This window comes from Dioscorea cayenensis, chromosome 11, assembly GCF_009730915.1.
Source record: "Dioscorea cayenensis subsp. rotundata cultivar TDr96_F1 chromosome 11, TDr96_F1_v2_PseudoChromosome.rev07_lg8_w22 25.fasta, whole genome shotgun sequence".
Classification (NCBI taxonomy): domain Eukaryota; kingdom Viridiplantae; phylum Streptophyta; class Magnoliopsida; order Dioscoreales; family Dioscoreaceae; genus Dioscorea; species Dioscorea cayenensis.
In genome coordinates this window covers 9,460,641-9,525,283 of record NC_052481.1, presented here as the reverse complement: position 1 = coordinate 9,525,283, position 64,643 = coordinate 9,460,641, and the positions used below count along the sequence as shown (strand labels likewise).

At 35.7% G+C, this 64,643-nt stretch overlaps 1 protein-coding gene and 1 non-coding gene across 3 annotated transcripts; both read right to left on the bottom strand.

Annotated features, from left to right (window-relative positions):
* Positions 1-22,189: 22,189 nt before the first annotated feature.
* On the bottom strand, positions 22,190-22,296 carry LOC120272789. The gene has a single exon (XR_005540325.1). It is a non-coding gene; the product is annotated as a small nucleolar RNA R71 (small nucleolar RNA).
* A 5,143-nt stretch (positions 22,297-27,439) lies between these two features.
* LOC120272227 (phosphatidate cytidylyltransferase 4, chloroplastic-like) lies at positions 27,440-33,311 on the bottom strand. Of its 2 annotated transcripts, none has more exons than XM_039278993.1 (7): positions 32,975-33,309; positions 32,611-32,894; positions 31,380-31,570; positions 31,100-31,224; positions 29,757-29,890; positions 28,229-28,344; positions 27,440-28,032 (listed from the first exon to the last, which is right to left on the bottom strand). In XM_039278993.1, the coding sequence occupies exons 1-7, from the start codon at positions 33,212-33,214 to the stop codon at positions 27,941-27,943; spliced, it is 1,182 nt and encodes a 393-aa protein (XP_039134927.1). In that variant the 5' UTR covers positions 33,215-33,309; the 3' UTR covers positions 27,440-27,940. The 2 variants fall into 2 exon arrangements, with proteins under 2 accessions (XP_039134927.1, XP_039134928.1); XM_039278994.1 differs by having other exon boundaries at positions 28,005-28,145; positions 32,975-33,311.
* Between the last annotated feature and the right edge of the window lie 31,332 nt (positions 33,312-64,643).

Genomic DNA, 64,643 nt, shown 5'->3' with positions numbered 1-64,643 from the left:
AAAAAAAGGGTGACAACAAGACATGCAATATAGTAACAAGACCTGATCGTACGGTGACGTTTGTTTTAAAATAGCAACAAAAATTGGATGATAAAAATATATATATAAATATAATAAAATATATTTATATAATAAAAATAACAAAATTAAATTAACAAATCTCTTACATACTTACCTTAATCGTAGCTCCCTAAAATTTCTAATAAGGAACTAATAATAGGGGCTTGCCTATAGGGAATCAAGCCCGCCAGCAGTATGATGATGATGGCGATGTCGTGCGGTGTCTTCAACATGGTGCGGATGCATATTTTGATCCACCAGTGCTGGGGAATTTGGTGGGATCGGCCTTTCATCTGACTCATGGGCTGGGGCTGCTGGGGCCATTCCGATGGGACCCCATTCCTCCTCCCATCTTTTGAGACAGTACAAGTGAGGCATTGTTCTACATCCTATGAAGAAGATATCCTAATAATGTTTCTTTTTGTTCGCGAGAAGCGAAGAACAAATGGTACTCAAAACTGACCACCTCTAAACCAGCTTTAATTTTCATGGCGAAGGCCGGGTTCAATTGCCCAAGCGCATATTCAACAACGGAGTGCGGGGCGGTGACCTTTGACACCATGTCTGAGTCGGTGCAGTGGGTATGGAGACCACTGTGAAGGAGAACACGGCGATCCAGCGGCTTCCATCCAAGGGTGGAGTGGGTAATGTGATTGTTCTAGCGGGGATGTATCGGGGAGCACCAAGGAGTGTCACATTTGAGGGAGGCTACCCATACTAAAGGGTAATTTCCCATGAATGATGATGATGATGAACGCTTTCACCATTGTTACATGAGGGGACCCCGGAAGGTGGAATTTTCTACTCGAGAAGACTGAAAGAAGAAAGGAGTGTGTTTTCGAAATCACACAAGGAAAGTCAAAATTCCAAGACAAAGTTGGATTTTGGCCAATAGTTCGATGACACGAGAATGATCAAATGAGTACCTTCAATGTCATTTGAACCTCTTAACTGGCCAGTGATGCTGCGCAACCACTATGATTTTGCGCTGACGAGTGGCTGTGGTTGGTAGACCTCCAAGTCCTATCCGCGAAATTCATTTGGTCCAGAAATCTCTACAAGACACACGGCATCAAAGAAGCTGCCGGTTAGAGATAAGACCAAAAATTAATCAAAAATAATTAATTTCCAAACATGGGAACGTCTTCATTTACGAAAGCTTCTAGTCCTTCAAAGTTAACAGTCTAAGAATTTTTAATGGAGGAGAGAAATGAAAGATGAAGAAGTAATAGAATGGGATGAGTACACACTCGGGATGGTTCTTGAGCAAGGAGGATCTACATAGAACAAAAACAATGGGACTGTTACAGAGATCCGGGTAGAGAGCGACCCCAGGACTCCTAAATGGAGAAGAAGGGTTCGATCGTGGCACCACATGAGGAGCAAGGGATAAGGACTGGCAACTTCTTGGTTCCATGTACCCGAGGGAAACCTGAAAATGCGTCAACTAAATGAAGATGGAGAGGATGAACTTTGTCTTTTATTCCTCAAGGGACAGAAGTGATCACTGAATATCAAAGACCAGTGACAACATATGGCAATGTTGGTGGAATTAATGTTACAAATCTGAGAAACAATTAAAATCCTTATGGAAAATCATACGAGCGAGCCGGAGATCGAGGGTCCAACAGCCCGGTCGAGAAGCCACAAGCTTGATTGAGCGGGTAACCCATGGTTTCCTATGGAGAATGTGCGCAGTCGAAGTCAGCACGCATCAAAACCTTGAGACGACGCATAGCATGGGGGAACCTCTTGTGCTCTACCGGGAACAATGCGACTATATTGACTCGGGAAGAGATACGGCGAATGTGGTAGTTCAGCGGAATTAAATCAAGCCAAAGGAATTGAGACAAGTGAGATGGAACAAGCCCTATCCAGTATACGACACGGTGCCACCGAGGATATAATGTTCCCTAAATTCAAGTATTTAGGATTGTGATCGACCAACACTTAGCTCATTTGTCGCGGCTTGTGGAGATACAAGTCTGAAATATCACTCCTCCTCGAAGAGACAGGTTCTCTTGCCAGGTCTTGCAGGGAGTAGCGTTTGAATGGTATGCAAATCGCAACTGGTCCAGTCAAACATGGTATTTGAAGATGCCTTTCAAGTATGGTTTGGGCGTAGGTGACAAAATCACAATTCTTGACCTCGTAGCCACTCGCCAAAACAAAAGATGAAAAGAGTGTTAGTTACATTCATGAGATGGAGGAACGAGCATCAAATATGTGAACAACACTCGATCAGCAACAGGCAGTGGAGGTTTATTGCTGAGAACATTGATAGTTGGATGTGTCACCTTTCTTGGTCTCTAGCATCACTACGTTCAAGGCTTAATCTCCGCAAGCTAAAAAAGGTGGAAAGGACCAACCCGAGGTTGTCGATTTCGAACCACTTCAGGAGTGACAAAGACAAATCCAAGAAAATGAAAGGCGATCCAAGTGCGTTGCTACTACGCTGACCCATTGAGAGAAGGGGAATCCCTTAGCTCGGAACAATGGTACTGGTTAGATTACTCTCTGACAATGAGTCAAAACCTTTTCCTTCCTTGAGGATAAGGATGAATAAGAGTATTCCCTTGAGAAGATAAAAGTACATACAAAATCTTCAAAGATCTTGTGAGAGGTGCAGCTCCACAATGCAAAGACACAACAAGCAAGGCGGATCATCCAATTCACATCCATATCATAGGGTGTTGGACTAATGAAGATTGTTATGTTTTCAAGGGAGGCTGGAGTCCGGGCGACAGCCACCAAGAGGGCAAAATCACGCACTCTCAAGAATGTTTGTCAGGCGACCCGGTGAACATATCGCTTCCGTGAGCTGCCCTAAACCCGGAAGGGTCATCCCGAGGGAGTCAGTGGTTGTGTAATTGATATTACATCAACAGGAGGGATGACGAAACAAACCTTGTCAGCATTCGGAAGAGTTAATAAGAGTATTTATATCAAAAGATCAATGAAGATGTTGAAGAAGTTGGGCTGAAGCCTTGAGGATCATTTAAACACACTCTCGACAGCCTCGTAGGGTCACCAGGACAAAAGCAGGTCAAGAAGAACAAGAAAGAAAGCAAAAGCGAACAATCAAGCGCGCAAAAATCCATTGATGAGGAGTATATAGAGACTCTTGAACAAGCATGATAGGAAAGAGGTTCACTGATTACCCTCGGAGATTATTTCAGAAGGTTGAAGGGTACTCGGGGAATTGGCGGAAAATTGAAAATGAGAGAAGAAGATGTGCAAGTGGAGACTTGGGGTTATTGGGGGAGGGAACCTGTAATCTAGAAGATGATGATGATAATGAATATGATAACTTCTACGAGCGAGAGATTCCTTATGATAGATGCAGTAGGTACCTATGTCAATAAGAAGCAGAAAGATAGCATTAGGGGAGAGAGTAAAGAAGGCGAATGCCAGCTCATGAGCCACAGTGTGTCCAAGAACTATATTACACCCCAAAGACCCCAAAATATAAGGTCTTGAAGAAAGATTACTTTAGAAGAAAAAGGTGAATGTTATGCTATAGTTGCTCATGGTGGAATTCGAGGAAGATAGGCTAAACTTCCACGATAAGAAAGATGACACCTGACATAGCATCGAGATCATTCAGGCCAGGAAGACAACAGCGAAGGCGAACTCCAATTCTGAAATAAAGATAGGGAAGATAATTGAAAGAAGATAATGTTTCCACTAAAACCTCAAAAAGCCAAATTATAACATTTTATGGCACATTTGAAGGTCAGCACTCCTAAATATACGATGCATTGATGATGTGTTGGAAACCGAGGAGAGTCTTCAATACATGCCTTACAAAATCACGGTATCAAGCATACTTATTTGAGGTTAACATAGAAAGCCTTAACCATGCATCCCATGCTTCCAGTCATCGCGGATGATTTATTGCTTGGGACTCTGGCACAACGGATCGCTATATGTAGCCCAAGTTTTGTGATGATGGTGTAAAAGATCATGGGTTTTGATTAATCGAGAGTCTTCTTTGAATTTAATGACCTCAACACTCTTGAGCATTGGCTCTTGAAAGAATATACCACTTATCACCGGGAAGATCATCATCAAGGTTTTAATCGTTATAGCCAAAGGAATTGAAGTTGATCACTCTCCCCTTCAATTGGAAAAATATCATCTAACATAAAATTCCATGTTATTGATCTTGATGCTTCCTATAGAGCCCAGCCCTCTTGGGAAGGCCATGGATTCATAGAAACCAACTAGTTCCTTGACAACGCATCAATCGCAAAGTATTTGGTGGATGGGGAAAGTTGGGAATTGATGTAGAGATCCAGCCACTGGCGTGCTGAAATACACTATGAGGATACGAGAGTTATTATCTGCATATCCAAAATCAACAAGGAAAGTGCCACACCGAAGAAGAAGAGTCTTTGATCACCAGCAGCCAAAACTACTCTTGTGCTCGAGAAAAGGGCGAGCGCCGCCGGCTGGTAGTGACAACACGGGTACGTGGGAGAAGATGAGGTGATGCAGATAACACACCAAAGTAAAGGGTCAAGTTGAAAAGTCTCTTTGAAGAAAATACGTTGTACATTCACAGAGATTCACGATATGACTATACAAATCCTGGATGACGGAATATAAATCTGAGTTGAGCATCTAAGACATTTATGTACCTTTCGACATAAAAGGAAAAGAAATATTTTTCTTTTATAAGGACAATGACAAAGATCTTGAATTAGTGACATCCCTTAAATATTGAAGAAATAGAAGATGATGAAGCTGCGACCCATAAACTTCTGATCATTACCTCGATAGCTCGAGGCAATGGTTGAGGAGATTTGGGAGCAAAATCAAATGGTCAAGAGTCCGCAGGTCCAGGGCTTTACCGTGGTGTGGCATCCACGGATAAACAAAGAAAGAATGACTGTCTGATTTTCCGAACTCATGGCCCACATGGTAACATTGCGGGGAGGAAGGAGAGTAAAGATGAAGAATCGCCCTCCCGAACTAGAAGGCCAGATTGCAATGATAGTGTGGGATGGTTGAAATCGACTTGGGAAGCTATGATGGCCTTGAGGCCGACTTTCCTAAGTGCACAACTTCTCGAGAAGAAGAAAGAAAGCATCATTCAAGGCTCTCTTGAAGGAGTATATTGACTACTTTGCTTGGAGGCTATAATGAAATGCGGAGTTAGATTAAGAGAGTGGTACATTCCATGGACAACCCAATAATCCTATGCTACTCTCAGTTAAATAGGCACGGAGGAAGATGAAGTTTGACCTGGAAGAAAAGGTGATAGAAGAGACAAAGAAGCTAATTGAAGCAAATTTTATCAGAGAAGAAATACCACGATTGGATAGCTAGCGTAATCCACATGAAAAGAAGGAATTAGCAAATACGGATATGTCTGAGACTTAGGACACAGACAAATGTGTCCCAAGGATGATTTTCCTCTCAATTATCAGCCTCATGATCGAAACAACTTATAAAGATTACGAGATATTCAGTCAATCAAATTAAAATGCATCCGGAGGATCGAAAAGAATCTTGCTTTCCAAACACCCATGGGCATTTGTGCTATAGGGGTAATGCCATTTAATTTGAAGAATCGCGGGAGGCGACATATAGAGCTATAACCCAGAATGTTCGATGATTTAATTCACAAGGTACGTCCGAAGATGCTAACGTGGATAGATCTTGATGGTTAAAACAGGGTCAAAGGGCACTGTGCATCTCTGATGATTTGAGGGCGGGAGTTTTCTGCCGCATACTCGAGCCTACAAGTTGAAAATGAGATCCCATGAAGTGTGCTCTGGAGTCCTCTCCAGGGAAATTCTTAGGCTTTAGTGCCAGCGAGGCATTGGGGAAATGAGATAGATCCTCAAGATAAAGAGCGATCCTAAAGTATCCTCTTCTAGATTATCTTGAAGCGGGGTCACGCTCCTTCAAGGCGTTTAGCATATATCAAGAGATTTATCTCCAACCTCTACGGAAGATGCAAGCCCTATATGAAGCTTGTCGAGAAAAATGCTCCTTTCAAATGGAATGATGGATAGCAAGAGCATTCGAGGACGTTCATGATACTAGCTTAGAATCCACTAATCTTGGCGGCCCGGTTCATGGAAAAGCCTCGATCTTATATCTGATTGCATTAGGAAGGGTCTTTGGGGGCTATGTTGGCCGAGAATAATGATGACAGCAAAAAATGTGTTATATTATATGAGGATGTTGGTAGGAGCTAAGAGTAAATACGCGCCAATTGAAAAAGCATTGCCTAGCCTTGGTGTTTCTTGCATGCGAAGTTGAGACACACTACTTGCTAGCGCATATAAGTAATACTTATATAAAAATAGATCCACTCAAAATACCTTATAGCCGAGGGCCGTTGCTTACGGAAGACTAGCAAAAATGGTCATTGATTACTGATGGAATTTGACATAACATATACTCCTGAAGGCTATTAAAGAGGCGGGGATTGGCGATTTTCTAGTAGCACATCCCTCGATGATTCCACCACTTAATCTTGATCTTCTTGATGAAGAGACACTAATGGTGGAAGAAGCAAGGTAGAGCGGCTATACTTTTAATGGGCGTCATCTATAAAACAGGGCACTCTATGTTCCAAATTCCACAAATTAAAGGCGGGATAGGACTCATGTTCATCACACCGGAAGGGGGGATCCTCAGATATGCTCTCTTCCTTACATAGCCCTGTACAAACAATGAGCGCGAATGTGAAGCTCTCATAGGCATGGTTTAGAATTAGTAATCAAAAATGGGAATCAAGACATACACATATTTGGAGACTCACAACTCATTATCAAAAAGCAAGTTGAAGGAGACTACAAGATATACAAACCTGAACTTCTTAAATATTATAAGAAGGTCAAAAATATGATGAAGAAAATACCCCAAGTGCAATTGAGGAGGGGTTTCAAGATCGGGAAAATGGAGAAGTTGATTCTTTGGCTAAAGTAACAAAGGAGCTGGCAAATCCAAATTATGAAGAAATACATATAACCATAAGAAAAAGAAGACCCATTAGTACGATCACGTGAAGTGGAAGAGGAAAGTGCTGGGGACAATGCAGAAGTCTTCACTCTCGAAATGCCGAAGGAAGATTGGAGGCAATTGTTCATAGAATATCTGAAATATGATAAACTCCCAGAGGATAAATCAAAAGATCTTCAAATAAAGCGAAGATCCCTCATAAATGATATATTATACTGTAGGTCATGTGATCAACTGCTCCTGCGGTGCCTCTCATATGAAGAAGCCCAAAGTTATGCATGATATGCATTCCGGGATATATGGTGTGCCTGTCTCGGACCCAAGATGCGACTCAAGATCAAAGCGCTTGGGGTATTGTCACCAAACCATGGTTGGAGATTGTATTAATGTATGCTAGAAAATGTCATCTATGTCGGATACATGGAACTTTATTCATCAACATCCAAATCTTTTTACACCCCACGGTCTCTTCATGGCCCTTTGAGATATGAGACGGATGTGTCGGTCCTATTGAACCACCATCATCTTTTGGGACATCGATTCATATTGGTGCGCAACAAATTACTTTTTCCATATGGGCGGAAGCAATCCCGCTGAGAGAAGTCAAGACTGAGAATATCCTCAAATTCTTCATGGAAAACATCTTATATAGATTTGGGACTCCAAGAAGAATTATTTTAGACAACGGCCCCACTTTCAGAAGTTTTAAGGTTGGGAGATTCACACAGCATCATAAAATAGATTGGAGATATACCTCCATCTATAACGCTAGAGCAAATAAATTGGCAAAAGTATTCAATAAAACCCTCTCAAAGCTGTTAAAGAAAGCAGTGTCTAAAAACAAGAGAGATTGGCATGAAAGACTCCCGGAGATGCTATGGGCATATCGCACTACCTATAGGACTCTCACACAGTGCACGCCATATTCTTTGGTGTTTGGAGCTGAAGTGGTTTTACCTCACGAAATCCAGATACCCTCCCAGAGAATGGCATTGCAAAATAAAATTTCTAATGAAGATAATGTTCGGCTCCGCTTGGATGAGTTCGACTCTCTTGATGAAAAAAGATTAGGGGTGCAACAAAATCTCGAAGTCTACAAAGCACAAATGTCTCAAGCATACAACAAGATGGCTTATTTTCTCTCCTTTTACCAAAAGAGAGATGATCCTTGTCCTCAGAAGACTCATCATCACCAACAAAAAGGCCGGGGGCAAATTCAAAGCAAATTGGGAAGGGCCTTATGTTGTGGACATTGTCTACGAAGGAGGCGCATATCAACTTATCGATGCCAATGGAGAAAGACCGATGCCACCCATTAATGTCCGTTTCCTGAAGAAGTATTATGTCTAATGTAAAAATGTTTGCCTATGACGGAACATCTGTTCTCTCATAGAGGTAGGATAGTCATGTACAATTAAATGTATTTCTCGAGGCAAAACATTTATTTTCATGCATTTATGTACTAAAATCATTTTTGTACTAAAAATTCGTTCAATGAAATAAAGAGACATGTGTTTGTCTATGAAGGAATATCAAGCTCCATGTAAACCGATCATGCAGTTAAGCGTGCTTCACGAGGCAAATACATCGGTCCTTGTGTTTTCAAAAACAAAAAAACAAAAAAACAAAAACAAAAAAACAAAAACAGAGAAAAGACTTATGTATGTTAAAAGTGTTGAAAGTGAAAGTTTCTTTGATATTGTTGCTCCAATCATGGTCTTAATCGGGTGACCAAATTATCTTTGATTGCCCTGAAGTTTCTTTCAAATCATAAATATATGTTTAATCTTCAATCTAAACGGTTGAAATTTGATTTGAAGTCTGCATGATTTATAGAGAGAGTAGGATTGTGGGTCATGATGCAGGATACCGCTTCTCTACGCTCAATGTTGATCAATGTGTTAATCGGATCACGCCGCAAATTTAGATCGATCTGAAATTTTTTATGAAAACTCTAGACCTGACAATGCTCAGTGTAAATGGTTACGATTGAGCATCAAGTCCATCAATTATCAAAATAAAATCACAAATCAAACATGAAATTCATTGATGATTGTCATCACACCATATTCAAATTCTAGCTCAAGATCAGATGGTCAAAAGAGCTTCAATCCTTTTGAAATTTTTTCTCCACAATTAAGGTGTTATGATTTAAAATGTGAATGGTGTCAATTAAATTCTAAGTTCATATGACTATCATAAGAAATTTGGCAATTTAGAGGCAGAATTTGCCTAAATTCCTGCCCAACTACCTCATCATCAAGTCAAGCATCACTATATCAAATCATATTCAATTTGAGTGAAAATTTTTATAGTCATTTTTAAGGTCATTATCTCTAAAATGAACGGTGGAGATTGGATTTTGAGTTCATTCGATCATCATAAAAATTTGGGTTCAAAAACCATGACTGTCTAGCTTCCTGTTCGCCTATGGTGCTATTAAGTGGATGAATGGCTTATAAAATTATTCCAAATTTGGTTGAAAACATTTACAAATATGAGGCCCTCACTCAAATATATATATATATATATATATATAATCAATCAATTATGAAGAGGCATGAGAAAAGAAAAAGAAAAAAGCTAAGTCTTATTCAAATCAAATGTCCATAATCAATGTTTAAAATCAATTGCTAAAGCATAAGCAAACTAGAAAAGCAAACTAAGAAAACAAACTATGAAAGCAAGGAAAGAAGGCTCTTTAATGCCTAGTAAATTCAACAATGATTCTTTTGCTTCCTCCAACTCATCAAGCCATTTAGTGAAAATAGCTATAAGAGGAGTATCTAAGTTCTCTTCTTGATCCTCAGCAAGCTGTGTCTTGGCCTCATTCAACGCAACTTGAAGATTCTTTTGTGTAGGCTCGGAAGCTTCAAGCAAGTCCATTGAATCCGCTATCTTTTCACCCAGAGTCTTCATTGTGCCTTGAATCTCACAAAGTTCGTCCTGAAGTTGATGTTCCCTCGCAGCAAGTTTCTGATATTCCTCCTTATTCACATTTATGTCACTGGTCCAGTTTGCCCTGAGTTTGTTAAGATGCTCAAGTGCCAAATTTCTTTTATGTACGTATGCCTTGGCTTGATGATTACGGATACGAGCTTGAACATTAGGATCCTCTGAGGCTTCTTTGGCATAGGCTGCACATCGAGCAATCTTCTCTATGAAAGGCTCTAGACTGGTCAAATCAATATTGAAAGGTTCAAAGAGTTATTTTGACTCCTTCACTTTGTTGATGATGTCTTGGTAGTTGTGATAGTTGAGGGACTTGATATTGTTGATCATCTCGTCTTGCAGGCGTAAAACTACATTCGGTATATACTTTGAACCTACAAAGAGAATATACATATAAATTTTGACCTTCAATAAAAGATAAAAAGAAAGATAAAAAGAAAAGAAGAATAAGAATAAAAAAAACCTTGCCTTGTTCGGGCAAATTTGTAACCCCAACATCGGCATTAGAGCCGTCACTTTCCAAATCCTCGGTCGGAGTATGAATGTCCTTAGCAAATTCTTGGACGACTAAAAAAAGAAGAGAAAATAATATATATATATATATATATATATATATATATATATATATCACGGTGGTTTTGCGAAAAAAGTAAATAAATAAATAATACCTTCGTTCTGCATTCCTGGAGGTGTCGTGTCAACATTAACGTTACCACTATCATGAGGAGTGCTTTCAATGTTAGCATCTTTGCTATCGCAAAGTACACTCTCAACATGAGTATTCCCACCATCACTCTCCATTGAAGAAGGGGCATCTTTTATAAAACTTGCCGAAGAAATTTGATTAAGAGATGAAATACTTTCATCCTCTTGAATCGCTAAAAAAACGTTATGAGATGAAAAGAAGAGGAAAATAATATATATATATATATATATATATATATATATATATATATATATATATATATATATATATAAACCTTCTTGGATTATTGGCGGGTTCTATGGGAGCTCATTTTTCAAGGCAACTGGTGCATCCCCTAACAGAAAGAAAATTTAAACTAAATAAGGGGCAAAAAGAAAATAATAAGAAAATAAAAAAAGGAGAGAAAATGTTGAAGCATGATTGTCCCCTCATTGAAATATATTACATGATTTCTCACCTCTCATGAATAAATACATGAATTGGATGAATGTTGGATATATATCACCATTATGTTTATATAAATATTTGGTGGACCCCACCGTGAGTTTCATGTCATTCAAATGCATGATGCATGTTGGTCATGCTACATGCATATGCACATGATTCAAATCATATAATGACTTAGGAATAAAATATGTTTATAGACCTATTAGAAAAAATATTTGCCATGTTGAAACCCCAAAGAAAGAGAATGTATGACATAGTATATGGTAAATAATAAATAAATAAATAAGAATAATAAAAAAAAGTTATTGGAAAAATTATGGAATGTTTGGGGAAATTTGCATAAAAAAATGTTAAAAGAATAAAAAAAAGAGGGAGGTTTTATTGCAAAATCTATGGAGAAAAGTGAAGAAAAAAAAATGATATTTGAGGATGTATATATGCAAAAATTATGAAATATGTGAAAATATGAGAGCTAGAGGGTGTAATTGCAAAAACCATGAAGAATATGAAATATGGATGTTTGGGGATTATTTGCAAATATTGAAGAAGTGTGGAAAAAGAGAAAAGTTAAAGGGGTTAGTTGCATAAAGATTATGAAAATATGTGAAAATATGAAAGTTAGAGGGTTTAATTGCAAGAAATCATGAAAAATATAAAAATATGGAAGTTTGGGAGTTATTTACAAATTTTGAAGAAATAAAAAGAGGTTAGAGGGCCTAGTGGCATAAATTTTTAAATTCATAGAAATTTAAAGAGTTAATGTGCAAAAATGACATGAGGGCAATGTTGTCTTCCATCCCAACATCGTTGCCGACTCCAATGTTCTCTCCGGCGCCAACACTTAAATCTAGTGTGTTTACTTGATTTAGATATAAGACGTTATCAAGTTCATTAAAGATGTAAAGATGAAAAAGAAGGAGAAAGAGATATTTCTTACCATGGGAGCTCATGTGCATCTCTAGATCTAATGGGGTAGCATCATCAATTCTTGGAGAACTTTGAATAGCACTAACATTATCTAATGAGGTGTCACGAATTTGTATGCCTATATTGGAAATAGACTTTGAGTCAAAATTTGGACTTTGAGTCAAATAAAAAGAGTGAAATTATAAGGTTTAACTTTGAGTTCAAAAAAATAAATCAAAAAAATAATCAAAAAAATAATAAAAATTAAAAATTAAAATTAAAATTAAAAATAAAAATAAAAAATAATAATTATTATTATTAAAAAAATCATAATTTTTTAAAATTGCGAGAAAAAATCAGATTTTTAAAAAAAATTGTTGGAAAAAAAAATTAAATAAAAAGAAATTAAAAAAATTATTAAATAAAAAAAAGAAAAAGAAAATCGTTGAAAAAAAAATAAGAAAGAAAATTTCAGAAAAAAGGAGATGGTAAAAGAAAAGGAAAAAAAAAGAAAAAAAAATCAGGATTTTTGGAAAATTTTTGTGAAGGAAAAGAAATAAAGGAAAAGTTGATTTTTCTTTTGTTTTCAAAAAGATACTAATAATAGGAAAAAAATAAATAAGTGAATACATAAAGTTAACAAATCTTCCGTTCTTTGCCGCTTTGATGGGGCAATTGGGTCAGTAGTAGGGTCAGTGTGATCAATGAATATACTCTGGTTGATAAATCTGTGGCTCCTCGAAGATTTCCCTCACTCCCTATCAATGGCTCTCTTGTCTCTAAAGTCATCTTGGATCAATAATGAATGTTTCTGTTGGAAAAAGGCTTCAACAGTTCTGAACCATTTATGTGCATAAACAAGTATAAGTCTCCCTTCTCTGTTATGCACAAAAATGTAGAATGAACTAGACGTCTTCTGGCGAGAAAAATGAAGCCAGTACCCCGCAAGAATCCCAAGAGAAGAAGCTCTCCTAGGAACATCAACGTACGCCGAAGTATGCTGATCATATCCAAATTGGCGGCCAAATCGGTGCGGATTATAAGGTTCTGCAAAAAAATCTCCTACACACCGAAGCGGAAGAACTCCACAACGAAGATTCATCACATATTCCATAGTATATGAATCCAATACGTTGGGTCCAGTCGGGTATCTGGAATCTCGTACTACCTCGTCATTATGATACACGAACGAGAAAGGGCGAGATATGAAATTGCTTTCACATCGGATAAAGTTCCTCACATATATAAGATTGACAAACGGAGTCATGCTGGAATTCATTAATTGCAGCATCTTCGGTATTCTCAGCAACCCAGGGATACTTGAGGTATTGTTGTCTATTCTTCTTTTGAGATATATACTCCGAAAATAATAACCAGCCCAAGCATACAAGAAATGAGTAGGGAACACTGTAGTGGAGAATCCGGACCCTCTTCTGTGTTTAGCCATGGCATTTAAGCCCAAGTATAAGCGCGCTAATACAGCAGGGGCAAAAGCTACTCTCCTCCCATGCGCAATGTTGCATGCCATCATAAAAACTCCTGGTCTAATCACATTGCGATCATCCGGCATGATAAAAAAGCAAATCCAAAGTGCTATAAAAGCAACTAAATCTGCTTTGAAAACAAGCTTTGGAGGGGGATTAGACTCCGACCTATAACGGGAACTATGTCTTGATCTCCTAAAGAACACCCAATCCTCAAAGAATACATCTTCGCTGACGCTTTGTCTTGAGAGCCATTGAAATATGTTGAAAAGATTTCTTAAAATAGAAAGTTCAAGGTCATATCTTTGGCAGATTGTGTCATTAGGAGGTATGACTTCATCATAGATGTCTGCAGTGATTGGAAGTCCTCCCAATTCCTTGATGTCCCATAATGAAATCCCAACTTCTTCATGCAAGAGGTGGAAAGTGTTAGTATCAGGACACTATAGTTCTACTAACGCTTTATAAAAGTTCATGTCAAAATCATAGCGGCCGACTGAAGCCACAATCCCGCCCATCAATTCTGCTTCAGATAACTCGTTGGAGTAGTTATTGACTATGAATTTGGCCCACTCTACATAATATGGAAGATCGATTAAACTATTTTGGATAGGCTCCCTACCCTTCCATCCCGGGCGATGATTGATGATCCTAGATCAAAGGGTTTCGAATGTCTTCAAATCTTTTACTTCTCCTTCAGGTTTCAAGCAAATTACATCAGTTAGACCATCTTCAAACCAACGGTTTGTGGACAATTTGGCAATAGCCATACGGTTTGGATAACGCTTCACCCACTCTGATTGTTCTCCTCCTTCATATATGATTGTGGGTTCAGCTTCAGAATCAAACATAGGAGTGTGGCGCATGAAGACTTGACCTTGGGGAACCTCATTGTAATTTTGGTTTATATCCCAAAAAGGTTGAGATGTATTAGCCATGACAAAGGAAAAGATTGGGGATTCCTACTTCTCTCACTCAAACTCACCAAAGAGAATTTCGTGAGACAAGTATGAAGGGGGCATTTGTTTATATGTAAATAATATAATGCATGTCCTAATGGAAACCAAATTCCAATTTAATTTAAATTCTAATATATCCTAATCATAGATATATTTAGAATTAAAATTTAAATGTCCTAATCTTAATCTTAATTGATTATTTGGTTGTCTTGGACTAGAATGCAAATTCCAAGGTAAATACAAAATACAAATTACAAGATTTCCCTTGAGAACATATCTCGAGGCATAAATCCAAAATAACAAAATTCCCCTTGAGAACATATCTCGAGGCAAGAAAAAATTACAAAATTTCCCTTGAGAACATATCTCGAGGCATAAATGCAAAATTTACAAGATTGCCCCTGATACCATATCTCGAGGCAAAGTGCAAATTACAAAATTGGCCGTGAGAATTTATCTCGAGGCATAAAGGCAAATTACAAGATTACCCCTGAGAACACATATCTCGAGGCAATCTCAAATCTTAGGATAGCCCAAACACACATCCTAAGGCAAACCGAATTTTTATTGATTTTCAAAAAAATAAATAATAATAATAAATTAAAAAAAAGTTAATTAAGAAAAATTAATTAATTAAAAATTTTAAATTCGAATTTTAAAGTTTCATCCTTATCATTTAGGTGTGATTTGACGGGGATTTGACAAGGGAGTTGGGTGGAGAGGATAAGGTCCAAAATTTTTTTCTTTTAAAGAGAGGAGGGGCCAGCAAAGTTGCAAGGGAGAAGAAGTTTTAAAAAAAATTCAGAGAAAAAAAAAGGGAAAAAAAACAAAAAAAAAAGGTGCAAGTCTCTCTCTCAAAAATTCAACATATATAATTCTCGTCGTCGTCGCCGTTGCCATTGATCATCGACGCGGCATGCTTGATGGTTGAGATAATGCCACCAAGCATGCCGCTGTCGCCGTTGCCATTGTTCATCGCCACGGCATGCTTGATTGGCTGAAATAATGCCGCCAAACATGTCGTTCATTGCTGCTACTGCTCGTTGCAGAGGTTGCTTGCTGATATTATTGTCACCGTTGTTTTCTCGCTGCAGCTGAGAAAATATTAAAGATGACACCTACTGCTCATGCTGCTTCTTCTTCTTCATCTTAAGCGCCGAACGAGATGGACAGAGACCCATTACCTGGGCTTTCTCTTGATAATGAACCCACTGCATAAACAACATTTGAAATTCATTCTCTCTATGAATGAATTGATGGAGAAGTGCCTAGGAGATGTTAAGATAAATAAGAGTGATGTTCGAGATGCTATTATGGCTAAGCTTTGTGCCAAGACGACAACAACCTGATGAAGCTGCTGCATATGGTGCTCTAGTTCAAGTCGCTATCCTGAGTGGTGGAGGCAATGGAAAAGTATAAGACTGCCCTTTTGTTGGATGTCACCCCCCTCTCTTGCTCGATTTAAAAAAAAAACAGTAGGTGGAGAATCGTAAATAACAAGATCACAATCTCAAATAATAAGGTAGGATTGAATAAGGAAGAGGTTGAGAATAAGGATCAGGACATTCAAATTGTTGTTTGTACTGTCATAGTTCTCACTTGAATATGAGGAAGAGAACCAAAGATATGTTGAAGAAGTTTGGTTAGTCATTTATCTGGTGGAGCCATTTCTTTCTTGCAATTTTATTAGAAGCTTATATACAAAATTATTCTCATATTCACTTTGTGTAGAGCATCCGACCCTCTTATGAGAAGCATACATTCTCACGTGCAAAAAATAATAATAATAAAAAATAAAAAAAAAATTGAGAAGCATGCAATGGTGTGCCAATTACCAAATAAAAATTAAAAAAATGACAAATATATATATATATATATATATATATATATATATATATATATATATATATATATATATATATATATACATAATGCATGCATATGTGCATGACATGAAAAATAATGAATAAAAAAAATAAAGCAAAAAACCATGCATGACAAAAATAATAATAATAATAATAATGATGATGATGATGATAATAATAAAAATAAAATAAAATGAGAAGTATGCATCTATCCTATGTTCCTACAAAGTTAAAAACAACGATGCTGATGATAATGCTCATGAGAAGTATGGATGATGAAGAAGATGATGCTCATGATGACGATGGTGCTAATAATGCTGATGATGCTAACAATGATGATGGTGATGATGATGAGTAATATGATTCACTTGGATAAAAACTATGGCTCCTAATCTCCTACAAGTAGATGAGAGGGAGCCAACAACCATGTCGTTCGATCTTAAGCCCATTCACACAAAAGATTAGCTCAGATCCATTTAAACCCAATAAATGGCAACTAAGCTGAGTTATATTTTACAAAAGGGGTGATAAAAAAATGAGTCTTTGCACAAAAAGGAAATGAGAAATGATACCGTGCATCTTATGGAATTGTTGAGAATAACATCCTGCAAACAAATAAAAAAATAATAATAATAAAAGAATGAAATGTTGCATTACAGTGATTAAGTGTGATGGGAGAAAAAGAATGAAAAACCTTAAATGAGTCATGCATGCAAAAAATTAAAAATAATAATAATAATAATATAAAAAAATTCATGCATACATAGGTGCATAATAAAATAGAAAAAAAATTTTGAAAAGCATGCATGTTCATGACTTAAAGAGGTGGACCCACCATTAAAAGAAATATATAAATTAATTAAAAAAATTTAAAAAAATGAATGAGAAGCATATGGGCCCACCATGAAGAGATATACATGGTATAATAAATTAAAAACTGATGATGAGGACCGAGAAGCAGGTCATGCATGCATATAGGTATGATAAAAAAAAACATGCATACGTGCATGGAAAAAAGGGCATGGCATGAAATAAAATAATAATAATAATAATAATAATAATAATAATAATAATAATAATAATAATAATAAAAGAATGAGAAAGCATGCTCACATGCATGAGATGAAAAATAACAAAAAAAAGAAAAAGAGGGAGAGTATGCAATAAAAAAATAATAAATATTTATATAAATTATGGGTTCCATTACACAAAAGATACACATGGAGCTCTCTTAAAAAATAATGAGATACATGCATAGATTCAAAAGTGCATAGCTCACTATAAGAGAGATAACATAAGTATGGATATATATCAAGTGTGGTATTGGAACGACATTTCTTTCGATCCAAAGCAATACCATGGGTTATTCAATGATTAAAATTCATGTCTCAAAGGCAGTAATAAATTTCAAAGCGATAACGAGACTCCTATCGCATACAATAGCAAAGCATGCAACGCAATGATAAGGCACAGGCAGCGGTGACTTATTTATTTCAAAACGGCAACAAAAATTTCAAAACGGCAATGAGGCACGCAACACGGTGGCAAGGCACAGGCAACGGTAACGATATATGATATATATATATATATATATATATATATAAAAGTCATATAATGACATAAACGATGTATTAAATATATGCAATAAAATAACAAAATTTATAATTCGCAAATTTTCTTGCCTTTTACTTGTACTTTTGCCCTTAATCGGAGGTTCCTAAGATTCTAATCTGGGGTAATTAATAATAGAGGCATGCCTCTATTAGGAGTGGAAGAACCCACAAAACAAATATGATATTTGTGCTTCAATATATCATCTAGTGTCTTTTTCACAAACAAGATACCAGACGCATATTTTGGATCCCACAGAAGGGTAGTCGAATCCACAGGGAATAGACTCTAGTTACAAGTAAACTTTGCTAAATAGCCAAGTGGAAAATGAATTGGTGAAATCAATCAAGATACTATCAAACTATGAATAAAAGGACAAAAGCAAAGGGCTAAGAAAAGGAAACAATCGATGAGAAAGTGGGGTACCCAAACAATGCTCTCTCTAGGATTCTAGTTTGAAGTGCAAGAATGAATTACATTTCCTTAATTAAGATTCAATGAGTCATGGAAATCCAAAAGCACAAGGTACCAAATCTAAGGTCAACCATGACTAATCCCCTATAGGATCCCAACAAAGAGAAGACTCTCGACGCCTCACACCATATATGACTGCTTCAAGCTCTAGGGATTCTAAGTGAAAAACCCTATTCTCAAATCTAGATCAAAAGCTTTGGTCCAGGTGAAAGATCCCTAATCACAAATAAGCCCCGATGGAGAGGAAACTCTCGACGCCTCACTCTTTATGCGATTGCTAAGAACTCTTGGAATGTGGAGGTAGGATAAATCACATCAAAGGAAAAAGGGGTCATTCCACTATCTTTCGAATCACCCTCTCAACCCTCTTCAACCTTGGTAAATCTAATCCTAATGGTGATGGCCATTGACACACCTCTTGTGTGCGTGTACTACAAGTGCACGGGTGTCGAAGTAATAAAATACCTAATGGGTGGATAGTCGAATCCATAGGGAACGGAAGTATTAGTAATGGCTACTTGTAAGTTATCTAGTCGAAATCAAGAATATAATGAAATGAACTTAATCATGAGAATATGAATATCACAAGCAAACAAGGAAGATTAAAAATGAGGGAAATCTCAATAAATGAAAGTGAGGTACCTGGGCAATGCTCCCCCTAGGATTTAACATTAAGTGCAAGATTCACAAAGTGTTTCTAAACCAAGTTAATCAAGTCGAGGAAATCCAAAGATAATTGGTCCTTACCTCCAAATCATCGATGCTAGTCCCCTATGAGGTCCTGGTGGAGAAATCGCTCAATCTCAACACCTCACACCACATATGACTGCAAAACACTCTAGGGATCCCTAAGTATACATTTGATTCCTAAGGATAGACCTCACCCTACTTCTAGGTGAAAGGTCCCTAACCCCCTACAAGGTTATGGCGGAGAAATCTCTTAATTTCAACACCTCACACTAAATATGGTTGCATAGAGCTTAGGGAATACGGAGATATGATGTACTAATCGAGGAGGAAAGAAAACACTCCACTATCTCATGACTCATCCTCTCAACCCTCTTCAATCTTGAGGTTCTAACCCTAATGGAGACTTCTCTCTCACCAAGGCAAGCAAATCATGCACACCAACCAACCATAAGATCAATAAGGCAATTAAGTAGTAAGAAAGCAAGATTGAAACTCAATTAAACTTGGCTTTAATAGAAAAGACAAAGTAAATCAATACAAAGAATAAAATCCTAGGGTTTGCATGCCCAAGTACCCTCTAGGATTTAGCTCTCCATGGAGCAAGTTACCAAACAAATAATGGAATTTAAATCAATGGAAACCATGGAATTAAACCCCCTCCCTTTGAATTCGTGATGATGGCCTTGATGGTTCGTTCAACTTCTTGAAGGATTCCTCTCCGAAGCTAGGTCACCGATGGCTTTCTCAATGCTATGACAAAGAAGGAATCTATCAAAGTTGGTGAAAAACACCCCCTAAATTCGTAAAGACTTCCTCTCCAAATCCTAACCACTTTGCCTCCCAAAAACTGTCCAAAAGTTTCTAAAGAATACGGCAAACCGGCCTTTTAAATTCAAAAACTCAAAAAATCATGTCTGTCATGTGCCTCGACCCGCCCAGGTCGCTGCCACATGCCCAGTCGCCCCTCCCCTTTGAATTCGTGATGATGGCCTTGATGGTTCGTTCAACTTCTTGAAGGATTCCTCTCCGAAGCTAGGTCACCGATGGCTTTCTCAATGCTATGACAAAGAAGGAATCTATCAAAGTTGGTGAAAAACACCCCCTAAATTCGTAAAGACTTCCTCTCCAAATCCTAACCACTTTGCCTCCCAAAAACTGTCCAAAAGTTTCTAAAGAATACGGCAAACCGGCCTTTTAAATTCAAAAACTCAAAAAATCATGTCTGTCATGTGCCTCGACCCGCCCAGGTCGCTGCCACATGCCCAGTCGGGTGGAATTGCTATAATACTTTACTATAGTGCTCCTCATGAACAAGGCTCCAAAATTCTTCTCTTGAGGCCACATGGACGGGCACACATCTGTGTGGTAGGTTATGAGACTTCTTGTCATTTAATCATCATTAGGAAGGCTCTTGAAGTCTTCACACAAGTTGGGACATGGGAGTGTGGCTGCCTTTGTTCTCTTCCAACTCAAAATCTAGCTTGAATTCTCTTAGAAGTTGGCACACACCCTCATGTGTATGAGGTCCGCTTGTATCTTGATCCTTATGTTGCACAAAAGGCTCCCAAAATGTGCCTTCATAACCTATCTTTGCTTTCTTTTCTTCTCTAAAGGCCTTCACAACCCTATTTGCACAAAGGAACACCAAATATAATTTATGAGACATAAAACTTGATAAAAATGATGCTCAATGCGTGTAAAACATATAGAGAAATATGTTCACTCAAGAACTTATCAACCACTCATCAAAAGGACGATTAGAATAAATTCTCAACCCTAGTATTACTCTAAGGGAAAATCAAATATCAAGCACAAAAGATTGAAACTCAAATGAAAACTCAATTAAAAGAAACATAATAAAAGTCAATGAAATAAATACATCCTAGGGTTTACATGTCCAAGTACCCACTAGGGGTTTAGCTCTCCATGGAACAATACAAAATCAAAGATGAAAACAAGCAAAAGTGCAAACAATCTATAAAGATAACCCCCTTTTGTTCCGTGATGGTTTCCAAGAGCTACCCTTCCTTCTCCAAAGACTCCTCCGTCAAGCCTAGGGCACACCTCGGCAAATCTATGTCATTGGTGGCTCCCCCAATAACTCTCCTTCAAAGGAAATCGATGTTGAACGGCGTATAAGCACTCCCAAATCTTGCCAAAACCTCATCCAAACCCTAGCCGCACTCTCTCTAAAATATAAGAAAAAGATCCACCAAAAACCCTTCCAAATGGCTTTTTAAACTCCCCAATTGGACATCCACATGGTCATGTGGATAATCCACATGGCCATGTGGAAAATCCATATGCCATGTGGATTTCCAGCATCACATAAAATTGCACATAAAGATTCCAAATTTTGCTTTTTTTTTTACTTCTGAGGCCACCCAGACGGACACACACCCTTGTAGTAGGTCATGTGGCATTTTTTTATGTTTAAAACCATTTGGAGAGCTTTTGAAATCATCGAACAAACCGGAACATGAGCATGTGACTGCCTTTGTGCCCTTCTACCTAATTGATTGACTTGAACTCATTAGAAGTTGGCACACACTCTCATGTGTATCATCACGGCTTGTGCTTTGCTTATTATGTTGCACAAAAGAACTCCATAAAGAACCTTCATGACCTATTATTGCATTCTTTCTCCTCAACACGGCCTCATAACTCTAAATGAACAAAAGAACACAAAAACACAAGAATGAGCCATAAAACCTGATAAAAGCAATGCTCAATGTAAGTAAATCATATTACTTAATATGCATATATAAACACTTATCGATTTTTCTTAATATGAAAATGGTTCAGATGGTTGTACAGTTCCATAGTTTGCCAATTAAGGATCCCAATAGTCACATTAAAGGATTCTTGGAGGTGTGTGATATGTTGAAGATGAATGCAGTATCAGATGGTGCTATCAGATTTAGGTTATCCCTGTTCTCACTATAGGGTAGGGCCAAGCAGTGGCCACAGTCACTTCCTCACGCATCCATTACCACATGGGAGCAGCTTGTGGAAACCTTCTTATCTCGATACTTCTCGCCCGGCAGAATGACAAAGCTGCAACAGGAGATTACCTTATTTGCACAGATAGATTCTAAGTCTTTATTTGAGACATGGGAGAGGTTTAAAGATTTGTTGAAGCGGTGTCCGCACCATAACCTTCCAGAGTGGATAGAGGTACAGATCTTACGCTAGGGGCTCAATCAGAACACTAGGCAGCTCATTGATTTAGTAGCAGGAGGATCGCTTGGCAATAAGACCTCAAAGGCAGCTAAGCAATTAATTGAGGATATTGCCATAAACAACTACCAGTGAAACTCTTTGGGAAAATTAGTTACCAGAGCTGTTGGGATTCTGGAGGTTAATGAGGTTACAGGATTGGCAGCCCAGGTTGAAGCTTTGGATAAGAAAATTAATGGCTTATCACTCCAAAAGTCTGCTATCATTATGGCATGTGATACCTGTGTGGAAGGACATACAGCTACAGATTGCCCAATCGTTAGAGATGTGCACAGATCTACCGAACAATTAGATTTTGTTGGTAGTGCGCTCTAACCTCAAGGGAACTCCTACATCACACGTACAATCCAGGGTGAAGGAATCACTCGAACTTCTGGTGGAGCACTCATGGACAGCAGTAGAAGCCTCTACCCAGATTCTCCTTTCATCCTCAGTTACATAGGAAACCCACACTCAAGGATGTCTTGACTAGGTTCATAGAGACGGCTAAGGGTGAGCAAAACCGGGTACCCAATCTAGTTTTTAAAACCGGATCGGGTACCCGGTTTTTCATATTAGCAAAAACTCAACATGTATCCAACCTAGTTTAAACCGGGTACCCAATTTTCAGGTACCTGGTTTAAACCGGATCTGAATTTGTTTTATTTACTCCATAGATTTGTTTTACATAACAACATTACATAAAAAAACAAATATGAAAACTTATAACCTAGCATTGAACTCTTATATTATTCTCTACACAACAACATCAGAACAAAAATCAAATATCTTCTAAAACATCAAGCGTCTCATCAATAATGATCATTAGTTGTTAGAGAGAGAAGAGATTTGAATGGAGGCTAGAGAGAAGCAGAGTAATGGCCATTGGGGGACTGGGCGGCAGGGATTTGGAATTTTTTCTTTTTACTTTTAATCCCATAAAATTTAAATTTGTTAATTATATATATATATAACTCTTAAATGGTTTAGATGAGGGATTCGGATTTTTTTTCATTTTTACTTTGTAGACCATATAAAATTTAAAATTATTATATATATAGAATATAATAAAAATTAAAAACAGGATCAAATTCGGATACTCAATTTTTAATTTCTTCAAACCCGAATCCGACCCGGTTTTCATCTAAAAGATTCAGATCGGGTAACCGACCCTTTTTTTCGGATCAGATACCAAAAAAATTTAGGTCAAAAAATCAGATAGCGGATCAGATTATCGAATCTGAATTTTTTTGCTCACCCCTACAAATGGCAGACACCAAGTTTCAACAATTTGATGCGAGATTTCAAAGTATTTGGAGAACCAGGTTGGACAAATTACGAAACTATTGTCCAATAAGCCACAAGGTAGTTTACCAAGCAATGCTGAAGCAAGTCCTCTGGAGCATCTCAAGGCTATCACTCTTAGGAGTAGTAAACAAGTTGAGATGAGGAAAGAGCATGTTTTAGGTAAGGAAAAGGAACCAGTAGGTGAAGCTAAAGAGGAACCGTTACAAGAGGGAGGAGCTACTCCAACATTAGAGAAGAATGTGCCACATCTGGTCAAGCAGTATGTTCCATGGCTTCCGTACCTCTCTAGGTTGAAGAAGGATCACACTGATGAGCAATTCAAGTGCTTCTTGGAGTTGATCAAGCAACCACACATCAATATACCATTTGTAGAGCCTTTGTCACAAATGCCGAATTACACAAAATTCCTCAAGGAGCTACTCACGAACAAGCAGAAGTTTGAAGAGGTCTCTACGGTGACGTTGAGTGAGGGAAGCTCCATAATTTTGCAAAACAAAATGCTGAAGAAGATGAAGGATCCAGGGAGTTTCACTATCCCTTGCATGATTGGTGAATTGATCAATGAAAAAGCCCTAGCTGATTTAAGAACTAGAATTAATGTTATATCATTCACCATGTTCAAGAAACTAAGGCTGAGTAACTTGAAACCAATTAGGATGACCTTGTCACTAGCTGATAGGTCCATTAGGCATTATAGGGGCATCATTGAAGATGTTTTGGTTAAGGTTGAAAAATTTATCTTCCGGTAGATTTTGTCATTTTAGATGTCGACGAGACCGTAGAGGTACCTCTCATCCTAGGAAGGCCATTCTTAGCCATCTCCCAAGCCCTAATTGATGTTAGAAATGGTAGAATGCCACTTAGGGTTGGCGATGAAGAGGTCATTTTTCCTTTGTCTAATTCCATGAAACATTATCTTGATTATGATGATACTTTCTTTTATATAGATGTAACTGATTCACTTGTTGATGATTTTGTACAGGACATGGTGCACGCGGTGCCTTTTGAGGAGTCATTGGATGACCCTCAAGAAGAGGAGACACTTTATTTGCTTCCAACAAACAAAGTTTAGGCATGAACGCAAAAAAAAACATTGGAAGGTGGTCACTCAAGCAAGGAAAGGCAAAAACAAACCTTTGCTCAAGGAGGTAACACCCGAGTCCATCCATGCAATTATTTTGTAGACACTCACATTAGGGTTTGGGAGTATTCCTATTTGGAACCTCCCTAACATACGCGCACCAGGTACGTCAAGCTAGTGACGTAAAACAAGCCTTTCTTGGGAGGCAACCCAAGTGTTTTTTTCATACTTTTCACGTATTTTGATTTTAAGTTGATCGTTGTTTGTTTTCTTGTGTTAGTAATAAAATGCTTGGTTTGTCATTCTTTTTCATGAGTTGGTTGATTATTTGAAGTGTTAGATGCTCATTTTTGTGCTTCCCAGTACATATTTTGTATTTGGACACACTTCATAGAACAGGGGAGGCTCTGCTCAATTTTTTAGGACTACTTACATGCAACTTATGCCTGTAAGCCTGACCATAATATCTCAACAAAAACATTTACAGGCATCCTTACTCTTGTAACCTACCTCGTAAGGGGACTCCAAAGAGCCTTATGAGTGTGCTTACGATCTGTAAGTCCTGAGCAAAGAGTTTTTGAGGTACCTTACAGGGTGGCTTACGCCCGTAAGGTGAGCCTTAAGGTTTACCCAGAGAACATTACGGGTAGACCAAGAAACCCTTACGGACCATAACCTCTATAGAAAATTTTACTAGGTTTCTTATTGGCTCACTTATTGCCCGTAAGGCGACCATAAGGGCAATTTAGAGAGCCTTACGACCCATTTCACAGTGTTCCTCATCGTAGCCCCTTATTATGACCTAGTTTTCTTATGGGGTACTTACTCCCATAAGCCAGACCGTAAAAGGTGTCCAGAGAACATTACAGACTATAGTGTAAAACCATCTTACGGCCATAACCTAGGTTATAAAGGAGATGAAACCCTTATGGGGGAGGCCTTAGGGCCTTAAGAACCCTGTAAAGAGCAGACAGAGACCCACCCATAGGCCACACATAATATGCAAATGGTTCAGTTGGTTGTACAAAATGAAACCACAGCTATGTCAATTTTTAAATTTAATGAAACTTAAGATACGTGATAAGTGCATTTATATCATATATTGAGGCACTTATTGTTCTTTCTAGAGAAATAAGTGTCGTTAGTATTTAATTTATGTATATTTCATGTTCAAGCTGGAAATTATGCACTTAGAGTAGAAAGATGAATTTGAAGCAATTTAAAGTCAAATTCGATTAAGTATTGAAGCTCATGGGATCTACATGGGTAGAACACGCAACAGTACTATACAAGCACTAGTATTCAGTACTATAGCACAATTACTACAACAATCTCCTGGGAGTACATGCGCAAGAACAAGGCTGTATGAATCACAGTAAATAGTGCCTTATAATATTTTGTCAAGAATTTTTCTCCAGGTTATTTTTGATTTGGCTAAATTTGTATTGATGAACAAGTTTAAAATCACTCTGCTGATGAGCATGTTTGAATGGTTTAGCACAATTTAATTTTGTGATTTTAAAACTTTCCGCGGGTACTTTCATTGTGGTGTTCATAATGGAATTTCTTAACTATTAAAATGGAATGTTAACAATCTTCATTGTATGATTTGTTAATTAGTCTTGTAATTAAGATTGCCTCTATAATGTCATCATCACAAGGATTTTAAAAACAAATTCAACCAAAATTTACTTATTAACATACACATCAACAAAAAGGTAAAAACATTCCACCACATGCAAGCATAGCTATGCAGAACCCTAATAAAAATGAAGCAATTATCATTTCAAGCCAACTTTTTCTTTTAGTTACATACGCATCAATAACTCCTAAAAATAATCATGTACAATTTTACAAAATTTTGCAAAATATGAACAAAATTCAAGCAATTATCATTTACAAAATTATCATTAAAACAATTATCTAAAAAAAAACCATACCCTCTAAATTATTGCCCTCCTTCCCCACAAATCCTAGTGGATTACTTAGGCTGCAATTCTTTGTATGATCACTTAGCTCGGGAATGTCTTCTTCCTTGGGTTGAGATCTTCTCCTGATCAAGATGTCAAGACTGCACTACCTACACCTATTGAAATCGAGGCTGCACTGCACCAGCCAAGGTCGAGTGCTAGTGGTGTGATGGGGGATGTGTACCATGTCAAGAGAGGGTGAGGAAGGAGGTGATGGATGCACACGAGGGTTTGCCCGAAGCGAGAAGAGGAGCAGGGTTAATTAGGGGTGGATTATTGGTAGGGTTAGGGGATGGGGAAGAGAAGAGGAGAAAGGCTTTATAGGATCCGGGTTCATTGTTCCAAGATCCGATAAAATTCAACATCTTTTAATGTTTTCTCGATTTGTTTAATGATAATTTATTAATAACAAAGCCATGCCAGCCGACGCAAACAGTGAAACTAACTCCCGTTACACTGCTATACCTGATTGACCTAATCGAACAAAGGACTAAAAAATATCAAATCATAGTAGATAGACTAAAAGGATATAAGTCACTCAACAAGAGTTGAGGAGCCACAACACACAACAAAACATGATAGACTAACATCTGTTAGCTGGTGGACTGACATTTCAAATTGAAATAATAAAAGAATTCATCAGTACAAATTATAATAGAACTAAAAGGACAATTTCACATAATTAGATGAAGCAATTAGGAAATTACACCGTTTAAAATTGAAAAATAAAAAATAAAATGCCTGGGCTTCAGGCTCAGCGCATATTGCACGTGGACAACTCTAGTTAATAGTACTGAATCCACAAATATTTTTAACATGCTTGCCAGCAAAAATTTTATTCATAAAAACATAACATCTAAAGAATATTAGCGATTATTTGCTTGTTCCTGATGGCACGCTCGCTGTTCTCATCAGATTTCAGAAAGATTGCCACATTTAAAATATTAACATGTTTCCCTCAGTCCTAAATTCATAACTAAACAAGAGATGAAAAATATTGCAGGTTTTAGACAAGAATGCAAGTATTCAGACTAGAGAACTGTCATCTGGATTTTGGCCACTTGAAAGAATGCTTGGGTTATTCATCTCAATAATTCATCATTGACGAAACATGTCTGCAACGCAAAACTTGAACACCGCATTTCAACAATAAGCATGGTGCCCTCGGTCTCTGGTGTTTGGGAATTCTTAACAATTGGTATGCAGAGTTTGAAATCAAATAAAAGATCAAACCCCGAAAAGAGGTAAAAGAGTTTTCACGAAGGAGTACGAAAGTGCACCAGTGAACACATAGCTGTCCACTCTGTCAAGTATGCCTCCTGCAGTGTAAAAACCAAGGATAAAATAAATAGTTGGATATAATCAGTTGTGAAACGTTTCACACAGAAACTGGAATCTTTTCAACAGGTTGTAGGACACGTTCCGATTTTCACTGGGTTTACAAGGAACATAACGACAATCAGCAAGACAACTACAGATCTTAGTGATTGGAGCAGTTTAGTGAAGGTTGCTTACCATGTCCAGGAATAAGGGATCCAGAGTCTTTAACACCGGCATCACGTTTTATCATAGACTCAATAAGGTCGCCAAATAGAGATCCCACAAAGTTCAGAATTCCAAAGACTGTAGCACTGTAAGTATAAAAACTATTATGATCACACTGTTGAAGCACCTCGACAGAACAATGTATTACTAGAGAAATGCAACGGAGCAAGATATCAACCACCTCATTAACACAAACTTCACTTACTGAAAAGAACATGGTGCAAAATATACACATATATATATCACAAAAACCAGTAACCAAAATTTCACCAACAATTAGCACATGGGAAAAAAACATGCATACAGTTGGCCAGAGAGAAATCCAAATGTAAAAGAGAATAAGTACCCCAATCACATGAAACAAACTAAAGAAGAAAGCATTGTATGTTTGCTATCTTCCTGTTAGATATGCTGCTCAGATGAAATTTTACGCAGCTTCAGAAAAGAGAGGTAAATGCAACAGAGCATCAAATGGTTCTGAATTCACAAAAAGACAACAGTAAACACCACTAAAAGAAACTGATGCCCAGCACAATCCCACCAAGTGACTATACACCTTGTGCAGGTTTGGGCACTTTAAAAAATTTAAACAGCTAAAACCACCATGTGTCCCTGGTATAACGTTAGGAGAAGTCAGTCAAACTCAAATAATTCCAGCAATTTACTTTCTTTTTTTTATTTAAAAAAAAAAATCTGCCACAGATTGACACTGTTCAATTGTTCGACGAAGCACCACCACTTGCCAAACGGTTTTGACCTAACACAACTTAAACAACCTGACACATGTTTATCTGACCAGAACCATTCAATCCAAATTGGAGGCCGCCTCCTGGTTAGGCCACAGCCTGTGAGCCAAACCTGAAATGACCTTGAAAACACCTATGCTAACATAAATTTGTGTTGATAAATTCTGCAAGAAACAGAAACTATGGCCTTAATGTCACTAACATCTCGGGAACATTTGGTATTGCTTGGAATTGAAGAAGAAAGATATCTTGTTATGGTAATACAAAACAAGAGAAACACAAAAGGGTGAGTCATATGTAGAAAAATCAGGTTCTATTAGCCATCTCTACAAGTCAAGAAACACAACCTAAAAGCATTCTTCCTTGCTGAAATTAAATCTTCTAAATTACTTCGGATATCAGAAATAACATGGCAAAGGAAGAGATGACGACAAAGTATAGGAAATAAAATAGCAAAATTTGTAAAATGGAGATAGTAACATACAGCTGTCTTGAAAACATTTTAAGCTGCCCAAGCAGATAGCAGAATCCATCCTTACTAAACAGTAATATGACAGATAAATTTTGAAGTTATGCAAACACAGAAAAATCTGCACAATGCACTAGTAAATATGTGCTTTGGTTTGTACTTCCCATTGGATACCTTACTAAACAGTAATATGACAGATAAATTTGCAAGTTACGCAAACACAGAAAAATCTGCACAATGCTTTAGTAAATATTTGCTTTGGATAGTACTTCACATTGGATACCTTAATAAAGACGTTGGCCAGCATAAAATCTTTGATAGCATTATTGAAATCAATATGCAGCCACTCAGACCAGCAAAAGCTCCTTCTAAAGTTTTCTTCGGACTAATATTAGTAAGTGGTGTTCGACCAAATGCCTGCAAGAAGAAAGACAACATAATAGCCAAAGTATCCAACAAACTTAATGCCATCGTCAAAAATCTGTCATCTATACCGTACAAAAGATATATTTTGCAATTGTAGGTGTTTTAACGTCCACTATATTATAAACTTTCCTGATTACAAAGAGAATATGAGCATGAATCGTACACTTAAGTGCCAAAACAGATGAGAACTTAGGTAAATATTTCACAAAGCCTGAAAGAAGTTTGCTGTGTAAACTGTATGGTTGTTCCACCAGCAATGAAGTAGGGATATCTGAATTTTAATATGCAAGAATATCGGTATCGTATAACTCAACAATAGAACTTCATTCAGTTTGTTCAATCCTACCTAAGGGTTACTTGTGTTATACATATCTTCTTAGCTATCAGTAAATTTGTTGACACATTATAAGCTCAGATTTTATTTTTTGGTTAATGAAAAGGGATCTAGTTTGTGTGGCCACATTACACTTAACATAGTCTGCTCAACTATATGCACAAACCCTCATGTCCCTCCACTCTTGGTGGTCATTTCACTGATCATGATGATAATAACTAGATCATGTTTCTACATTATTGCTGTAGTGAAGACCTACTACAAAAGAGTTCAAAATTATTTCCTTGCAGTCTGACAGTATCCATCGTACTAGTATCTTTTTTGACTTTGACCATACTGCCTCAGTGCCTTCTTCAGGTGTATTTTGATTGAAACTGTCTTAAATCTAGCACTTAAAATATCCACCTCACTAATTAATACTTCAACCTTATTTCATGGAAAACACAGTTATTACCTTTCCTAGGTATGTCCAAATCTCAAACACAGAGTCAGATAAAGGTTCTTCTTGTTAAAATTTAGAAGTTAAATATATGATTTTAATGGAGAATATAGAGTTTGAAATTGAAAGTTCTGAAAGTTGTTACAGCAAACTCCAAATAGGCTCGTCCATGCAAATAAAAGAACTTGGATTTGTGACCAACTAAATCCCACTTCACCATATGCTTCACGAACATAGCTCCACTTCAAGATTCAATGTTTATCATTTTTCATTCATGAAAGAAACAGAATAATAATGGCAAACTCATCAAACAGAAAGATGAATGTGTGTACGTACATATAATCTCCTTATTTATTATGATTGATTACTAATTTATTAAAATAAAGAAACATAAATTTTAATTTCATAATCAATTTTGAAAACGGACCTTTCCACCAAGGAAAGCAAATGTGTCAGCCGCAATTATACTGCTGATCGAAATCAAGGTAACAACGAGGCCAACAGTCCAATGAACTCTCCCACCCAGAAGCATTGGCCAGTCATTTCCTATTTCTGCAAGAATATAAGTCAATATACTTATGCTCTACACTACAAATACAGTAATTAGAGAAAGGATGAGTGTATAAGATCTGTACAAGACTAACAAAACCTTTATAATACCAAAGAAACAGAAACTTGATTACAATGAAGAAGACTTGAGAGCATACTGGTATTTAAAGCGGGTACTTCCAAACCACATCGAAGCTTAATCCAGAAACAAGGAAGATACCCACAGTAGAACAGCCCGAACATGGCACTACTTAGTTGAGCAAAGCGGGGACTTCCTCTCTGCAGAACCAATGCTATTGCAACAAGAAACGCTGATGATGGCACAGACACATCCATGTGGCCTAGATACCTATCATGCATATGCAGAAGACAAAAAAACAATTACTTCCATAAAACAAGAAAACTGAAAACACCTCTGAAACAACAAAAAGCCATGTAATTCCATTGTCAATGATTTCTCATACTGCAACTTCCGAAACAACAACGTAAGCACATCACATTCATCAAACCAGTAACTACTGCAATTTTACAAACACAGCAAGAAAAAAAAAATCACTTTTAGAGAGTTATATTCAGACAAATGTTTATTTTAGACCACATCAAGAGCAATATTAGGCCAACATTGGGAATTTAACCTATCAACTGATTTAAACTCAATGTGCAATATAGAAATGCTAGTCAAAGTCAGTTCACATATGACGCAAAGCAATAAACATTATGATAACTACCAACAAACTTCTAAATTAGGCTGTCCAAAATGGTAGACAGATGTGATATAAAAGCGTTGAGCACCCAATGGAGAATCAACAATCACCTGCATTTCAAAATAGAGTAACATTTAACAACCAAACAACCAACATCACATTGTCAATGATTTCTCATACTGCAACTTCCGAAACAACAACGTGAGCACATCACATTCATCAAACCAGTAACTACTGCAATTTTACAAACACAGCAAGAAAAAAAAAATCACTTTTAGAGAGTTATATTCAGACAAATGTTTATTTTAGACCACATCAAGAGCAATATTAGGCCAACATTGGGAATTTAACCTATCAACTGATTTAAACTCAATGTGCAATATAGAAATGCTAGTCAAAGTCAGTTCACATATGACGCAAAGCAATAAACATTATGATAACTACCAACAAACTTCTAAATTAGGCTGTCCAAAATGGTAGACAGATGTGATATAAAAGCGTTGAGCACCCAATGGAGAATCAACAATCACCTGCATTTCAAAATAGAGTAACATTTAACAACCAAACAACCAACATCACATTCATCCCGCCTACCTCTGAGAAAATGAATCGCTTCAAACACACAGAATTCTCAAATCATATTAGTTTAATGAAAAGCAAGCATCTTGTGTCAACAAAAACTCACAATGTGAGAATGGGCATGCAAGCACAAATAACAGAGCAAGCCCGGGATACGTATCTGGGAGGCGGTGTCATCCCATCGGCAATCCCACGACTCCGGACAAGTTCAAAATACTCCCGCGCACCAACAAAGACGACGGCAGCTAGAGCTAAGGTGAACACCCAGCCCCCAGCAAGGACAACAGCACCAGCAGATAGCCCAATCCCAAGCCCAAACACGACCCGCTTCTTCAGCTGGCTTCCCCGCTTCTGATCATCCAAAACCACCAAATTCTCCGAACTCTCACCCTAAAACACAAGAACAACCAACCATCAAACCAATCCAAATCGAAAACCAGCCAAATTCATGCAAGAATCGAAACAATTACAAGTTTGGCATCGTTCTCCACGCCGGCATGGCCATCAGAGGTCGAAGCGCGGGTGATAGACGGAACGAAGCACAAGGAGACGGATCTGGAGCAATGGAAGGCGAGAATCGGTGGTACGAAGTTGGATGAGTTGCGGGAGAAGACAAGGGATTTGGAGGAGAAGGAGGAGGAGGAAGGGAGAGTGCGGCAAGGGCAAATAGGGGAGAGGGAGAGGAGGGCCAAAGGCCCGAAAGCGGCCATGGATGCGAGCACCTGTTTATCAGAAGAGGCGACGGAAACGAGGTTGCTTCGAAGGGGACGTTGGTGTGGAAAACGAATCCCGAGGCAATGGCCCATCAATCTTGATGTGCTCATCCATGATATTCATTGTTAGGTTGTGTTTTTTGCGCATATAGTCTTGTAAAAACCAAAAATTACATATTATATATACACACACATTTAATATAGGTAAAAATTTGGTAGGTCACACCAAAAATACATATCAAGAAAATATATTAACACTTATCAATGCACGATTGAACTAAAATTATCGTCAATACCGGACATGAGAGGTATATGACTAACTAAGAAGATATAAATGATAGAAAGGATTTTGCATTTTTAGAAAATGTTATAGTACTTAATTGTCAATAGTTGTAAGTACATCCGCCTATACTGTCCATTTTATGGTCTATAATAAAAAAATTATCCATATCCTTCAATAAACAATCTAAATTTATAAATAAAATTTAATTATTTCAACTGGATGGTTATTTGATTTATTGTAATATATATAAAAACCAATAATAATATTTAGACAAAATAGATAGGCCGAATTGATAGTTCGATGCCATGTTGACATTTATGTCATCATCCATGTCATTTTTTTTCATTTTTTTAAATAAAAAACTTAATTTATTTTTATTATCTAAACCTTAGTATAAATGGTAATATGAAAATTTCATCCCTAAATCCTAAATTGTAAACCGCAAAGGTTCTACGGTTTAATGTTTAGGGTTTAGGGTTTAGTGTTTAGTACTTAGGATTTAAGGTTTAGATTTTTTAAATTTTTTTAGATATAAAATTTTTATAATATTTGAATTTAAGATCTTTAGGTATTAGAGTTTAGAGTTTAGTATAAATTTTTAAATTTTAAAATTATAAAATATTAAGAGGTTAGATTATAAAAATAAATAAATTAATTAAAAAAATAAAGAATGATAGCCTATTTATTCTCCTCAAACAGTATTATTCATTAAAAATGATAACACAATCTGGGCTTTTTAAAAAAAAATTATATAGCAGTTGTAGTTGTATTGTTGTGAAAGATAATTTTAAAGTTATCAATTAAAAACTGAATTTATGTATTTATTGCAATTGTACAACTTTATGATTTGTCAAATTATTATTATTATTATTATTATTATTATTATTATTATTATTATTATTATTATTATTATTATTATGAGCTATTTTAAAAAAAACCTTACCCAAATAATGGCATATATAATAATATAATAGATTCCATTTTTTTTTAAAAAAAAAAAAGGCATATATATGTTAATTATTCATCATAACCCCACTTTTATAATACAAATAAAAATAAGGGTGTTGTTGTAAAATAACATTAATGTTTTTCCTTTCTAGTGTCTGTCAACATAGAGAGAGATCATCCATTTTCTTCAACTTTAAGCCTGAATCTCGATGAAGCCTGTCGGAGCTCATCAATGCTGTTTGTGAAGGCCTTCTCATCCTCAACAGTCGACACCAAAAACTACTTCGAGACTCTACCAAAAATATTTTTTTCCCTAAGGCCTTCCCCCTCGAACAAACTCTGACGAAGACACCATGAGAGCAGCCTATCTGTGCCAAGGGGGGCTGAAGGAGATAGAGGGCTGGTTTTGCATGCTAGATGTAGAGATTGCCGGAGCCAAGGGGGGCTAAAGCCACCGCTAGCCCCCCTTGGTTCCGTCCCAGGGTCACACTACTATCCTCTTTTTTTTCATTTTGATAGCTCAATTTCAATTTGTACTTTTTTAGTTACCGAATATAAATTATGTTTGATTGGAAGGTTACCCATCTGATTTCAATTAATTTTATCTTACATGGCCACCAGAATCCCACATCATTGATGAGTTGACACTAATCTAATCCAGTTGTACATGCCACATCACCCTTAAGGCACATCACTAAAGTGTTTTTACCACGTCACTACTCCACATCAACCCATCTTCCACGTCAACCATATTCTTCCATCTTTCCCCTTTCTTCATCTCAGTGAGAGCCCGACCGAGAGAGACATGAGTATTCATCCTTTAATAGTTAGTAGGCAAGGTTGGAATCCGAAAACCTGAGTAGCCAACGGTAAGAACAGAACAACCACCAACTGAAATTAGAAGGAATACACCATGGCAGGCAATTGGCAGATAAGAACATTGGATGATAAAGTTCTAAGCTACTATAAGTTTCTTTATTTACTCATCTTTCCATTGTCCTGTGTTTTGAAATGGCAATGATCTACATTTGGGTAGTACTTGCGTGAAAATAACATTAGGTTTTCTGGAGGGTTTACCAATGAAGCAACTATATGCAAATCTCCCTTTTCTTGAAGGTGTAATCAAGGTTTAAGGTCTTATAGTTTGGGGATGTTTAATTATTTTAAGTTACATTGTTGTGTTTATTATTTTGTTTGCATTCAAAGTCTCAATGTGCAAGTGGGTCTCTTTGAAAAATAAAACCTAGGTTTCCCAAATTGTTAAATTGTCTTTGTTTGAATTAAATTGTCAATGTTTGAATGTTCTGGAGCTAGAGAAGTTCTGATAGTATAATTAGTAATTTATGGTGTCTAATGACTGCATATTGGTTTTTGTCATTGAAAAGTACTTAGTGGTCCCAAAGCTTTCAAGTGAAATATCACATATGGAGTACACTTTTTAACAATTTATAGCTCCATGCATACTAAAAGAATTTATGACAGTCATAGTTACACTTGTATTATCTGATAAAAATTAACTTCCATTAATGTACAAGCATGTGAAAGCTAAAAAAAATAATTACTAATGTGCATCCTCTGTAAAATGTATCATTTTGGTCCATAAATGTACAAGCATGTGAAAGCTAAAAAAAAAAATAATTACTAATGTGCTTCCTCTGTAAAATGATTGATTTTATAAAAGTTGGTGCATAAATGTACAAGCATGGAAAAGCTGGAAAAATAATTACTAATGTGTATCCTTTGTAAAATGTATGATTTGATAAAAGTTAAGTTCCATTCATATGCATCATGATCAACACTCACAGAATCAGTACAATATGAAAAATGAAGACTTACACATTATAATAAACACCTATTTACTACGTACATATGAGTAAAATATGAAGAATTATAGTAACTTGAACCTTTTATCACAATCAAGAATGTGAATAAAATATGAAAGAAACTAAATTACAAATGTCCATCCTCAGTAATTTTTTGTGTAGTTGATGTTGATGTTTAAGTTGTTTCTATTAACATAGTCTATCTGTGTATTTTTTTTTTTGTTACATTGTTACTTCTTCCAAACCTTAATGTTTATCATGTTGGTAATTTTACAATGTTGATTTCATTGAATGTTAGGTCTTTTGTGAAATATTCTAACCTATGTGTCATGTTATTTCTTTGTTCATTCATTTGCATGTTTTTTTTTTATGTATGTCAGAAACTTTACCTTTTATGATTTATTTGTTTGTTTATTTACATTCTTCCAATGTGTTGTTTGATTTGTTTTCAGTATGAAGTCTTTATTTGTCTACACTCTTATTCATCCAATGTGTTATTTTTAATATGCCTATTACATTTTTTGTTCTAATCCCATTTTTGTTTAATTCCATGCTAATGTGTTTGACTTGTTTGGTTGTGAAGTATTCATGTATTAGATACACTATTGGTTCATTTGTTTATCTCTTTTGTCATGTACCTTCATGTTTGTTTATCAAGTATGCACCTTAATGTTTTTTAAAGTTAGGGGTGCCCAACTTAGTTTTAATCCCATCTTAATTCATCAGTGTTTCCACATTTTCTATTTTTTAATGCCAATTGCTGAATATTTCACCATACATATGTTTTATGGAGTTGGTGATATAGATAATTAGAGTGAGTATAGGATAGTAAGGTTTGTTGATTATTGTGTTGTTCATTACATATCAAGATTAGAACTTATAAGCATGGCTAAGGAGTTAAAATTACATGTAGAAGGCTATTCTTTTTGGTTTAAGAATAGTAAGAGTGAAGGTTTGGGGATGTTAGAAATCAAAAATGATTTGGATGCAATGGCAATGGCCCTGGATATAGGTGAGAGTAGGGTCACAAATTTGTATATCAAGATGACTAGGGTAGATATCACTAATAGAGATATTGCCTTAAGAAACGCTAACATTGATGGTGGAGATGTAAGACAGGGTGGTTTCTCTAGCAGAAAATTTATGAGGAGAAGCATAAGGAAAGGTGGAATAAGAGGATGTTGAGGAAGAAGAAGATAGTGGACTACAAGATTCTGAGTATAGTCTTTATAGTGATGGAGGAGAAAGTGAAGTTGGAGTGGATGACAATGATGTGCATAGGCTTGAGATAGGTGCACGTGATGGATTTAGAAGGGAAGAAAATGGTGATGAAGATGATGTTGAGTTTGATTATGCTGTGTCTGATGAATTGTGGTCATGTTCATCAATAGATGATGATGAATTAGATCCTACTAGACCTAGGTATGCTGAGTTCAATGAAAAATTTGACATGAAGGATCCCCAATTATAAAATGTGTGTGTGTGAAAAAAAAACATTTCATGCATAAATGGGCAGCTACTAATATACTTGTGAAAATTATAGATGAATTACCATTTTTTCCTCACATTGTAGATGGTTTATATATATATATATATATATATATATATATATATTATACATTGTAGCTGGTTAACATCCATGATGACACCCTTCCTAAACAATCAACTACATTAACAGTTGAAAATACTTCAACTGAACTGCTTTCACAGGTGTGTTTGTTGCAATCAAACTTTTTTCCAATAGTATGATGAATCAATGGATTATCGAGATTTACAATTTTTTTAATTTACCTGTATATATAGTTCGCATACATGATCAAACTCTCCCCACATCATCAACTCTAGTTGATGATGCCTTAAGGATGCAAAAAAAAAAAAAAATGTCTACATGAAGAAGGAGAAGGCAGCTCTGCTCAAAAAGCCAAGCAAGAAAGCAATTCCCAATAAAGTCCCCAGTGTTGAGACGGTAAGAGCTAGATAAAGACGTTGAAGATAGGAGCAAGCAGGGTGGGATTGAAAGATGGGAAAATTGTTGGCAGTATGATGAACATCATATGTTGTAGATTCCCTGCCCATTCCCCAATTAATGGTCACTCTATAGTTAAGATCAGAAAACACAAAGCCGATACCAAGGTTTGGAAGCCCTCTTCCTCTTATGAATCTTTCCACTGAAAGAAGCCATCCATGGACACCGTCTTGGCAGAGAAAACTCTCTCAACCGGGTTCTCTAAATTGGATGAAGAAAAAGGGCTTCTCTCTCTCTCTCTCTCTCTCAGATAGAGGATGACAATGGAGATAGAAGGGATGGTTGACATGGAAGATGGGCTGATGTGGACTGGTGACATGGTAAAACACCCCGGTGATGTGGCATGTACAACTAGATTAAAAACTAGTTCCAACTCATTAATGACATGTGATTCTAGCGGCCATGTAGGATAAAATTAACCGGAATCCCATGGGTATGCTCACGGCAAAACACAATTGGTTTTGGATGACTAAAAAGATACAAATTAAAATCCGGTTACCAAAGTGAAAAGGTCATAGTACGGTGACCTACCCAAATTTTTACCCCATTTAATATACTCTAATCATGCCACTTCTTCATCTTCCTCTTAAGCCATATCGGAGATATCATTATCATGGATTAAGATCTCCTAGATCGACACTATCAATCAGATAGTATGGTTTTGGGAACTCATTGCCATCCCTGAAAATTTGAATACAAATTACTTGTTCTTACACCATCCATGAAGAGCCAGCGGCCATGACTGGTAAGTTCAATTTTTTATTTTTTTAATATAGAGTTATTTATAGATAATCATGAAATGGCCACCACCACAAAAGTCTATCTTAACACCTTTTCTTTAATTCAATAAACAAAGTCCTCCCACACTCTCCTCAAGTTGGAGGGTGTAAAGAAGCTTTTGACACGCCCTCCCCCCTAACAACACGCACATTGACACTCCCGTTTCCGTGTGTGTACCGCAAGTGCACGAGTGTCAAAGTAATAATATAACCGAAGGTCGGGTAGTCGAATCCATAAGGACTAGAGAGTACTAGTACTAGCTATTCTTCTATAATCTAACCAAATAATAATAGTGAATGAAAAAAACTAAACCAACATAAATGAAGATTAGGTTGATATCGCACACAATTAGCAAACAAGGGAGTGTCACACAAGAAAAGAATGCATTTGGACAAGGAATCCCCCTAGGACTTCACTAAGGCACGAGACTTAACTAATGCTTCCTAATTAAGACACATTGGGTCGCGGGTATCCTAAGACACACCGGTCCCTTTCTCAAGGAAACCGATGACTAGTCCCATACAAGGCTCCGACAATGATCTCTCTCATCGCCTCACACCACCTATGACTGTTTAAAGCTCTAGGGAACCCGAATTATCAACTAGACTCCCAAAATTAAGTTAAAAACTCTCTTGAGACAATTAACCCATAATCCTATACAAACCCTGACGATGATCTCTTTTTCACTAGGGTTCATATGATTTCCTGATGTTCACCGGAGTACAAAGGTAGTTGCGATCTATTCAAAAGGGAAAGTGTCACTCCTCTACCTAAGGTTCACCCTCTCAACCTTCTCCAACCTTGATAGGTCTAGCCCTAATGGGCCTCTCGACTCAACAAAAGGTCAACCCAAGCATACAACCGAGCTCACGCTACAAATAGAAGTATGGCATTCAAACACAAGGTTGAAACTCAACAAACATCTCAAATTAAGGAAGAACAAAAGTAAATCATACAAATATACAAATCCTAGGGTTCATCCAAGTCCAAATACACAAATGAGTTAGTACCTCATGGGAGAGAAACACATACACACATCAAGGAATGAAAATACATTAAAAGAAATAGAAAACTCCCTCTAAGCTCAAGATCTTCCTTGGATGAACAGTAACTCCAAAGGTTTGGTGATGATGCTAGCGAGATCTCTCCACGTCAACTCCGTTGATGCCCTCCGACCTCTTGTTCTTGCCTTCCTCTTGGTGAAGACGTGATATCTGGCCCCAAAATGGCCGCCAAGAGATGGCCAAAATCCTCCCAAGCCCTAGCTCTCTCAAGCCAAGAAACCCCCAAGCCAAAATTCTAACATTTGAAGAGAAGTTGGCTTAAATTGAGTCATATCGGGCTTTCCCACGGCCCTACAGCTCTCTGCTTTTTTCCCCCCAGCTCAGCTACAGTACTATGCTACAGTATTATGGTACAATAATCCTGCCACATCAGATCTGTTACAATATTGTACATAAAATACAACTGTGTATTGCACCTATATGAACTCCAATAAATGTGTGGTTGGTGATGTGATCCTCTACTGTTTGCGTTGGGCCTATTTTTTGCTCAAACACCCTGCATTTGCTTCACATCGCCAACTTCACTCTTGTGGGGCCCACTCGCACCTTAACTTCATAAATGAATGTAAATCACCAAATGAGTAGATACAACTGATAAAAGACACGCTCAATCTATGTACAATATCAACTTAAAATATGTACAAACAAGCACTTATCACATACACACACAGAGCTTTGCAAGAAGTTGATGATGTTGAGGGCCTAGTAAAGCTTTAGTAAAAATGTCAGCTAATTGACGCTGAGTAGGTATATATTCTAGAATAATTTGCCTACCTTTTAATTACTCAAGAACAAAATGGCAGTTCAATTCAATATGCTTTGTCCTTTTTTATGAAAAATTGGGTTCTTTACAATGTGGATAGCTACTTTATTATCACATTTCCAGGGGACTGGTGTGAGTGAGGAGACTAACTCATTTAACATTCTCGTGAGCTAAGCTAATTCAAAGGTACAAATGCCTCATTTATCTATATGTAGCTTTGTAGATGATAAAGCTATATTATGTTTTTTCATCAACTTCCAAGAAAGAGGACTATCATGTAACATAACATAAAACTGCTAATTGAATGTTTAGTATTAGGACAAGCTAGCCAATTGAAATCACAAAAAGTTTAGAGTTTGAAAGATGAATCTAAACTCATGAGAAGACCTTGGCTGGGATTATGTTTGAGATATCAGAGAACGTTAGGACATGGCATGCATTGGTTTAAATACTGGACCACGAATGCCAAATCAGGTTTGGTGTTAGTAAGATAATTTAATTTGTAAATCAAACACTTGTAAATAGATGGATCATTAGGTGGTTCTCCTGCATCTAGACTATGCTTAAGACCATGAATAAGTGGACTAAATACAGGATTGAGTAAGTTGCAATTGAACTCATCAAGTAAGACCAAGGTGAATTTGCTTTGTGTTAAGATAACATTCTAACCTTCTTGAAGCACTTCAATTCCCGATAAATAATGCAAGAAGCCCAAATCCTTAATTCTGAATTATTCATTAATGAATTGTTCAACTTCATCATTTTCGATCATTAAGATATCATCAAACTGCAAGGAATACAATTAAGTCATCCACTTTCTTCTAAAATTATAAATAATCATTCTTAAGATTCTCATAATTTCTAGTCTCCAAAGCATTTGACAATTTATAGTACCATTGTTGAGAGGCTTGTTTAAGGCCATAAAGATATTTTCTAAACTGCAAGACTAGGTGGTGCCTTCATATAAATTTCTTCATGTGAATTCACATGAAGAAATGCATTATTAACATCTAACTGAACTATTTTCCATCCTTTATTAACTGATATAACCACAATGCTTCTCATTGTAGTCATTTTCACCACAAGGGAAAAAGTTTTAGTATAGTTAATTCTCTCTTTTTGAGTGAAATCTCTAACAACAAGTTTAGATTTACATCTTAATTTCCATAATTCCATCATCTTTATACTTTATTTGATAAATACATTTGCAAATAATATTCGTCTTGCTGTGAGGTAATTTCACTAATTCTTATGGTTGATTAGCTTCTAAAGTATCAAACTCCTTTTGCATTACTTCTTGCCAAGCAAGTTCATCAACTGCTTTTCCGTATGAATGTGGTTCTTTTAAAGTAGTTAGTAAAGGATAAATTTCTTATATACCCCATAAGAATTATAATTATTTATGTATCCCTATATATCATTCTCATTTGCTTCTAAACTGCTTGTTACTCTCTCTCTCTCTCTCTCTCTCTCTCTCTCTCTCTCTCTCTCTTCATTCATTTTAGAAACTAAAAAATAAAAACAATTTAAATTTTATAAAATCTATAAGTTGATTTTGAATCATAAGGACTATAAATAAATAACGATATTTTGTAAGGTATATAATAAAATGATTTTTATAATGATGCATTAGCAATTATCCTGTTGTTGAGGGGTATGCAAGCAATTTTCTATATCATCTTATATTTCTTTGTTGATAATCATTCTATATCAACAAAAGGATAAATAAGATATTTTATAAAATTTTATTTTGTATTCATAATTAAATTAGCAGCATTTGTTTGATTAGTATTAAATTATCAAAACTAAAACATATTGTTAAATATTAACATGTATTTATAAATTTGTTACATATTATATGTTATGCTCAATTTGCAAAGTTTCAAAATGAGTCCATCAAATAAATATGTTGAATTGTTGAAATCAACAATTATTTTATAGAACCATTATAATTATGCCCCTATTAATTTAAGTTTACATTAATTTAAATTGTTTTCATACAAATCATGTTTTCCAATTAAAAAGTGATGAAGCAAAACACCCTAAAAGTTTTTTTAACATCCAATTAGAGGTTTCTTGAATCCGTTCAATTAAAAACATTTACGTTCCATTGAGGATCTTTCGTCCATCAAACTACAACTAGAAGAACTTTAAGATTTAACCTATTATTAAAAAAATAAAAATTGTTATAGACTTTAAAAAATTAATGCTTAAATATTTTCTACTAAAATAAAAATTACATCCAATGAGTATGTTTTATAATATATAAATTGATGGGACTCACTTATCCTCGAAGTATATATCAAATTATGCATTGGTTAATTTAATTGAAATTTTTTATTTAAAAATCTAATTGTATTATATTTTATTGATAACTTAAAAATATTATACTATCAACATATGAATTTCAAATGTGCTGATGAGGTTTTAAACTATATTATTTATGGAAAGAAATGAAGAAGTATGGATGACATTTTTTTCCTACTTCCTTTTCACATTCTTTTAAGTTATTTTTCACCTAATTTTTGTTATTTTCTTTGCAAGGATGTTGTTTAATTTGTTATAACTTAGCATTTTGGTTTGTTTTATTTTATTTTATTTTATTTTTGACAAGAATAGATGTAGTATGTTTGGTTTTGCTTTCATTTATCAGTTAACTGCTTTTCTTTTTACTATCAATAATGGTTATTTGTTAAATAAAAATAATATATTACATAAAAAATTAATAAGCATCGATCCATAACTATATGTGCAACATTTGTTTTGTCATCAATAATTATTAAATTTTTAACCTACTTTTTCGACTAATTATATATATATATATATATATATATATATATATATATATATATATATATATATATATATATATATATATATATATATATATATATATCTAAATTTATTATAGGCTTAATTTTCAACCTCTCATACTGAGTTTACCCAATTACAAACAAGTTATTGAAATTATTTATAATGATATGAATATAAGTGTAATGTAAACTAAATTCTCTGATGATTTAGTTTTCATATAGAACATATATTTTTAATATTAGTGCAAATTCTTTGCATAATTGTATTTGTTTCTCTTATGATGTGAATTCAATTATCTATCAACTTAAAAAGCTTATGAATGAGGCACTAGTTGAATAAAAAAAATTCTCTAATTGCTCAAGCTTCACTATAATTTTTCTCATCTTAAAGTTGATGTAATTTTTTTTAAGTAATTTTCTTTCAGTACCCATTGTTACTTACTATTATCATTTTCTTAATTTGCTTATATTATACCAATTTAGAGGTAGTTCATGTTCCAATAGTTCATTAAATTTATTATTTGCTCATCAACTATTTCAATTTTGCTTATTGATAATAAAATTTTGCATACTACTAATAATTATTAATTTTCCTTTTGTAGTAGTTTTCACAGTGACAAATTTTATAACACTTGAATTTGTGGCCCTCCTTTTAAGTAGAAAGAGTTATCTATCTTGGATTTTAGATGCTGAAATTCATTTAAATACTATGGGTCTTGCCCATAATAAAAAGTAAATGAATCATCTATTAAGATAAGATAGCATGTATAAACATTAATTCATCCAAAATGCTTCATGAGTAGATGCACTTAGGGTTGCAAGATGTTAAAACAATAAGAAAGTATAACTTAGTAATATTTTAAATCAATTCCTAGCTATACTATGTAAAGAAAATATTACTAATTAAAATACATTGCAAAGAAAGATTCTCTATTTCTCATGCTTTAAATGATCTCTTTTCTTGATGGACTATGGCGGAAAGTTTTTAAGAAATATTTTGCACTATTGTAATGTCTTCTTTTAGTTGAGTAAAAGCCGCCTGTGCGGTTAAAACTTACCCCAATGGTTGTTACAAACTGGCTCTAAACTTTAGAGCGAGCTTTATACGAGGCGGTTTAGAGGCCGATGAAAAAATCACTGCTAAACTTACGAGAATAGTTTTAACAGCCTCTATAGGTTTTGAAAAAAACCTCTAAAATCTTTTTCTAGCATAGTGACGACTCGTGGCAAAGGTGTTTACTCAAACTTATGGGATTGATTATTTGGAGACCCTTGTCCCAATAGCCAAGATAAATTTGATTCATGTTCTTCTGTCTATAGTAGCAAACCATAATTGGGATTTGCGTCAACTTGATATAAAAAATGCTTTCCTAAATGGTGAATTGGAAGAAAATGTGTTTATGGATCATCAGGTTTAGAGAAGAGATCCTTGTATGTACTCAAGCAATCTTCTCAAGCTTGGTTTGAAAGGTTTGGGAAGGCCATAAAAAGATATGAATATTCTTAGAGTCAAGCCTATCATACTATGTTATATAAACATTTAGGGGCATGTAAATTGGTTATATTTATTATCTATGTCAATGATATTATTCTGCTAAGGAAATTGAGACATTAAAAGGAAAATTGCCAATGAATTTGAAACTACAGATTTGGGATCATTAAAATACTTCATGGGCATTGAGTTTACTAGATCACCGGAAGGGATTTTTATCAATCAATGAAAGTGTGTGTTTGACCTACTAAGTGAAACTAGGATACTTGGATGTAAGGTAACTAAACCCCCAACTGAATCGAATAAAAAACTATAAGTAACTAATACAGCTGCTATTGTTAACAGTGAATAATATCAGAGCCTCATTGGAAGATTAAACTACCCCTCATACACACGCCTTGATATCGCCTTTGTTGTCAGTGTGGTAAGCTAATTTATGCACTCTCCAAACTCTGACCACTTAGATGTTGTCTATTGAATCCTCAGTACCTACAAGGGACTCTTGGAAGAGGACTACTATTTAAAAATAATAGGCACTTAGCATAGAGGTATTTATAGATGTAGATTGGATCAGGACTATTACAGATAGACAGTCTACTTCAAGATACTACACCTTTGTAGAAGGAAGTTTCGTGACTTGAAAAAGTAAGAAGCAAAATGTTGTGGCTAGAAGAAGTGCATAAGTTGAGTATATATCTGTGGCTCATGGAATTTGTGAAGTTTTAGTGGATAAGGAGAATTCTTGAAGAATTAAGATCTCTACCACATCACCGATTAAAGTTTACTACCATAATAAATCATCAATTGCCATTTCACACAATCCCCTTCTTCATGAATAGGCAAAATATGTGGAGATAGACAAGCATTTCATTAAAGAAAAAAATCGATAGAGGAGTTATCTGCATAGTGTATGTTCCTTCCACAGACCAAGTAGCAGATATCTTAACTAAAGGTCTTCACAAGAAATAGTTTGATAGTTTAATTTTCAAGCTGTCCTTAAAAAATATTTGATGCCAACTTGAGGGGGAGTGTGCAAAAATAGCCTAATAAACAATAGTTGTAGACAACTATGTATATTAGCAGTAGAAAATCATTTATTATAGCTATGATTACTCTATTTTAGGTTATTCTATTTTTGGTTGATTGTACGCTTAATTGTAGAGATTACCTACCATGTAATTATTTAGCTATTTAAGTTCTTGTAGGAACATTAAGAAAAAAGAAAATCTTCTCCAAGTTTGTTAAATTTGTTATCCCTGTAAATGTAATGCTTGATTGGTACATGATAAGTGCTAATTAGATCATATTTTTTTATATCATTCACACTGCATTTAATATGGAATTTGACATGCTTAGCACTGCATTAGTACAAAATTTCAATCTTTTGTTCACAACGATCTTTATTTCTGGTTTAGTGAAAAAGAAGCGAATACGTGAGCATTTTGAAGTAAAATAGGCCAAGTTGCTGAATCATAACTTCACAACGGCTCACAACAGCCATGGTGATAAGTTATAACGCCCATTGTCTACACTTACCACTCCCATTATGAAACCGTGGCAGCATGGAGTCATTAGAAGAAACATTGAAGTCACAACGGCCTCACAGTGGCCGTTGTGAAAACCTATAACGCCCGTGATATAGTCACACAACGCCCAAAGACCGTGTCAGGACACGACTTGGAGCCCAAGCAACAGCTTACTCACCATGGGCATCACAACGCTTATGGTGAGGCTGTGGCGGATCTGATCACTATAAATACCCTAGTTTTCTCTAAATTCGGGGAGACTCTTTTGCCAAATAAGGTAGGGCAGCTAGAATTCTGGAGTTCTGAGTGGTTGGAGACAAGTTTTCTTCAATATTCCATTAGATTACAGCGGATTTCTCAAGAACACTTCAATGATCATCAATGGAGAAAGGCGTGCTTGAAAGATGGCCTTCAATGATCATCATTAGAAGGAGCGAGTGACACACGTCATCTAGACAATCTTGGGATCCTTTCACCCTCGACCTTGGCAGACCTATTGGAGGGGGTTAGTTTAGGAATTCTATTGAACGCTTATTTATGTTTGGTCTTATGATTTTCTCCTGCTTTAATTGTCTATTTTATGATCCATAAGAACCTAATTCGAGGGGAATTGTAGTCTAGGTCCCTCGATTATTGTTTATGAATCTTGATTGTTTAATCCAATAAATCTTTCTCGTTTTTGTGAATCATTTCATGTGTGCTTGAATGATATTCTTGTTAATGTAGATGAGAAAGATATGCCCCCACATTAGGAGATCCATGCTATGTTAGATCTGTGCATGCTCTAAGATGTTAGGTATTGCTAGATCTCTAGATTAGGTATTGATTGCCTTTTAGGCTTAGGGTTTGATTTATCCTTTCTCTTGGAATTCCCTCACTTAAGGCAAACATAGGAGGCTGGGGTGCAAGAGATTCCATCTTAAGTTCTTAGTGATTTAGACCTAGTTGCCAAGGGATTTGGGACTAGTAGGCCTTTGAATTCCTCCAGTTCAATTTTAGAACACAATTACCGCACTAAACGCCTACCATAAGTAATAATCAAGATAACTATCATGCAACCTCTAAACTCCTTCCAATTGTGCTTAATGTTTCTCTAATTGTATTGTGTATAATATTATAGAAGTAGATTAAAAAAGAATGTAAACGTTTAGGCTATTGATTAAGTAAAAAGGAAGTAATAGGAGCTTCTCGTTGTTCCCGGGAAAATACGGCCCTCGTGCTGACCCACGAGGAATTACTTGATGACCCGTATACTTGCGGTATTAAAGGACGAATGGTAATACTAATTACATATTCACATATTGACACTTACACATATTCAACATCACACATAAACCTTCCTTCAATACGAAACCTTGCAAGTTATGCTTATGGTCATGAATACTCTTCAAAGAAATAAAATGGTAGCAAATGAGTTATTCTAGGTGCCTAATTTCTTTCTATCTCCTTTTCTGAACCAAAAGAACATGAAAATAGAGTTATAGATAAAAATAGTTATCTTTGAAGCAAGTTTGCAAGTTCGGTCACATGAGATATTTTTCCAGTGTCCTTCAATGACAAGTTTAGGAGTAGGCTGCACAAGGACACCAATAGATGTGCACATACCTATATTGCAATAATTTTCCATTTTTCATTTAGTTACTTGTATTATCAGTAACTAAATGCACCACCTTAAAAAGCACAGCCCATTTAACAATTGTTGCAAACAAATTACACAAATTTTAGGCATCCTTAACAAAATCTGATGTATCAATAGGCTTGATGAATATTATTCTAGTAAAACAATACATCAAAAAACTAATAAAAGTCTTTTGTCTGTGATAAGTCCAACTATTGATAAGTGCATATTGAACATACTTTTATATGATTTTCTATGATTACTTGACATAAATTGTACCACTAAATTTGAAGATGATGCTTAATATGGTGTAAAAATCAATTCTAGGTCATGACAATATATAATGAGCAAGAGGGAGTTAAAAGAAGCAATTTTGAAGCAAAATATAAGGAAGAAATAGCTTTCTCGACATCAAAAATAAGAAAACATGCCAAACAGAAAACCTTACGGCCCCTTACAGCTCCACTTACAGCCTTAAGCCTAATCCAGGGAACCTTACAAGCATGTTGATACCCATAAGCAGGAGCATAGCTACCAAATAAATGGGCTTACTGGGAAGGACTTACGCCAATAAGTAGGGACATAAGGTTCATCCAGAGGAGTTTATAAGGAGGGCACATGCTCGTTAAGGAGGTCGCAAGCACCATCCAGAGAAGCTTACGGTCCGGCGCTTACGGTCGTAAGCTAGATCATAATACCAAAATAAAAGACCTTACATGGAGAGCATATGCCCATAAGATACCTATAAAGCCATCTCCAACCCAAAACTCCATATTTGAAGTTTCAGTATACAAAAATACAACTTCTACAATGAAAGTTTCACCAACCAGCAATTCTATTTTTAGCTCTAAAACAAAATATTCTAAAAATATTCTTCCCACTTCACAATTTATATATTCCTACCATCAGCAAATTTAATCAACTTTAATTCTTTGTCACTTTTAAACATTGAATTTAAATATTATATTACTTAAGATATATATATATATATATATATATATATATATATATATATATATATATATATTATATTCAATACAAATATTCATTAAATATAAAATAAAAATACTTGTGAGTATTTGAATAAAAAAAATAAAAATCCGATTGATTAAAAAAAAATACAAATCCGATTAATAAAAAAAATACAAATCCAAACACTACATTACTTAATTAATAAAAACATAACTTCTAACTTCGTTAGTTGTATTTTGCGTATTGTGGTTTTTTTTTAATTGTTGTCGATGATAGTCTATGTTATGACTATTTTCTATATTTTATTTATTGTTCACGAATTTGTCCTAATTTTAATGAATTTATATTTCGTGTATTATTTTCTTCAATTTTTTACTTTTTTATTAATTAAAAAAAAACAAACTTAAATTATAAGTTGTAATTTGATTAAAATATGAAATTATAAGTATAGATTTTATAATGATGTATATTTATGTGGATAAAAGTAGACCAGATTGTAAATTAATGGCCCAAACTTCATTAAACAACTATTAAAAAAATACACTAATGTGCAACTATTAAATAATTGCTAAACAACTAAACACAGAAAAAAAAAATTAAAAAAAATAAAGCACGCTACAGTGATGCGCAGCTATTTACATGCGCATTGTAGCAAATCAAGGATTTGGCGCAGGGTTTAGCATTGGATTGGAGCGCTCCCTGCGCTAAATCCAATGATTTGCTTTGATTGTGAAGTAGCATTAGAGATAGCCTAAGGCACGTGATCCATTATCTCCAGCTCTTTTCGGCCTCATTCTTAAACCTATAAATTTCCCTTAAGGGGTTAGGTATAAAAGAGTTTACTAAGGGTCTTGGGGTGACTTTTTTGCCAACCAATCAAAGGAAGGAGAAGGGAAAGATCTGAGGACTTTCTCCAATGATCTAACAACTTGGAGAGCTTCATCCACAGTCTAGGGCATCGTAGGAGCCATCTAAGCAAGTCCTTGTCAGCGTTTGTGAAAGATTTGTGGAAGATTCACCACCACTCCGAGGAAACGAAGCTTAGGAGTTTTAATGTCTTCATTTTCTTTCTACATATTGATAGGATTGTATGATTGTTCTCCTTTAATAGAGAACCAAACCTCATTGTGTTTGGGAATGGATGGAGCCTATGATTTACTTTTTGATTACAATGGTTGTAAACTTTGAATCTTGTATCGATTGATCTATTGCAATATTTTGATATTTGATTCAATTGTTCATTATTTCTTGTCTTAAACTCCCTTGTAGCTAAAGCTGGGAGTTTTATGATTGATGCACTTGTATAACGAACAAGAGATCACCTAGTATAGACATACCACAATTGAAGATAACCATAAGTCCACCTAAAAATAAGCCACTTTGGAATTGAGATTTTTCTCCCTATGGTTCTTCCTAGTAAGTTGACATTAGGATTCTAATCATAATTTAATAATAGAGAAAGAGAATTAGGAAAAGATTCCAATCTTATTTTGTATGGGATTAGGTTTAATGGCCTCAAGAGAGGGATTAGCTACTTATTGAATCCGTGTTACCTCTAGATAGAGTTTATCGAGTGCAATGTAGTTATAGGGTAGTCTATATCAACATCGTATGGGAATAGTTATTGCTCACATTGAGAAAGGGGCTAATATGATTTTAGGAACTCTCTCGGTTCAATTATATTATAAAATCTAGTGCAAACTTGTCTAGGACCCAATCAAACCTCGGGGAAATCTATGCTTGAACACCCTTCTTTTATGCTTGACTTGTCATGATTTTTATTTATGCTTTAGTTCTTAGCTTTTATTTTAGTTTGATACCTACAAATTAGTTTAGGTTAACTGATGAGCTGTCAACTTTTCGTTCCTTGTGATCGACATCCCTACTTTTAGTACACTATATTACTTAATCAGCACATGCACTGATGGTTCTTAGGTGACATTAGTCCCTATCAACTTTCATCCATAATTGTGGATCCAGAGTTTTCCCAATTGATTATATAAACGTCATTAAGAAGCTATCATTTTTTATTGTAATTTGCTCATTAATATAAACAATATCCAACAACTGAATTTGCTAAAAGTTAAATTCTAACTTGAAAAGTTTGCCAAAAAAACTATTGAACTAAAGGCAAACAACTTATTATGAGCTAAAGATATATTTCATTTGCATTATAATAAAGTTGAATCTAGTGAGAGAAATGGTGATGTAAGAACCATGAGTTAAGGAATTAAAAACAACACAAATGTGGAAGCATGTACAAGAAGAAAATTGTGAAAAGGAAAACATCAATTTGAAAAAGATGAAAAGGAACACAAATGCAAGTAAACAACAGAAGAAAAAAAAAATGTGTGCTACAAATTACATTAAAAAAGAGTATATACAACCTAGTTGCATGTTAAAGATTTGAAGAATATTGCACATATCCACTTTCCAAATTAAACAGCTCAAAATCAATGCAGTGAAATGAAAATTCCCTTTTTAAGAGCCTAGCCACCTAGATGAGTTCTCATTAAAGAATTTTAAAAAAATTCTCAAAAAAAAAGCATCCAAATTCATGAAAATATTAGAGGGCACATTAGTTTAATTGTTGGAAAAGTTCAAGCAATTGAATAAAGATAAAGACAACAGTTCAAAAAGTGAATATATAAAAAGTTCTTTCACCTTACAAATTTTTAAATTTTCATATTTTCAAAGGAGAAAAACTTGTAGACGAAAAACAAGTGCCAAAGGAGTACATTGAAGGCTCTGATTAGTGGAAATGAAGGAGCACTAGTTTGTGGTGATAAGGATTGTGGATCGCAAATCAAAGCACTAAGAAGGAACCACCACCATGGATCACAGAGATAAACAATGCCCTAGTTCACAAGAATTTAAGGAACCCAACCCTAGTTCTTTAGAATTTTGAATGTTTACAAACCACAACTTTACACTTTAGTCCTTTACATATTACAATATAACAAAATGAAATAAGAATTAAAAAAATGCAAAAACAAACTAATGACCTAGCTATGGCACTAGTTCATGATCCTACATGTCGGGCTACCAGTTCAATCCTGAGTTTTCTGAAATCCAAGTATATGGGTTAGAACAAATTGATCTTAAGCCTGGTTCTAGGTTAATCCTATCTAGTTCGAGTTTGAAAACATTAACATAAACAATCTACTAGGAGCAATCACAAATTTGCAACCAAAAGTAATATTTTAAAAAACATTGATAAAAAATCAATTAAAATATGCATTAGAGAAATTAACTAAAATTATTGTAGGTCATTCAATGTTAACTCACCTAGTTAACTTTAAATTCTTGATCTTTCTTAGGTGTTGTTGTAAGCCCTAGCCCCAATACATTGTATGAACTTTTATTATTTGGATAATTATTATGAGGCATCGTTTTATTTATTATTATTTATGTGCATAGTTAATAAGATAAAACATCCTTGAATATTGGTTCTGCTCAAGTTATCGATCTGCTCTTGAGAACACTATATGGTTGTAAAGTCATAAGTATTTTTCTCAAGCAATTTTTGTACTTGAATCCTTCAACCTGAAATTACTATGGATCTCAGATGAATCCTTACATGCTTTGACTTACGCCTAACATTATTCTTAACTGAGTGGCAAGTATGGGAATGTTTGGGCATATCACGGTTCATGCTGAGAGACATGAGTGAAGTGAAGGGATTGCCCCTCTCTGTAGAGAGTGTAATTATCACCGGCCACTTGATTAGTGAGACTAAGTAGTGCGTGGCCATGCCCAAAGGAAATAATAAGAGTTATCATTTACTTGACCTAGTCAGTTCACTAAGAGATCAAGAAATTAATTAGAATTAAAATAAGAGTGAATCGCTCCATGCCTTATACTAATTAAGATATTCAGTGGCAAAGGATTGTATAAGGTTGTGATAGGTTCTGTTAATTCTCGAGATTGACCTTTGATAAACGCCTAAATATATGTGTTTTATACGTATTTATTGTGCATTATTTCTGCATTTTCTTGATAAATCAATGCCTTTTATGGTTTAATTGGTTTCTTTCATGTTACAGGCATAAAAGAAGCCTAAGTAAGCTCGACAATGCGATTCAAAAAGAAATCTACTCCAAAAACAGCATTTTAGAGCCTGGGCACTGTAGTAACACTATAGCGGGTTGTAGTACGAAGACTTGAAGAAAAATGCTAAGTCTGAAATTCCTCACAGGCAACCTTGTGGCCGTGAAGATGACCGCAAGCCGACTGAAGAAGCAGTCACTGTAGCAACTTACCGAAAAATCGGCAGAATGATTGAGGACCTCACGGCTCATTTGCTGACCGTAATCCAGACCACAAGCCACCCCAAGATGAGTTTTTAAGGGAGTTTTAGGGCATCTTTTGAGAGAGAGAGAGAGAGAGAGAGAGAGAGGAAGGCCTTGTTTGAAGTTCATCACCACTATTCTTGATTCGAGGTAGAAGAAGGCAAGAAAGGGCATTTCTGAGCTGGAAATTGACAGGGAGAGCATGATTTGGCAATATTTACTCTTAGGGCACATTTTTAGAAGGTTGAAGACAACAAGGGAAGCCACCCCTTGAGTGGCGCCCGTGGAAGCCTTTTTATGGTGGATCCCAAGGGTCATTCAACCTCTTACCTTTAAGGGAGTTTGATGTTGCTTTATTTAGATGTTTTCATGGCTTTTATCTTGTATGTTGCTAGTATGAACAACTAAACCCCAAGTTCACTAGATGTAGGTGAACCTTGGGGGTGAACTTGTGTAGACTAAATGCTATGACTTATTTTATTGTATTTTGTGTGGTTGTGATCCATGCTTGGTGTATTTTAAGGTATTGGAATGCATGAGAACTTTGTGTATCGATTTCTAGGTTATACAAGGTTGCGTGACCATCACCCATGTATTATACATGCCTAGCTTGAAAGGGATGCATGTACGAATACGCCGTGATCATCGGGTATTTTGTACCCCTCCAACATTAGGGTTGTACCTAATTTGTGTTTCAACATTAATTTGAGAAGTCCCTTACACTCATTGCAATCGTAGGAGAATTTGATTGGAAGAAATTCCATATCAATAATCATACCGGATTAGGGGTCAATTGCCGTGACCATCGGGTTGACCTATCTTAGGATTCTCTCGGTCCAAAGCACCATTTGCATGATAGTTGTAGCATCCTTTGCACTTTAGTAGCCCCAAGGGGACCCTCATCCGTGACCACTTCCCCTTCTTGATTCCTACCCGTGATTTGCCTTCACTATAGATATCTAAGTAGAGTTTTTCTTATTGCTTTATAGTTTCAACACATCACTTGAATTTGTAGGTTAAACAACACGTGAAAAGGAAGTAAGAGTAACTTCTCGGACCCTGGGAATACAACCCCCTCGTGCTCTTGCGAAGGGTATTACTTGACGTCCCGTGCACTTGCGTGATCAAATAACCAACCTTCATTTAATATTAGGTAATCGTATTATCTTGTTAGAGAATAATTATGATTTATGAGCATTAAAATTGTTTAAGCTCATTGCCAATGTTAAATGGACCTATAGGATCGTAATCTTATACAATCCTTTGCCACTGAATATCTTAATTAGCATAAGGCATGGGGCGAGTCACCCTTATTTTAATTCTAATTAATTTCTTGATCTCTTAGTGAACTGACTAGGTCAAGTAAATGATAACTCTTATTATTTCCTTTGGGCATGGCCACGCACTACTTAGTCTCACTAATCAAGTGGCCGGTGATATTTACACTCTCTACAGAGATGGGTAATCCCTTCACTTCACTCATGTCTCTCAGCATGAACCGTGATATTCCCAAACATTCCCATACTTGCCACTCAGTTAAGAATGATGTTAGGCGTAAGTCAAAGCATGTAAGGATTCAGACTGAGATGCATATTAATTTCAGGTCGAAGGATCAAGTACAAAAATTGCTTGAGAAAAACACTTATGACTTTACAACCATGTAGTGTTCTCATGAGCGGATCGATCTAGGTACAATGTTCCCTAACATGTATCTATGTCCTTTGATTGATATCCCATATCCTATGACCCGTAAAACAAGGTCATCTAACAAAAAAATACTAGTCTTAATTTATTTTCATTCCCATGAAAATAAGCGACAAGGGACATTTAGAATATTGTTCCAGTTTATGCTCCAAAGTTTTACTATCCAAATCATGCATTTGATAACTTGAGCAGAACCAATATTCAAGGATATTTTATATTATTAACTATGCACAAAAATAATAATAGATAAAACGATGCCTCATAATAATTATCCAAATAATAAGAGTTCATACAATGTATTGGGGATAGGGCTTACACTAACAATCTCCCACTAGCACTAGTGCCAATCAAGCATAACTCTAAGACCAAAAGACCTAAGATGACAATCATTGTTTGGCCTAGCTAACTGCTTGGTCAAAGGATCAGCTACATTGTCTTCTCTGGCAACTTACAAACTTTCACATCTCCTTTATCGACGATCTCCTGAGTATGGGTTTGGACTTCTAGTGTGACCCGAGCTCCTTGGCCTGTGTTATGGCCCCGTTATTGTCACAAAAGAGGTTTACCAGATCTAGGATGCTTGGGACAACTCCTAACCCAGTAAGGAACCTCTTAAGCAAAACAGCTTTCTCAGCAGCATCCGATGCAGCTATATACTCAGAATCTGTGGTAGAATCAGCGACGGTGTCCTATTTTGAACTCTTCCAGCTTACAGTACCTCCATTCAAGAAAAACACATAACTAGATTGCGATTTACTATTGTCGGCATTGGTTTGAAATGCAACATCAGTGTAACCCGTTACAATGAGCTCATTCTCACCTCCATACACTAAGAAGTAATCTTTAGTCCTTTGCAAGTACTTAAGAATACTCTTGACAATACTAATGGTTTTCCCCTGGATCCTATTGAAATCTTCTAGTCATGCTTAGTGCATGTGCGACATCCATCCTAGTACATAGCATGGCATACATGATAGATTCTATAACAGACATGTAAGGGATCTTACTCATGTGTTCCCTTTGTTCTTCAGTCTGAGGACAATCCCCTTTACTTAGAAAAACTCCCTGAGACATGGGTAAAAACCTTTTCTTGGAGTTAGACATATTGAACCGTTTTAGTATCATATTTATGTACTTTTCTTGACTTAGTCCCAAAAGCCGTTGTGATCTATTCCTATAGATCTTTATACCTAGGATAATCTTGGCTTTACCTAAGTCCATCATTGAGAAACACTTCCCTAACCATTGCTTAACATTTAACAGTGTCGGGATGTTGTTTCCAATAAGCAAGATATCATCGACATATAACACAAGGAAAATAACTATGCTCCCACTAGCCTTCTTGTACACACAAGGCTCATCCTCATTTTTGAGAAAGCTAAACCCTTTGACTATCTCATCGAAATAGAGGTTCCAACTTTGGGATGCTTTCTTGAGTCCATAAATGTACCTCAGTAGCTTGCACACCTTGTTAGGGTTCTTCTAATCGACAAAACCCTCAGGCTGTGTCATGTACACATCCTCAAGGAGGTTTCCATTAAGGAAAGCCGTTTTGACATCCATTTGTCATATCTCATACTCATAATATGTTGTTATGGCAAAAAGAATCCTAATAGATTTAAGCATGACTACTGGTGAAAAGGATTCGTCATAGTCATTACCATGAGTTTGTCTAAAACCTTTCGCCACTAGTCTACCATTGAAGGTGTTATCAGCCTTACATTTGAAAATCCATTTGCACTTAATGATCTTAGCACTTTCCGGTGGTTCAGCCAAAGTCCATACTTGGTTATCATATATCAATTGTATTTCGGATAAATAGCTCCAAGCCATTTATCCGAATCAGAACTCTCAATTGCCTGTTGGTAGGTGGTGGGATCATCCTGATCGACTAGATCTAAGCTTTGATTGTCAGTAATGAGAAAACTATATTTCTCAAGCTTGTGATAAATCCTACCATACTTTATTGGTTCTTGTGTAATAGGTTCACGTTCCACAACTCTTTGTGAATCCACTTCCATTTCCAAACTATCCTCTACAGGAATTTGTGATACTTGAACCTCCTCAAATTGTAATCCACTCCCACTGTTCTTCTCGAGAAGAAACTCCTTCTCCAAGAAAACAATATTCCGAGCAACAAACACTTTGTTCTCGTTAGGGTTGTAGAAATAGCATTCCTTAGTTTCCTTGGGATACCCTACAAATAGGCACTTGTCGGTCTTGGATGCAAGCTTGTCTGATGTTAACCTTTTAACATGTGACTCACAACCCCAAATTTGTAGAAAAGTCATATTAGGCTTTCGCCCAGTCCACATCTCATATGGTGTCTTTTCCACTACCTTAGTTGGAGTTCTATTTAGCAGGAATTCAGTAGTCTCAATGGTATATCCCCAAAAGGATATTGGAAGAATAGCTTGAATCATCATTGATCGAACCATATCCAATAAAGTTTGATTTCTTCTTTTTGACACACCATTCAACTGAGGTGTTCAAGGAGGAGTGAGTTGTGAAACTATTCCACACTCTTTCAAATAATGGTCAAACTCTCGACTTAAGTACTCACCGCCTCGATCTACTCGAATGGCTTTAATACTTTTGCCAAGTTGGTTTTGCACTTCATTCTTAAACTCCTTCAATCTTTCAAAAGTCTTGGACTTATGCTTCATAAGATAGACGTAGTCATATCTACTGAAGTCATTTGTGAAAGTAACAAAGTATGCAAAACCACCTCTAGCATGTGTGCTCAATGGTCCACATACATCAGTATGTATTAATTCCAATAAATCACCTGCCCTTTCACCTTGTTTGTTACAGGGCTTTTAGTCATTTTGCCATGGAGACAAGATTCGCATATCTCAAATGATTCAAAATCAAATGAGCCAAGAACTCCATCCCTACGAAGTCTTAAGATATGTTTGTCATTTATGTGGCCCAAACAATAATGCCAGAAGTATGAAGGATTTAACTCGTTCAATTTAACCCTTTTAGTATCTATGTTATAGATGGACTTGTGGTTTTTAAAGTCTAGAATGCAAAGCCCATTATTAAGTATAGCATTGCCATACAAATAGAAATAACATTAATTTTAATAATAAAGTTATAACCATTATTATCCAGACAAGAAACTGAAATAATGTTTCTGCTCATAGGAGGCACATAATAATAATTAATTAAATTCAAAACAAGTCTAGAAGGTAAAGTTAATGGATAGCCTCCTATCTCTATAGCAGCAACCCTTGGTCCGTTCCTTACTCTTAGGTCAACTTTGCCTTTAGTCAAACATCACCTATTTCTAAGCCCCTACACATTTGAACAAATGTGAGAACCACATCTGGTATCTAATACCCATGATATAGAAATAGAGAGATTAACTTCTATCATATAGATACCTGAAGTAAAGGCCTTGCCTTCCTTCTTTAACTCTTCCAAGTAGAGTGGACAGTTTCTCTTCTAATGACCAGCTTCATTGCAGTGAAAACACATACCCTCCTTCTGAGGTTAGGCTTAGCTTTCTTAGCCTCCTTGCCTTTGGAATAAGGTCCAACCTTCTCCTTGGGCTTGAACTTGGCTTTACCCCTCCTATTTCCACTCTTGCCCTTTTCCTTCTATACCATAAGCACCGGGATGGATTTCTTGATATTATACTCAGAATTTTTAAGCATCTTATACAACTCGGTAAGTATCTTATCCATTCCATGCATGTTATAGTTCATGACAAACTAATTATAACTATCTGGCAAAGACCTAAGATAAGGTCCACCACAAGTTCCTTTCAGATCGGCGTATCAAGTTTCTCAAGCGTATCAATGTCTTTTCATCTTGAGCACATGGGCACTTACCGAATATCCTGGGCCATCCTATAGGAGGTCAACACTTATGTGGTCATGAAACTTTTATGCCTGGCTTGTTCTTGGAACATTTCCCCTTAAGATGCACCATAATATCATAAGCCTCCATATCCACTAACTACTTTTGCAATTTTGGACTCATAGTGGTTAGCATGAGGTAGGTAACATCATTAGAGTCATTCTTCACCTTGTCGAATGCCTCTTTAACAGCAACTGTAGCATTCCTTGCTGGTGCTTTAGGCAATGGTTTCTCAATGGATTCCAGTTTCCGTTCTTGCCTAAGAACAATTCTCAGGCTTCGAGACCAATCAAGGAAATTGGTTCCTTTGAGCTTGTCCTTCTCAAGGACAAATCGCAACAAAAAATTTTGTGGATTTGAATTATTCATTGTCATTATGATCTACACAGAATTAAAATCAAGATTCAGTTATGAGGTCTTATAAAGTTTCCCACAATTACGAATTAATTTCCCAATGTAAATAATTCATTGTTAGTGATTTATTGAGGGCCAAGATCCATATTTCACTTCATCTTGGTCAAGCTAAGCCTGTACACCCAAGACTAGGTTATTTAGGTAGGAACTCTTTCCAATCACATGACATGTGATTCTTGGATATAATGGGGTTAACATTTAGTGTTAAAGCACACCCCAATCTTTCAATACCTAGGGCTAGGACCGTCCCACTAACCATGTTAAGTCAAACCTTTACTCGAGTGTTGGACATAACCATTATCCTAGCACTTGCCTCACAAAGATAATCTAACACGCTCAGCTTTGGCATGGCCCGTGTTTCAATGATCAATGCCTTGACAAGTTTCGAGTAAGGGATGACGTTTTCATGACTTACTATTGTTGGGATTAATTACAGCTTACATGGCAATAGTGGAATTCCATTCAACCAAACACATGTAAGGAATAAATAAATGCATAAATAAATGCAGAAATAAATGTGACATTCATGGGCCAAAAAAACTAAACCTAGAGACTATCTCTAGCAGGTTCCTTTTCTGGTTGTGCCACGACGAGCTCTCCCACCAACTTTTGGGGCTCCACTTTCACCAAGTCGCCTTGTCTTCAATTTTATACAATATAAAATAAAAACAAAACTAATGATGACATGCAGGCCGTACACAAAATATAATGACTCGCAAGCCATATAAAAATAAAACGACATGCAGGCCGTTTACAAAAGCTAAGGCCCATGAATGCACCAACCAACATTCATCACACACATATTAAATAAACCAAGCAAGAAAGACATGGAATCTGAATTTTAATTAACTTTTAATTTAAGCCATACATGAATTGTGTGTTTAGGTTTTAAGAACTAACCCGGTGACGGGCTTGGGTGTTAACCCAAACGATCAAACCCTTTGATCTATTTCATCAAATGAAATGTTCTTAAAAACCCTAAAACTCACTATTAGTTGATTTGTGCTATCAATCAAACTAATCAATTCCTTATATAGAATTTTAATGTTTAAGACATAACAATTATACCAAAAAAACAATAAAACAATCATTCCATAAGAGCACATATATATATGGTACATACCAAAAATAAGCCTAAAAAACAATTTTAAAGACTTATAAATGGACATATGGCCTAATATATATGTATATATATATATAACAGATTTTAAAATCCTAATGTACCAAATCCTAATCCAATCAAGATTTGCAAATAGAAAACAAAATCTTTCTAAAAATTAAGCATGATCAATAATTTGGAAATATTAACTAGTTAATCAGATTAACAAAATTAACAGAATAAGGATCTATCATCCAATTCTATTAGCATGCAATGTCAATCAAATCATTATGAATAGATCTAACATTAATCATATAGGCATGCATAACCTGGCTCTGATACCACTGTTAGAATCTTATCAACAAACAAGGGAATTATCATACAAAAATATACATGCCGATACGCAGCAAATAGTAAAATTTAACGGCAAGTAAACATAATAAAATCCTATTGCATGCTAGAACTAGGATTAAAAGTTTTTTTTACCTTTCTTTTGATAACGATTCTGAACATACCATTATTTCCCCGAAATTGTTTTTAAAGGGACTGTGAATCGTGACTCCCCTTTACGATCACGTACACATGAATGCCTCTGGGAATCAAGCAGGTATGCTATTACCTCAAGAAATAACACATGTTTCTTGGTTTGAATAGCAAGCACCCAAGATCGATCAATGAGAATGAAGAGAAAAATAATTTTCTCTTTGTCTCAAGATCCGATCTATAGAGAATAGAAAAAAGGGCTATAGGCAGGGCAGCGGCAGTGGGCTTCGACGGCGGGCACCAGCGACAGCTAAGGCTTTGCTTGGATGAGGTGAAGAAAAATTTTGTAAAGTAAGGTAGAGTAGAGTAAAAGAAGGTAAAGTAATGTAAAAGGAGATTTTAAATTATACCTTGTTTGGAATGAAGATAAGGTAAATGGAGGTTATCAAACCTTGTAGTGTTTGGATTGAGAGTAATAGAAGGTAAGGTTTTATGTAAAAATTACTAAAATGCCATTGACGCTATAAATTGTATTTTATGCTAATTTTATACCTACAATATTTTTTTATTAATTAAATATTCTTATTTGAAAATTACTATTTATTTTATTTTTCACAAACATCAAATCTAATTTGTTATATGGGGGCATGCATGTAATTACTTAATTTCAAGAGGGGTATTTTCGTTATAGAAAAAGTTTAACCCTCCAAAACCCCCCAATTTGGAGGGTTGGAAAAGGGGGTTAAATGGAGGTTTTTCAACCCTCCATTTAACCCCCAACTACCCTACCTTCCATACAACCTTGGATCCAAGCAAGGGTTGGTCAATAACCTTCCCTTACAAAACCTTCATTTACCCCCTCCCAAGCAAGCCCTAAGGGAGAAGAAGGGTGGGTGATGGCTAGGGTTTCTGAAAAGACTTTCTCAATCACTCTATTTTTTCTTCTCTCATATTAGGATCAGACCATCTATATATATTGGAAACCCAAAACCCTAATTTATGATAAAACCCTTCACTCCTAATCAAATTAGGAATCTCTTCTTTACTTGATTAATTAAACCATTTTAATTAACCAAACCGATTAGATTGGATCAACACTTAATAAGACCCAACCCGAATAAGTTATTCAGTCCACCTAATTAGGTTTTTCAGCAAAACCCTAATTAGGTGGTCCAATAAGTAACAAATTTTGAACCTTGATCCTAGCATTCTTAGTGCATGATACTGTAGGTCCTTTTAATATTGGCAATGAGCTTAAACAACTTTATCATAAATCATAATTATTTTATAGCAAGATAATATGATTACCAAATATTAAATGAAGGTTAATTTCGAGAATTAACGGAATCTATCACAACCTTATACAATCTTTTGCCACTGAATATCTTAATTAGCATAAGGCATGGAGCGAGTCACCCTTATTTTAATACTAATTAATTTATTGATCTCTTAGTGAACTGACTAGGTCAAGTAAATGATAACTCTTATCATTTCCCTTGTGCGTGGCCACGCACTACTCAGTCTCACTAATCTTGTGGCCGATGATATTCACTCTCTCTACAGAGATTGACAATCTCTTCACTTCACTCATGTCTTTGATACCATCGCTCCATGCCTTACACTAATTAAGATATTTAGTGGCAAAGGATTGTATAAGGTTGCGATAGGTTCCGTTAATTCTAGAAATTGACCTTCATTTAATATAGGGTAATCATATTATCTTGCTAGAGAATAATTATGATTTATGAGTGTTAAAGTTGTTTAAGCTCATTGCCAATGTTAAATGGACCTACAGGATCATACACTAATAATCTAGGATCAAGGTTCAGTATTTGTTACTTATTGAACCACATGATTAGGATTTTGGTGAAAAACTTAATTAGGTGGACCGAATAGCTTATTTGGATTAAGTTTTATTAAGTGTTGATCCAATCTAATTGATTTGGTTAATTGAAATGGTTTAATTAATCAAGTAATGCAAAGATTCCTAATTTGATTAGGAGTGAAGGGTTTTATTATAAATTAGGGTTTTGGATTTCCAATATAAATAGATGATCTAACCCTAATATAAGAGAAGAAGAATTAGAGTGATTGAGAGATAGTCTCTTGAGAAATCCTAGCCATCACCTACCTCTCTTCTCCCTTGGCCGACACCGTGCCCGCCGTCGGAGCCCACTGGCGCCGCCGCGCCTACAACCCCTTTTTCTCTTCTCTACAAATTGGATCTCAAGACAAAGAGGAAATTATCTTTCTCTTCATTCTCGTTGATCGATCTCTGGTGCTTGCTATTCAAACCATGAAACAGGTGTTGTTTCTCGAGGTACTTGCATACCTGCTTGACTCCCAGAGGCGTTCATGTGTATGTGATTGTAGAGGGGAGTTGTGATTCATAGTCCCTTTTTCATTTTATGGGAAACAAGGGTACATTTGAAAACATCATCAAAAGAATAGTAAAAAAACACTTTTAATCCTAGTTTTGGCATGCAATAGGGTTTTATTATGTTTACTTGCCATTAAATTTTGCTATCCGCTATGTATCGGCATGTAGATTTTTGCATGATAATTCCCTTGGTTGTTGATATGATCCTAACATTAGGCCCTGCACATGACATTCTCTTCTCTATCTCATATCCCTCACATATAAAAAGATATATAATAATAAACTTAATAACTTCTTGATTTTTTCCAGAATTAGTTGATGATACATCTAAGATTGATCTCTACTCATTTGTGTTGGCTTCAAAGTTATAATTGGACCAAGGAATAATGAAAACAGAAAACAATAATTAACTAGTTTGCATGTGGAAAAAATTACATTTTGTAATAAATTCCAATACCATAACAAGCTTGCATTAAGTAGCCTCAAATATTAAATTCACAACCTAATAATAAAAAAAATTCTAGATTTGTAATATGATTTAAATATAAATGAGGATCTTGTGATTAATCTTTTAGACTAGATAATTGAAACTAGAAAGTTTATGAAAACAGCGTATCCCAAAAAGACAATATTCAAGATACAAAATATATTCATCAAGTAATTCAAAACAATTGACCAAAAGGCTAATTAAAATGATTCACCAACTTCCTTGATTTGTTATTAAGGACACACTTCTTATGCAGAAGAAACAAACTGACATAAAAGTAACAAAGATAATTAATCCGTTATGAGGAAGAAAATAATTAGTATGATATAAAACAAAAATTCAACATATATTACTATCCACAACTTATGATGTGATAGTAGGCCCTAATTTGTTCTCTTACAAGTTAAATTTATAATTGTCATCATTTTCATGCAACACAAAACTATTGTGCATCCCTTTGGCATATTGAGATAAAACAAAACTCTTCATTAGCTTAAACTAAGAATAAAGTTCATATAGGAGTTGGGTATATCTGCATCCCCATTGGATCTCATTGAGTCTTAAATTTTGATCATGTTGATGACTTTATTGT

What these genes read in the sequence shown, in the direction of transcription:
- LOC120272227 (XM_039278994.1), bottom strand. Translation starts at nt 33,310, where the DNA reads ATGGGCCATTGCCTCGGGATTCGTTTTCCACACCAACGTCCCCTTCGA. An exon ending in TGGAGAACGATGCCAAACTT is followed by an intron (nt 32,895 to 32,974) that starts GTAATTGTTTCG and finishes CTTGTGTTTTAG; the next exon opens with GGTGAGAGTTCGGAGAATTT. An exon ending in TGCATGCCCATTCTCACATT is followed by an intron (nt 31,571 to 32,610) that starts GTGAGTTTTTGT and finishes TATGCATGATAG; the next exon opens with GTATCTAGGCCACATGGATG.